A 72089-nucleotide genomic window follows, 5' to 3' on the forward strand; every position below is an offset into this window, starting at 1 on the left:
GAAACCTCGGGAAAGGCAGTTCAAAAAGAGACTCCTTTCCAGGTAGGTTTGGCGTGCAGTGGGTGTCAAAAAGAATGGGGTCAATACAATACAGTACAGTACAATACACAGAGCAGAACAAATCCTCAATACAGTATAAAAAATACAAAATTTACAAGTATTGAGCAGAATTTAACAGTGGATGATATCACATAATATGATTTGGATTTTGTAATGATTGCAGCATTTGAAATTCAAATTTCAAACTTCATATCCTGAAGTTCTGTACACCACTTTTGACTTATACTGTAGATCAATGAGAAAGAAAGAGGAGCTGAAAACACTGCAGTTTACATTTATGAGTAAGACTTGGTGTAATGCAGGTTGATTTTTAATTAGTTTGTTTAACTGCTTCTATTCCATTCATGAGCGTGAATATATGACATAATAAGACAAAGGAGCTAGATGAGCACTTTATCTTGTTTCAAAGTCACGTTTCACACTGACACATCTGCCACAGTTTTACACCATTAAACCCAGAACAACACTGTCAGTTCTAAACTCATGATTGCAAATTTGCTAGTTTCTGTTAGATTGAAGAGTTAGGGTTAGATGAACTGGCGACAATGGCAGCTCCAACTCATTGATTCTTGGGATCTCAGTTCTTTTACCCACTCAGTTATAGACCAGTGACATTACTGGTCCAATCATTTCTGAAGCTTTTATTGAAAATGACTGCATTCAATCACACTACAATTTTTTAAAAGGTGCCACATAAAGGAGTACTTTTAGCTGTTAAATGATAGTAAAATGTGACTTTTCCTTGTCAATGCCAAGAGTTCAAGGATAGTTAGCCTAATCACTGTACAACATGACATTAATGTAAAATTCTCTTGAATTAATATTTAGTTTTGTAAAGAGAAGCAGGTAAAATTGTTGTTGAACAAACTGCTGGCCGAGCTCTTAAAATCAATAGTAAAAATGTCAAAAAAAAAAAAATGGTGACAATCCATTACATCCAACGCCACACCACTCTGCTGTATTATGCTAGCACACACATCAGCCTTTCTCCTTCTATACAAAACTAGCTTCTGGAAGAGCTGCATTAATTGAGACAGTTACATACTTTAAGCACACTTACTGAAGAAAGATAAAGAGTGATAGGTGTGCTGAAGCAGATGATGTCATCCTACACAGACGTTAAGTTTCTACTGCAGCCAAACGCCTAATCAGGGCTAATTACGTGTCTTTTAGTGAACATCTTTTTTTGTCTCTATCTTTCCACTCAGACTGAGAATTACTAATTACTCAGCCATGTGGCTTTTGCTTTTTAAAACATGAGCTGAATTAAAAAAAACACTTGGACCAGCCCCTTAAAAAACTGGATGAGGACATCTTATAAAATGTTATACAACTGGTGGCACAAAATAATAATAAAAAAATAATCCCCCCTGCCAACAATTGCTACTGCTTCATTTTCTGGAAATAGCAATCCTTCTAGATCCGAGTTTGTATAGAGCAATGCAAAACATTATGAGCAAGCAAGTGCGCTTATGCTCTGCAACTTCTGTGAGGAGCAAATAGATGTTAGTTGTGCCTACTTGACGTTAACTTTATTTTCATTCATGCAGCCTCTGTAGTGAGATTTCATCTTTTGGCCAAGTAAATTCTAGGAGAGGAAGTGTTAAGGGTTTAATATGTTAGTTTAATCCAAATGTTCACTGCCTCACTTTCTTTGACTGAAAGAAAAAAAATCTTCTGGGTCAACATAGTTGTTGCCTATGAAAACACTTTTAATTCCTCATGTCTTCCTCTGAAGATGGAAGAAACGTAGATTCCAAAACCTGTCAGACTAGACTTTAGTCCAGGGAGGCACTTCTCAGCCTTGTCTGAACATAAAGCTATCAATGTAGTCAAGGGTTGCATCTTTATCCTGGTGAATTGTCAAACTCCAAGACTAAATGTAATGACCATAAAATGTCATTATAGGCTTACAGAAGTAACTTCCTTAGATATCTTCACTTGTTAAATTTCAAGACTCATTGAGTATGTTGCTCGACTTACTTTAGATTAAGTTTTACCAGTCAAAGATCTACCAAAGATGTGGTGCTGATGAGAAATACACTCAATGGTCACTTTATTAGGTAGACCTTGCTAGTACCGGGTTGGACCCCATTTTTGCCTTCAGAACTGCAGTAATTCTTCATAGCATAGTTTCAACAATGCTATCAACACCAGTTTTGGTCCATATTGACATGATAGCATCTCACAGTTGCTGCAGATCTGTCGACTACACATCCATGATGTGAATCTCCTGTTACACCACAACCCAAAGGTGCTCTGTTGGATTGAGATCTGGTGACTGTGGTGGTCATTTGAGTAGAGTGAACTTATTGTCATGTTCAAGAAAACAGTTTGAGATGCTTTGAGTTTTGTGACAATGCGTTATCCTGCAGGAAGTAGCCATTAGAAGTTGGGTATACTGTGGTCATAAAGGGATGGCCATAGTCAGCAACAATACTCAGGTAAACGGTAGCATTTAAACAATGCTCAGTTAGTACTAAGGGGCCCAAAGTGTGTCAAGAAAATACCCCCCACATGATTAGACCACCAGCACTAGCCTGAACCGTTGATAAGTCAGGATGGATCCATGCTTACAATGTTGTTGACACCAAATTCTGACCCTAACATCCTAATGTGGCGGGAGAAATTGAGACTCATCAGACCAGGCAACATTTTTCCAGTCTTCTATTGTCCAATTTTGGTGAGCCCATGTGAATTATAGTCTCAACTGCCTTTATTTATCTAACAGGAGTGGCAGCTGGTGGGGTCTCTTGCTGCTGTAGCCCATCTGCTTCAAGGTTCGACATGTTGTGCAGTCAGAGATGCTCTTCTGCATACCTCAGTTGTAATGAGTGGTTATGTGAGTTACTGTTGCCATTCTATCACCATGAATCACTCTGGCCATTCTCCACTGACCTCTGGCAACAACAAGGTATTTTCCCCCAGAGATCTGCCGCTCACTGAATATTTTCCCATTTTTCTGGCAGTACTCTGTAAACCCTAGAGATGGTTGTGCTGTGAAAACCCCAGTAGATCAGCAGTTTGAGAAATACTCAGACCATCCTGTCTGGCACCAACAACCATGCCACGTTCAAAGTCACTTAAATCACCTTTCTTCCCCGCTCTGATGCTTGGTTTGAACTTCAGCAGGTTGTCTTGACAATGTCTACCTGCTTAAATGCAATGAGTTGCTGCCATGTGATTGGCTGAATAGATATTTGTGTTAACGAGCAGTTGAACTGGTGTACCTAATAAAACAGCTGGTGAGTTTAAAATGCTTTTGACAAAAAAACATTTTTTATGCTAGACATCTTGATGCTCACACTAAAATTTAGTCGAAAATATATAGAAAAACAAAATTTATTTTGCTTAATGAGGTATGCAATGCTTTGTTTGCAATTAACAAAATGTGACTCACTTTATGAAGGAAAAGTGATTTTTAAAGGACATGAAAATCTGGCTCAGAGCTTTGCAACACAACCAAAGTTTTATTAATCATTCAGAAAAGCCCAGGCGGATCCTGTTCTGATTTGAAAGGCCCCCCAAACACTTTTATTTGTCAGGGTGTGGGTCGGCTCGCTTTAGAGTTCAATGGTTTGTTTTCCTGTCTTGTTTTTCCTGCTTGCGCTCTCTCCATGAAGGTGTTGATATGAACTCTCGGCGAGAATGTTTCACAGCAATGCCAGTGTTGAGTCTGAGAAGGTCCTGTTTACCATTCCCTGCCTGACGCATCCTTGTCTCTTTGTGTGTTAATGCATTCTTATCAGACGGCCCATCGGCTGGCCGGCCTCCACACTGCCGGCACTGAAGATAAGAAGAGTTTAATCGCCCCTCTCAACTGCCACCACATTGTACATTAGATTGGTTTTACAGACAACTCATTAATATTAATTTCAGATTTCCTGATTGTAATCCTGGACAATACATTAGTCATGTTTTTTTTGTCAACTACATCAAAAAAGTCTCTACAATGTGCCAATGTTCCATCCTGACTTTTACATTGAATGCACTGATGCCAGGACAGGCTTCATCCATTAAGTTCTTGTTTGGAAGAAGGAGGTCTGGAAAAGGAATGAATGAATGAATAAATGAAACAAAAGTCTCATTTTCATGCTACCTAAACTCAGAGCAATCTTTTCGGTTATCAACACTTATAACGAGTGTATTTCCATTTTATAATTTGAAATATTCAGGGAAATCAAATTCAAGCTTTCTAGCAAAATTAGAACATTTTTCACTTCACATACTGTACACTAGAAAATGCAAGTAAAATTTGCTTTGGTAAATCAATCGTTGTTATACTCTATAATGTATAGCATCTTTGACTGTCATCACCTTAGCAAGGTACTTTACAAGACGTACAAGAACACACCACCAATGCACACACGATATGGCAAACTGAGTTACAAAAATCCTTCATTAATACAGACTCGGTGATACTATCTACTGAAGGCACAGATTTGAAAGTGTCTGGTTATGAATAGAAATCATTCAATGCCTTTTTTGTTAGACACTATTTTTACTGTTTTTCCTATGATAAAGTTAATTAAATTTAGAATTGTACCACAGGTGAGATTTGGAATCTTCTCAAGAGTTTCTGTACCAGCAAAGGGCCTGATGGAACCTGTGGTTTTGGATTTTACAAATGCTTAAGTACAATAGGATATGCTGAACAGTGTAATGCATAAGAGATTTGGAATCCCAAGCTCAGTTTTACATGAATCTCATGACTGTGAAGTGTCAAAACATCTTGACTTAAATGAGCTGCCACTGTCCTGAAGTGTTTTTACTTTTCAGATTACTTTGGAATGAAGGGTAATGGCAGACGTGTGGTAAGCAACTTCTTCTTTTGCAGTGATGGTTAAATGACTTTCTTCTTTTGCAGTAATGGTTAAATGACTATCAAATATAAAAATAAACAGAATGATGGAATTATGTTTTTTTTTTTATTTGAAGAAAATAAAATTGCATACAATCTAATCGAACTTATACAACAAATAACTTCATATTGAGAACGTGAATACAGTTTGTGAATTCTGACCACAGACTTCTTGTTGTTTAGGTCCAGTAGGCTACCATCTACTAGGAAAATGAGGCTGGACCTGGCCAGACTCCACGACCAGGCTGTTTCTAATGAGTTTGCACGAAGTTTGCGTGAGGAAGTTATGGATTTGGGTGCAACTGCTGATCCTAATGTAATGTGGGAGACCTTCCGTGACAAGACCTTGAAGGTAGCTGAGGGATGTGTTTGTGTTACCAGTGTTCCCAGAAGGAGGGGTTTCATCTCACAGGGCACTCTGGATATCATTAAGAGGAGTCTGGACCAGGAATTGAGAAGGATGGCTGTGTTGGCTTTGAGGGCTGAAAAGGAGGTGTTTGTTAGAGGAATCTGTGAGAAAATTAAACACCACCCAAGGTGTAGTGACACACATCTGAATCTGTTCCTCAGAGAGTCGCAGTCAGGGCGGCTGATGGAATGGTTCTTACAGATGGCACTGCAGTTGTGACCCGCTGGTCTGGCTACTTTCAGCAGTTGTTCAAAGTCGATCTTCCGGCTAAGACGTTGGATATCTCTGGGTCCACGGTTCTTGAGGCTGATCCTCCGATTAGCTGTGAACCACCCAGTCTCACTGAGATTGCACAGGTGGTGAACCAGCTGAGGGGAGGATAGGCTGCAGGGATCTGTGGTATCCAGGGTGAATGTCTCCAGGCTGGTAGTAAGGCTGTCCTCCTTGCATTGCTAGCAATCTTTGCTTCCATTTGGGAGACTGGCATCATCCCAACTGACTGGAAAATGGGACTTGTCGTCCCTATCTGGAAAGGGAAGGGTGATCGCCTGGATTGCAGCAACTACAGGAGGATAACACTGCTTTCGGTGCCAGGAAAGGCCCTTGCTAGGATCATCCACAATAGGATCTGTGATCACTTGCAGACCTACCAGCAATTAGAGCAGTTTGGTTTTATGCCTACCATGTACCATCATGGAACTGAGAGTTCTCATGGAGAGCAAACGTGAATATCAACAGAGTTTCATTGCAGCCCTTGTCGATTTTTGTAAAGAGCTCAACACTGTAGATTGAGCTGCTCTGTGGGACATACTTAGGCTTCACGGGATCCCCTCAAAGCTGCTGGATATCATGGCCGGCCTGTAAACTGGTACTCTGAGTGCTGTGCAGAGTGGGGGCAGAACCTCTGCATTTTTCCCAAGGTCATTCTGGGATTCATCAGGGGTGTGTTTTTGCTCCTACTCTAATCAATGCTGGTATGGACTGAGTGTTGGGCAAGGTCATGGGGTCCAGTGGCTGTGGGACATCTGTCCCTGGTGAAGAAAGATTCACAGATCTTGACTTTGCTGACAATGCTGTGATCTTTGTAGAGTCAATGGAGGCTCTGAGGGGGTTCTCGAGAGATTGAGCGAGGAGTCTGAGTGTCTGGGCTTGCGAGTGTCCTGGATAAAAACCAAGATCTCTAGGGCACAGCCATCAGCAGTGTGTCTCTTTGTGGAGAGAGTGTCGACCTTGTCAAGATGTTTACTTACCCCGGCAGTGACATTCATGTCTCTGGTGACTCTTCCTATGAAGTCAGTAGATGGATTGGAAGGGCATGGGGGGTCATGAGGTCGTTGAAAAGGGGTGTGTGCGTCCTCACGATATCTATGCAAGAGGATGAAGGTCCAAGTCTTTAGAGTCTTGGTGCTGCTGGTCTTCCTATATGGTTGTGAAACATGGATGCTATCCAGTGACCTGAGATTAATACTGGACTCCTTTGGTACTGTGTCTCTATGGAAGATCCTTGGAAACCGCTGGTTTAACTTTGTGTTGAATGAGCGGTTCCTTACAGAGTCCTGAATGAGGCACATTACCGGCATTGTGAGGGAGCAGTGGCGAGATTCTCCGTGGGTGATCCGGCTCACAGGATTCTCATTGTTGAGGACCTGAACAGCTGGACCAGGCCAAGGGGATGCCCATGTAACACCTAGCTGATGCAGATATACAGTTATTACCAGAAGATAGGACTGGGCCATGTGTCTGCCTGGGTGGTTGACAACCAGGATCCAAAGGTGTCTCGTCGTGTGGTGGGTGCAGCAACATGCTGTACCAGTGCATGCTCCCCAACCTGAACCTGAATCTGAATACAAGGAGGCCAAAGCTAGAAAAACAAAAATGAAAAGAAAAAAATCAGAAAGTTATAAAAAAAGGAAAGCAACAAAACAGAATTCTACCTCCACCCGAGGGAAAGAGAGGAGAGGCAACAGCATGAACAAAAATCGAAAAAAAACAAAGAAGGAAAAATGTCCTTTGCCCTGATATAAATGCTTATTCTAAAATTCTAATATTCTTAAATCTTGCCATATTTTTAAAAGGTTTTGAATGGATCCTCTAAGTGACAATTTCAAACAGTAGAAAACATTACTTACCCACTGACTTATAAAATGATGGGATTACAAATTTCACCTGCATCTGCCGTTCCTCCAGTGTCACATATCGCGATAAATGGCATGATCACCTTACTCAGAGCATCTGTATATGGCACTCTATAGATTAAATACTTTATTGGACCAGAATGTAGTCACAAATACACAGACCACTCTGGCCTGACATGAGGCACAGGAATACACATGCTTAGCAAAATAGTTGGTTTAATATTTTTCAGAGGAAATAAAAATTGTGTTAAAATGAACGTTTCCATGTGCTTCCCTATAGCCTCTGTAATATTTGCTAAATCCTAAAAACTACTGGATGGTTGGACCCATTTAGGTTTTTAGAAAAACACATTCGGTGCTAGTAAAATCCTGTTAGAAATTCACATTATTTCAAATGATAGATTTTAATTTAATTCTATTCACTCTAAATAGTGAGGGATTAATAAAGTGTCTATCTATCTATCTATCTATCTATCTATCTATCTATCTATCTATCTATCTATCTATCTAAATATTTTTTTTTCTGTTTTTATTCTCATTTTACTATATAGTACAGTGTTGGGAGAATATACATGAATTTATAACTGTATACTTATGTACATAATTTCAGCACTTACAGTTAACTTTTGATGACAATAATATATCTCTATTTTAAGAACATATAACACTTTAGTCTCTAAATGGTTAATAACCAAAACAGATTATTAGACAGCATTTAATTCAATGGTAATGAAACTAACCATACGATGACCCCTACTGGCTAAAATCAGCAACGTAGTATTGTAAAGTTATCGCCAATGACGAATTCCGAAGAAGATGAAATTGTTGGTCATCAGGCAATTGAACGAAATTTTTTTTTTCATTACATGAAAGTTAGCATTTACGGACAAGGAGGAACCAGGCACGGACTGCCAATTTCTGGAAACACGTCTGAAACGTTAAAGGAGGTATTTGGTTTTCAGCAAGATATTTAAATACATAATACATACATACGCTGATACTTACAGATAAAGCAAACTTGGGAGACATGGGATTCAGCCAAGTGTTAAAAGGCTGCAGTGCTAAAACTTAAGTATTACAGTGCAAATACTTAAGTTTTAAAGAATACAATATTTCTGAATTAAATTCAAAGGTGAGGGGGTAAAGTTCAGATCCACACATATGAACAGGGTTTGCGCATTCTGTGTTGGTTTTTCCAAGGGATCTCAATTAGTTTAGCAGACAACTCCAAATTGGACTGGTTTGAATAACGTAGTAGTTAGTAGTAGGAGTAGAAATCGAACTGTTACGTTTTACAGAGTACGATGAAGTCAATACTTGGATGTTTAATCAACGTGTAACGCGTCTCCACTCTCCTTGATATTCGAGGTATTTATGAAAATAAATAAAAACACTGTGTATCTGTTGCAGAGTGACAAGTACAACATTTACCGGTGCACACATTACACTTTCAGTGCCTCCATTTCTACTGTCCAAAAATATGGTCTCTCAGTGAGTGCGCCCTATTTACGTTGCATTTTTGCCCTTTCGTCTGTTGCTGTTGAAATATGTATTCTGCGACCGTCAAGTAAATAAAAATATATACAGTATAAAACGTTGATCGACGAATTGGTATAATTGCTATGGCAATTACATAATAATAATAATAATAATAATAATAATAATAATAATAATAATAATAATAATAATTTTAAAGGTTAAACTACACAGATTAAAAGGTTATTTTCAGGTTACTGTAATCGATGTTCAACAGGTTCACAAAATTCTGGCTCCTTGTCTCACTCTTTCTTATAAGAAACTGATAAATGAATAATACCCCTCGTTTCAAGTCGGAGACTCGGTCTCATTTTCTATGAAACTATAATAGTTGCGTTTCATTGATAACAATCATTGCAGAAGAAGAGAGTATATAAGCGCCTTTACTAGTGCTTCTGCTTCACTGTACCAGGAGAATGGTTTCGAATCAAAGCCCGGTGAATTTCTGTGTTTAAATGTTCACGTTTTTCTTGTGTCCAAGGGTTTCAGATCTCCAAAATGGCTTGAAAAATTCTGCACTGAATTAATAAGGCAACCAGTAAAGATGCAATGGGTGATACGGTCCCCCATTTTTTCTTGCTTTAGCCTCTCATCTCCCAGAGTCTGGTTTCGGATCCAGGACAGGTAACCGTCCGCCTTTTTTTTCAGATTTCCCCTCACATCCATGCGCAAGTTGGATGTATTTATAACTCTAAAAAGTGTTGCACCCACAAACGGATTACGCGACTTTCTACTCTCTCCGCAGTTTTTGTGGACAACATTTCACAAGACGACCCTTTTAGCGCGTCCTTCAGAATGCTGCGTTTTAAATTAGTAATCCTTATGTCTATACAAATATATATATAATATTGAAATGATAAATACAACAATAAGAATGCATGGTGAACATCTGTGTTTGCTGCCTATAGTTTGAAAAGAAATTTAATTCAAACTACCAAGGTTATAATGGTGTGTTACTGAGATATTACTTTTGATTACCACAGTCAAATTTCAGGTCATTTATACTTTCTGACCTTAAGTATTTCTTAATTAATGCAAACAGCGATCCCAAACAGGATCAGCGGGTTATAAAAATGATTGATCGATTTAATACCTTCTTTCATTCCATATACTTCATCTCACGGCACTTTTAGGCCTTCTTGCACAGTGTCCAGAAGTTTAAAAGGGGCCCAAGCTTGGCTTGTCATCAATGACAGCTGTTAGGTTGTTCCGTTAGATCGATTTCGACTCCAATGGCTTTGCCTGCTTTTCCAGACCAATCATCTTCTGTGTAGGCCAAGTTTATTCCGGCTCCCTGCAACTCCTATCTGGTGGAACATGTACAAAAGTGTATACCTCTACAATTGTATTATTTTACACGTTTAGTACCATCACATCATGCACAAGTCAGTCATATTATGTGTGGTGGCGCTTTGAGAAATGAAAAAAGATAGATAGATAGATAGATAGATAGATAGATAGATAGATAGATAGATAGATAGATAGATAGATAGATAGATAGATAGATACTTTATTAATCCCCAAGGGGAAATTCACATATTCCAGCAGCAGCATACTGATAAAAACAATATTAATTAAAGAGTGATAAAAATGCAGTGCAAGTTATAAAATGCAAGGTGGAGAGTGTGAAGCAGGTATAACGGACAATAACTTTGTATAATGTTAACGTTTACCCCGGGTGGAACTGAAGAGTCGCATAGTGTGGGGGAGGAACGATCTTCTCAGTCTGTCAGTGGAGCAGGACAGTGGCAGCAGTCTGTCAATGAAGCTGCTCCTCTGTCTGGAAAGCGCTATATAAATGTAATGAATTATTATTATCATTGTTATTATTACTATGTACATGCACTGACAATTTCTATGAGGTTGCACCGTATCAGTTGTCATTTCTCCTTCAAATCAGAATTGTGGGAAGCCAGGACCAACGGTGGCCGATGGCAGATTAACACACACAGGCACACGGGACCAATGGCTACTAGTCTAAGTAACCTAACATGCACGTTGTTATTTTAATTTCTCCTTTACATTATAAACATTACATGAAGTGAACCCGAGGAAGAGAAATTATTTGCATATAATTGATGGTGTGATTTCAGTCCGCATAACGGTTTATTTGAGCAGTTTACATATTTGCCCGTGTAATTATGTACGTGTTTTCCCCGTACACCCCACGTTTCCTTCCAAATTCAAACAGACAGAAGATAGATAGATAGATAGATAGATAGATAGATAGATAGATAGATAGATAGATACGTTATTTGCTGCAAAGAAAACAATCAGCTTTTTTCAGAGTTTTTTCAAAGTTCAACACATTCATAATGATAACAAATCCACACCACAATTACCAAAAAGGAAGAAAACGTCTGATTTAAAATGAAAAAAGTGGTCACAGCCACAGCATGCCATTATAAAGGCAAAATCCTGTTGGTGTAAAGGAGCCCTAGTAGCGTTTCTTGACACATCTCTGCTAAGTAATTCCTTATATAACGAATAATTCGCGCTCAGTGTTGATGTGTCAGATCCATTCAGTGCTGATATTTTTCTTCTGCCGGTTCCTGCAGGTACAGGTTGTGGTCCCTGCGACTTTGTGATTGGATTGAAAATGCACATTATTTGAATGAAGAAAATTTCGGATGCAGTGTGGATTATGCACATGCATCTTACGTGGGAGAGGCTTTCTCTCTGAGACCCAAAGCAACAAGCCGTGGACCAGCGTCCTGTGCCGTCATTGTTCATTTCTTCGCTGCTGCCGCCAGATCTACGTAAACGTGTTTGTCATCGACGTTTCTCTCATTCATTTTTAAGTCCATTACAGAATCGCGGGGAGCATAAGCCTATCCCTAAAGCATCAAGTGCAAGGTAAGAACAAGTCCTGGTTACGAGGAACTGCTTCCGCGCTCCTGCCTGCCCAGTTCTGAGTTTATCTGCATTTCTAATGGATGCGGGAGGAGAAAACAAGCAGAAAAGGAGAACCAGCAACCCCTGCACGGTGTGATTTCGTGACGATAACTGGTGCTGGACCACTGAGCTGCTTATACTATCGTGAAAATCTAGCCATAAAACATAATATTGTGGTAGTTATTAGTGTCAAATGACCTTAATGGTCGATGGACACCACATTAAAATATTGGAATAAGTACGAGTAATCTGAAAGAATGTGAGTACTCTTTAAAATATATACTTTATTTTTAAAGTGAACGTACTATTGGCCCAATAGCAGTAAGGAGGCCAGGGTTCCCGGGTGTTCCCTGCGAGGAGTTTGCATGTTCTCCCCGTATGCATGTGGGTTTCCTCCCGGTACCTTGGTTCCTCCCACAGTACTAAGTCATGCAGGTTAAGAGAACTAGCGATCCTAAATTGGCTCAAGTGTGTGGTTGGTGTGTGTGTTCGCCCTGCCATGGACTGACGGCCTTTTCCAGAGTTTGTTCCTTCCTTGTGCCCTATGATATCTGGGATATACTCCAGCTGACCCCCGAGACCGTGTTCAAGATTAAATGGGTGTGGAAATGACTGACTTGCTTTTGTTGAGATTGTGTGGACTTTGAAATGTAAGTGTGCAGTGTTATATATCAAATGGACGTGTACAATGTCAAAACGCATGTTCTTATAAAATTACACCTGCTTTGACACGAAATAGCCAATTGACAGCAATTCGATAACTGCCCAAAAACTAAATGACACTTAAGAAGTCACTTTTTATTTGTTTGCAACGAGTGGTCGAGTGTTCAGCATAAACATGCGCTAAATAAAGCTTTTTAATATCTGCGCCCCATGTCTTGCATCTCCTTTAGTAAAATTAGTCTGTGTGCCAGTTGGGGGCATTCCCTACTTTACAGCTAATGTCAATCTGCTGGAGCGGTTCGTCAAAGTACTTTTCGTAACCTTTGTCAATAAGCCACAATCTACTAATAAAGGAAGTGTAGGAGTGTATGCGGTGAATAAGACTAAGCAGGCGAACGCGCGTTCACGACGGGAGTGAGTGTGGGGCGTGTGATAAGCGGCGGGGTCGCGCGGGGAGGAGCGCTCTCACTGGTCATCCTTAAGTCTCAATGATTGTAGTCCCTTTCAAGACGCGGCGACACGACATACTTGAAATCACGTTATCTTTGTCAGGACATTGGCAGCTGCTAAACTGGACGAATCGATGAAAGCACTGAAGCTGACTTCCCGTTGGATCGAGAAAGCGACTCGCGTTTATACACTTTGGAAACTAAGAAACGATCAGAAGACACCGACAAATAGAGTGCGTTCAAGAATAAATCGCTGAATAATTCGCAAGACAGTATTTTGAGAGTGAAGCACCTGTGTCTCAACTGAAATGAGCCCAGTGACGGGCCACCTTTAGGACACGCAAAAAGAGGAATAAAGTCCGACTGACACTGGGTAACTTAGTCAGCACAACAACGTTTATTTTGTTTTTAGCACTGATATCTTTAATAAGAAAATATTTCTTTAGAAACTCTGAAAACATGTTTGCGTTTGCAGAATATTAAAAAAGTTAAGTCTGTATTGACGTCTTTTAAAGATGAAAGAAATGTACAGTAAGAATTTGAGCAGATTTATTCAAGTCTATATTTAATTCTACAGTAATGTGCATTTTTATGCTTGTGTGTATTTTAAATAGGCATTCCGAGAGACCTGCTGCGGCAATGTTGCCTCCCGGACTACCGGCCCCAGCCGCTGCTGCGGTGGGCAGGTAAATAGCGCCGAGTCGCGATAATCAAGATGATGGCACCGCTCGGGCAAGGTCTGCCTCAACTTGTCGTGTTGTCTCTTTGCTGCTGGCTGCTCGTCCAGAGTTGTGGACCCGGTCCCGGCGGTGGTCGTCGCTCTCGACCAAGGAAACTAATCCCCGTCCCTCTTAAGCAATCGGTACCCAACTTTTCGGAGAACAACCTGGGCGCCAGCGGAAGACCTGATGGAAAGATAACCAGGCATTCTGAGCGATTCAAGGAGCTCATTCCCAACTATAACCCGGACATCATTTTCAAAGATGAGGAGAACACCTCGGCCGATCGTCTTATGACTCAGGTGGGTACGCAGGGTTTCACGTATAGCGGATATTTAAAGTGAGAAATAAGATTGTGGGTACGTTTGTGGACATTTGTAGATGCTGATGGTTAGTCATTTTTTATAATCTTTTCTAATAGTGTAAAATCCACCGCTGTCAAAAACAATTAGCCCGGATTTCAACTGATCTCCTGGACTCCGCTTTAGATTTGTAGAGCTATGCTCTTCACACTATTTGAACTTTTAAATTTGAAGTATCTATACTTTATAGAATGTAACATTTTTACATTTTTATCAAAAACAATTACTATAGTAATCGCTGTGGTAAGCTCTCCTTGAAATTTAGAGACTTTTTGGAGTGTGCACGTTTCTCCATTTGTGAGCAGGGCTTTCTCCTCCCGTTACTACACGCCACCGAAGTGCATGTTACATTAACTTGAGACATGTTAATAGTCGCAGTTTAAGAATTAGCGGGAGCGATCATGACAGGGCTCACCTGTGGAAGTGCGTGCCGCTGGCCACACCGTTGGCCTTGTGTTAAATTTGATGAAAACGTCCGCATCTCAGAATAAGTACTTATATCATAGCCAATTAACCAGTCTTCTAAACCAGCCTTTTATGTTGCATTTTTCACAAGTGAATACCATCTAGCACTGAATAATGCCAGGGCAAATAATGAGAGCACAATGCCAGGCACAACTTTCCTTAACAAATGAATAATTAATCAATAAACAATAATTAGAATAATATATCAAATGGACACTAATTAAAGGTCAGAATTTAAACGCACATATTAAGAGCACTGGAAAAAAGTATGATCAGGAAATGAGCAGATGGCTAGTCAGAGAAAGGGGTAATGGAGAGACCCTTAGGACAAAGCATCTTCAGCTTTACTAGAGAGTGAATGGCATAAAGCTGCATATTACTTTTAAATTGTGTATAATATATTTTAGTCCTCTATAAGAACAAGTGGTTTTAGTAAATTCTGTTGACTAATTAAGGTCATTATAATGTCATCTGTCAGTTCAGACACCCATACACACTCTTAAACATACTGGTTTTGGAAGGGCACTTTACTGGTTTGTGTGGTTTCTTGTACAACCATTGCCAGAAAATGAAACTTTTTATTATGGGAAGGGTTCTTTCAGCTTTAAAAAGGTTCCTACCACTCTTCAAAATAAAGGTGTCAGAGTGGTCCTTCAGAGTGATGTCATAGGGGAAACATTTTTGGTTCCCAAAGGTCCCATCCACACAAAGGTTCCAGAAAGGACCTTCTTTTATTTAGATCTCTAACAGGCTCCAAATAGTAAATAACCACTAACAGATGGAAACAGATCTGTAAGATATCAATGGCTCATGATTTTAAAAAGACTCTTGCTGCATACAAGAACACAGGATATGTCCTTGCTTTCTTAATTTGTTATTGTATTGCTAGGTAGCCTGCCAAATACTATTAAAGATTTAGTTTGTTTCATACATAATAGGAAGTTTTTCAGGGCACAAAGAACCAGGTTCATAAGCAGAGAACCCTTCCCGGAATGAAATGGTAGTTTGTCAAGCAACAGTTCTACGAGGAACCACACAACCCAGTAAAGAACCGTAAAGTGGTGTTAAATTAAATGGCACATCACAGATCTAAACAAATAGAGGTTCTTTCTGGAGCCAACATACAGATAGTTCTTTTGGGAAGTAGAAACAGTCCCACTATGGCATTGTATTCATTCACAATATACCCAGAGAGAATATTATATGTATGTCCATATATATATATATATATATATATATATATATATATATATATATATATATATATATATATATATATATATATATATATATATATATATATATAACTAAATTCTCATATACAGACTTATTCTTATAACAGGAGTCATTTATTTTTTCCCCAAGCTCAAGTCTGGAATTTCTCTTTGAAAAATACCTCTGTCTTTGATAAAAGCCTGAATGAAAGATGATGATGGTTTCATTTTCAACAATACATTTTTTTTTGATTGTTGACTGAATCATGGTATCTTATTATATAGGGTTATAGTGTCATTATTGGCAAGTGTACAGAGCATAGTGAAATTACTTGAAGTGCTAATCAACAGTCAACAAGTCACCATTCTATGGTACAATGATCAAGATGTGCCTTTATGTTACTGGCTATGTAATTTAATAATCATTTTCAAGCACCACTGAGCTAAAAAGAAAGGTAAACAAAATAGCTTATATACCGAATATCCTGTGAAGTAATGTAAAAAATGCCAGAGTCAAATTGTCATTTAAGCCTGATTTATTTTCCCTGATAGTCAAACTTGGACAAGTGTTTCTATCTTAAAAAATAATTGTTTGATTCTGATTAATTAACCTTTCCTTTTATCTTTAATTACTTCCACGTTTTTATTGGTTTATTTAGCTGTGAAATACTCCATGTGTTGTTGGATTAATCTTATTTTGTATTGCACTTAAGTTACTTAGGTTGGGAACCTGGGTGAATTCCTTAAGTTTGAGATATTAAAAATTCAAGTGCTAGTTCACTGAGTGACTGCAAACAAGGCAACTAATGTGGCTTGACACATAACTGCATGACTGCACACCTCTGTGAGTATTTGTTACACTGCTCTCATAATGCATTTTGCTACAGAACAGCCTGAGAAAACTTTGATATAATAAAGTTTGATACAGCTTGTTCTAAAGGGGCACAAGTTAAAACTTCTCATCACCTTTTCTGTCCAATTAGTGACTTGCAGGGCTTTTAAAAAAAACAAATGGTGAAGCAACTATGTTTATACGGACAGACTGAAGATACAGCGAGTGCTAGATGACACTCTCCATGTACTCGTTTATATATTTTCTGCATTTACTCAGTCTGTGGTAGCTGGGGACCTCATGTCTATGGTAGGAGTAAAATGGGCACCAGGTATGGTGGGAACAAACCCTGAATGGCAGACTACAAGGTGATCTATAATCATTACACATCAAGTCTCATTTCCATCTTCTTCTGAAAGAAAATAATGTAGTTAGTCAACCAACTGTAAATCAAAATAGTCAACATGTTCTTTTTTGTGATGGTATCTCTAAACAAGGGCTACAATGGCTACAGGTTAAACTTGCAGATAGTCTTCATCTGACATATATGCTTTAAAAGGATTATTTGCTTCATTTGCCTTCTCTTTGCTTGCCTATTTTTGCAATCAAATTATAAAGTAGCTGGTGAGTGGCTTTTCCATTCATCCATCCATCATCCAACTCGCTACATCCCAACTACAGGGTCACAGGGGTCTGCTGGATCCAATCCCAGTGAACTCAGGGCGCAAAGCAGGAAACAAACCCCGGGCAGGGCGCCAGCCCACCGCAGAACCCATGCAAACTCCACATAGGGAGGACCCAGGAAGTGAACCCAGGTCTCCTTACAGTGAGGCAGCAGCGCGTGCAGTGCCATCACTGTGCCACCGTGCCGCGAGTGGCTTTTCCATAAAAGGTTAATACATATTCAGACATTTAACAGTTTTTTAATTTCAGGGTTGTGTACTTAGTAGAATCTCTTTCTGCATAATTATTTATCTTGTCACATTATAGAATAAATAACTAATTTGTAGAGGTACAAGCTACTTCCTAAATCTGACAGAAAAAAGAATATTGTAAGGTAGAATAAATGTATTTTCTGTACACTGGTTGATACGGTGGTTAGCATCGCTTCCTTACAGCCAGCCTGTGGAGTTTGAACATTTTAATGGAATCCAACAAGAGTACATGTTTGGTAAATCTGAAAATGTATGCTGTCTTGATCTGAGTGAGGGATGGCGCCTGCCTTATGCCCAGTTCTACCCGAATAGTCATGCCCGAGGAAACCATGCAGTAGAAAAAGTAGCTTTAAACAATGGATAGAGGGATATATATTTCGGGGACCTAGGTAAACTAATAAGCTATAACTTAGGCAGCATGTCAGCTAGACAGGAATATTTACGAATGCACAGAGTGATAAAATACTGGATTATTTGTTATAACTAGTCCTAGGTGATAAGATAATTGGAGGAACATCTGCAAATCAAAAATACGAGATCAGCTTCAAACTGATAATAGACCAGATACCATTCAGTGATTATTGCAAAATCTAGTGAAGAGTATAGTACAATACTTGCCTTAAAATACACTAAAAAACATGCAAGATGGTCAAGTTGTAATTGAAATGTGTCATACAGGAGTGCAAATAACTGATAATATCAATTTGAAAAGAAATCTGTTTAATTACAAAAAAACTATGTTTTTTAAGGCTACCCAGTGGCCTTCTTTGTTAATATATGGTTGGAAGCCATAGGATTCTGAACTTACTACTTTTTGTCTTACCTAATATACTGTATGTATGGATAGGCCCTCTAATAAAACATATTACTTTTTATCAATTTATTTTCTGATTTGGTGGGGTTGCATGGAGATAAATGCAGTAGCATCAGGTACAAGGAAGCAGCCAGCTCTGGATAAGGAGACAGATCATTTCTTGCCATACTCATGGATACAGTCGCACAACGTAACTCAGCGTGTACATTAATGTAAGCATGAAGCAAAGGTGCAAACACAAAACAAGGAGATGAACCTCTATCTCTGGAGCTGTGAGACAAAGAAAGGACATACAAGCAGTCCACAGACAAAAAGTAGGTGTGAGGTTTGAACCGAGGAGACAGGATCCTTGAGACAGTAGAACTAATTACTGCACCAGCTAATACTGTATTATCATCATCTCTTTTCCATAGTTGTTAATGCAACTCATGAGGCTTGTTAAACACTTCATTCAGACTCTCTCTCTAATGTAATGTGCTTGGAATTAATGCTTAATATAGTTAGGAGACTTGGGTTCACTTCCTGGGTCCTCCCTATGTGGAGTTTGCATGTTCTCCCCGTGTCTGTGTGGGTTTCCTCCCGCAGTCCAAAGACATGCTGGTTAGGTGCATTGGCAATCCTAAATTGTCCCTAGTGTGTGCTTGGTGTGTGTGTGTGTGTGTGCCCTGCGGTGGGCTGGCGCCCTGCCCAGGGTTTGTTTCCTGCCTTGTGCCCTGTGTTGGCTGGGATTGGCTCCAGCAGACCCCCATGACCCTATAGTTAGGATAATGGATGGATGGATAGTGCATATAACAATAACAACCACCTCAGTTGTGTACTTTATATAGTACCCTGCTAAAATGAAGACTATTCCAACACTCAGACTTAATAAAATAATATAAATAAAATGTGTGACAAAAAGTAATTTCAGCAAGCATTAGCTGTCCAACCTGTATTGAATATGGCAAGGAAGATCATTAGGCTCAGAACTACCACTACATGTCCATAGATTAAACTCATTATGAAAAGTGAATACATGGTATTTGTGAGGTAAAGGTGAAAATACAAAAACATGCATAGGAAGTACGGCACTCCCAGCAATGCATAATCAATTTTATGGACATATGGTTGAGTTTATTAAGGTTCAAATCCCTGGTAATGATGCAGTGTAGAACATTTTAAGGCTATCAACAGTGAAAGCGGGAGGACTTTTGTAAAAATAATTACAAGGAAGCTCTCACAGTCACTGAAAAAAACGGGAGGCCAAGAGGACACACATCAGGACTTGTGGATTGTGCATCAAATCAAAACTTCACAATTATCAATACTTTTTTTCTATCTTGAGAAATATGGTGTTCACCGTGAAGTGTCACCTCATGATTTGAACCCACCCGGGACAATTTAGAATCACCAATGCACCTAACCTGCATGTCTTTGGACTGTGGGAGGAAACCCACACAGACACGGGGAGAACGTGCAAACTCCACATAGGGAGGACCCGGGAATTCTGAGCTAAGAATATTTTTTCCAATATCCATTACCACATCTGTTACTGACCATTCATCATCACCAAATTTGTCTGGACTGGTGCTGGGAATCAAATAGTCTGGACAACCATTGACGAGCATCAGGTGATCTACAACACTGAGCTGGGATGAGAGGTGACACTGCTACAATGGCAGGTGTCATGATGTGGGACGTGATTGGTTTAATCCCTAATTGAATATACTTGTTAAAAGCAATTTGGCAACACAGTACAGTATATCAAAGAGATCCTGCAATTCAGCACATAACCTTTTGTGGCTGATTTAACGGTAATATTGCTGACTACATATGGCTGCCACAACTCCAGAATGGCTGCCTGATGTCATTTCTTTTCTCTGTCTACCACAAAACGTATGTGAGACATTTTAGGATTCCATCTAGAGTCCTCTCCACGCACCATTACATTGTTGGAGTAGCAACTCATACTTATTTGTTTATCAGACACCTTTACCAAAGGCAAATTATAAAATCAGTATTCATTACAAATATATTAAAAAACCCAGGGTGTGCCACAGAACTGAGGCTGTTAAACTTAATGCTTAAGACAACACAATAAAAAAACAATATTTTAAATAGCATCTTTCCATTGCTAACACAATAACACAATGTAAAGGCACTTTATAGCCCACCTCTATATATTTCTTCAACTGCATCATAAGCAGACTAAGTGACTTATTCATTCATAGTTATAAAGATGTCGGGGAATACTAGAAACAGTGCCTGCTTGGATGTAACACAGAGCAACTTTAAGTGTCCATTTTGCGATACATGGCCACTTAGGTCACTACTACTAATAATAATACTTATGATAATAATACTAATAATAATAACTACCTCCCCCTTCACAATTCATCCTAGACAAATTGCTCTTTCCCTCACACGTCACTCTCTGCATTGTGATATTCATGCAAATTGGACCACCACCTATGGGTGCACCTGTCTGCTTCATACAGTGTACACATTTTGTTTTTATCTAATTATTTTTTTCTATATTTGGATTGCTGGAAGGTTAATCAATTTGTTCAAGGTCAAACAGTGAATCAGCCAAGCAACTTTATGATTAATACTCTAATGCTTTATCCAATAGATTATAATATTATTAGGCAATCAAGCTTATAAATACAGTATCAAACTGACTAACTCATAAACTTAAAACAAAGTGTGACTAGAATCTACAGTTGACAAAAGTTGAACCTGCTAAAGACCTGACATGAAGAAAAAATATTAATGATCTGTGAAAATGCAGAAGGGGCGGTATGGTGGTGCAGTGGGTAGCGCTGCCGCCTCGCAGTTAGGAGACCTGGGTTCGCTTCCCGGGTCCTCCCTACGTGGAGTTTGCATGTTCTCCCCGAGTCTGCCTGGGTTTCCTCCCACAGTCCAAAGACATGCAGGTTAGGTGCATTGTGTGCCCTGTGGTGGGCTGGCGCCCTGGCTGGGGTTTGTTTCCTGCCTTGCTGCCTGGGATTGGCTCCAGCAGACCCCCGTGACCCTGTAGTTAGGATATAGTGGGTTGGATAATGGATGGAAAATGTAGGACTCTGTAGAAGCAATCACAGTACATCAAGGGGATTTCAGAGAATTGGTGATGGAAAACAGTTTTTAAAAAGTCAACAAAAAGATCTGGTTCTTCATCCTACATAATTGCCTTATTTGATGGAAGCTTAGTATAGAGCTCTACGTGCTCAGTATGAATAATCACTGTGAGTTTGGGAGTAAAGCTTTGGGCTTGCAAGAATAATTTAATTTTCTCATACATTAGCACAAGGATCCACTGAGCTGGAATTGGACTCTTCTCTAGCTCCTGTCTTATAACAAGATATCTCATTTGGTTTGAGAAAATGACAGAAGGTGAATTAAGAAAGATAATGTGTATCCAATTACACAAAAAACACCTTCTCCAACAAACTCCCCTTTACAATGGCAGTGATCTATACAAGAAAATCTATTTTATTCTGCTCTCCATTGTGTTATTTATTTTGTAATGTATCCTGCAATGGTATAGTCTGTGAAACATGCTACTGTATATATTGTAGAACAGTTTCCATTTCCACTGCAAAAATGTATTCACATTCGCTAGAATCACAAAAAAGAAGCCAGGATACTGGGTTAAATCCCAGTGTGGCCTGCGTGGAGTTTGGACATCTCCTTATGCACTTTCTGTGTACTTTGGTTACCTCCAGTATTCTTAACGACATGCGGTTTTTAAGCTAACCAGAAACATGATTGTTCAGATGTGAGTGTGACCTCTTATGGACTGACACCATTGGAAAAGCGGCTGGTCTGCCATTTATTGAAATAAGTAGATGTTGGAAAAAACGATTCAATTAAATTAAATGAGTCAATTAAAATGTGTTCACATGCATCCAATCCAAAGGTTTCGATGGTGCTGTTGGATCAAGATTTTTCATTGGTTTATTTTAATTAATTTATGGTTGGAGAATCATAAATTTAGTATTAACAAAAATACAATACATTGGACTAACTGAATGCTCTGGTTTCCTGTCATATCTTAAAGACAATAACCCAGACAGACATCAAGATAACAATACAAAATTCACATAGAAGGTGGCCAGAAATCAAACCCAGCTCCTTAGAGCTGTCAGGCAGCCATTAGGCATCCATGATGCTGTAAACAGTTCAGGTGGATTGGCTACTTCAGATCAGCCCAGCATGAATGAATGTGAGTGTCTGCTACGATTGATGTCCAGGGCCGATTTCTGCATTTCAACAATATTGGGATGTAGTATGCCACTTGCACCCCAAAACTGGAACAAGCAGGTTTATAGATTATTGATTAAGGAGCTGTCAAGGAGATTGATACATTATGAATCTTTTTTTCTGCCTTTCTTTTCCTCTTTGGAACTCTTGATATTGCAGCTACTCACAGTGAAATTAAGAAATGTAAAGACATTTAACAGAGGCACATCATGGGAATGGTTTTGCTTTGCAACAACACCTGATGCTGAGTAAGAGATGCTAGAAAGCCCCGTTGGATGCATGCCACTGGGTGACAAAAACCTCACTCCTTTGAGTAAGTCAACTGACCTGCAGGGTATTGGAAGTCGTGTTTGGCGCCTCTGTTATCTCTGCAGTAGGAATAGCCTTTGTGTTTTTAAAGATCTCACACTTCCTGTGCTGCTTTGCAGCTGAGACAGGGACACACACTCTGAGGCCGAGCTCCTTTCTTTCTGAGAATTTTCCAACGTCCTGAAAGGGCTAGCCTGATCACATGAGATGCATTTCAACAGCCAATGCGAACTAATGATTCTAGAAATGAAAACCTGAACTAAATGGAAATGGGGACAAGGACTAGCTGTATCATGCTAGGAATCACTTGTTTGCAAAATGAATTTTGGGAACATACGGCTGAAAAACCCTGCATTGAAAATCAGATGAATTTTACTAGTAGTAATAGTAGTATTAGTATGGTGACAGAATACAGAAGAATTCTTAGCTACATGTCTGACTACACTGAGAATCAACAACACTGCCTTCTCAAAATGAGCAGCACTAGTCCAATATTGTGACATTGAAATGCCCCAGTTATTCAAACTAGTCTGTGAGCTTTAAGGTTGTTAGTTCAATTCCTACAAATAACTCCCCGGGAAGCTTTCTTAAAGTGCATCTGTTCTTTGCTTGATATAACGGGCAGTATGGTGACACAATCGTTAGCTTGGCTGCCCTACATCTGAGGGGCCTGGGTTAATTCTCAGCATGTTTATTGGATGTAAAAACTTGGAATATTATCTTCTTTTTTCACTCCGTGGATGGAGAAGGACAAAGTCAACCCTGAAAAAAATGAACACAAGGCAGATTGGATGGCCAGTGCATAGTCAGAATGAAGTGGGAATAAGGGCAGTCTTCTGTCTGGATTTTCATGCTTGGATTGCGGGAGTGATCTCAGTTTTTATAAGGGAAGAGAACGGGAGCGCCATACATTCTATAGGAGATTTGTAATTCCAACAGTTCTAGTTCTTTGTCCTCTTAAACTGTTTTACAGAGGTTTTTGTGCTGAGTGGTGCCTAGTAACTTTGAAAAGGTAATGGTTCTAGCTTTGGAATATGGAATCAAGCATACTTTTATCTCAAGGCAGGTCACCATTTTCCATCTTCCATGTCTGGTTACCACTATGGTGCCTGTGGAGTTCAGAATACTTCAGCTTTTTCAGTTAACCATCACTGTATGTTTAGTCATTGCACATGCCTTCAAAAGGGATGATTTCAGTTAAAGCAAGTCTAAATTAGTGCCAGTTAAAGAGTGTTTTAACAACCTGTGCATTGCCATCAAACTTCTGATTGGCAACAACTTTCAACCAACTTTCTGTAGTAATTCGACTTAAAGATTTAGTCTGCCCCCTTCCTCCAATTTTGGGTCCTTGAAGAGCCACAAGTCTGTCCTAGCAATATCAGATGCAATGTATGACCCAACCAGGGACTGGGGTGCCAGTCTTTATGATAATTCTGTTTTAATTAAAAAAGATAAAGCTTCTTTTTGGGCGGTATGGTGGCACAGTGGGTAGCGTTGCTGCCTCGCAGTTAGGAGTCCTATGAGCGCCTCCCGGGTCCTCCCTGCGTGGAGTTTGCATGTTCTCCCCGTTTGTGCGTGGGTTTCCTCCGGGCACTCCGGTTTGCTCCCAAAGACATGCAGGTTAGGTGCACTGGTGATTCTAAATTGTCTCTAGTGTGTGCTTGGGGTAAGTGTGTGTGTGCCATGTGGTGGGCTGGTGCCCTGCCCGGGGCTTGTTTCCCGACTTGCGCCCTGTGTCGGCTGGGATTGGCTCCAGCAGACCCCCATGACCCTGTAGTTAGGATATAGCGGGTTGGATAATGGATGGATGGAAAGCTTCTTGTTATATAGGGAACAACCTTGAACGGGCCAACTCGCACACTAACTAACCTAACATGTTATGTACATTTTCTGTTATCAGCACACTCTCTAGGTGCTAGAAGTACTGAAGCAATGTTTGGTTACTTATTTTCCTTGTGTTTAGAGTACAAGAACACTCTGCCTCTTTCTTATTGGTCCATACCCACCCAGCATGCCCCACGTTTGAAAACTGACATACGCGTGGCTTCATCGCCTCCCTCTGCACACACGCCATCCAGCCTGATAAAATTTTCCAAGTGTCTCTTGCCTGTGTTAATTTTCAGAAGTCAGTGGCAGCTTATCACAAAACCATAATGATGCCCTCTAAAATTAAACATAAATTAAGGAACAATGAACCGCAGAGAAACAATTTGACGGCCTGTTCGTCAGACTGTTGCTAAGATATGCATTGGGGAGAAGTGGAGATCGTTAAGTTCAAGGTAATGCGTACTTTTAAATGAAATACACTATCGCCTTGCAGACTTAAATGATTCATCTAAACAAATCCCAAATTTTTTCGCAACTGAACTAAATAAACATGGCATTCAGCAGATGTTTTAAGTGTTTTATCAAATCATAAAATCATAAAATTACCAATTGACAAGGTATATTTTGAAGCTGATATTTCAAATCTTTATGAAAATGGTACTTTAGGCGAAATAATTCGTTTGAATAATTTCAGATTTTGATTGTGGAAGCAGCAGCCTTTTTACAGTTAAATAGGAGGAGGAAGAGGCTGGGAGCATGCATTGATACAGCACGTTAAAGAGCTTTTGTAAAAAGCCAAATTTCCCCATGGGGACAAATAAAATTAGTTAGTTAGTTAGTTAGTTAGTTAGTTAGTTAGTTAGTTAAATAGATAGATAGATAGATAGATAGATAGATAGATAGATAGATGAAGAAAAAGGGAATTCAAATAGATATACTGTACATTGTAATCATCAAAATATGAACAATGGCCAAAAATAAAACAAATGTAAAAAGATTACAAAAATGTATATAGAAAACACATTAATATTCACATATATATAGACAAATAAAACTTCAGGTAACATTGAAGAGATATTTCTGTCAAAGGTAATTTATCAAAGTTCTCTGTGTTTCAGCTGTGCTTATCTGCAATTAGTAGACAAGTATATTTCATTGTTCCTAGCAAAATTATTCAGTACATCCATCCAGTTATCCAACCACACTATATCCTAACTACAGGGTTATGGGGTCTGCCGGAGCTGACGCAGGGCACAAGGCAGGAAACAAACCCTGGGCAGGGTGCCAGCCCACCGCAGGGCACACACTAGGGACAACTTAGAATCGCCAATGCACCTAACCTGCATGTCTTTGGGAGGAAACTGGAGCACCGGGAGGAAACCCATGCAGACACGGGGAGAACATGCAAACTCCATGCAGGGAGGACACAGGAAGCGAACCCAGGTCTCCTAACTGCGAGGCAGCAACACTACCCACTGCGCCACCGTGCCGCCTATTCAGTACATTTACATTTAATTGCTTAACAGATGCTTTTATCCAAAGGCTTACAGAAGAGGTCAATGAAATTGATTAACCTTGGTCTTTAGACGGGTTGAGAACAAGTGTTACAGGACAAGGATACACAATTGACTACCACAAGAGAAAAGCTCAAAACAAAATATAAGCAAGTTACAATTTACAGATTTGCAAAACCTAATGTAGACAGAGATTCACCAAGCAAGAACAGACTTCAGACACTTCTTAAACATATTGAGGGAGTCAGAGTTTCGAATGAAGGTGGAGATCTCGTTCCACCATCCAGGAGCTATAAATGAAATGAGTCTGGACTGAGGTTCGATACCACACAGAATTGGCATCACCAGATGCCATTCTGCAGCAGTAATGAGTGGTTGAGTAGTAGTATAGGATTTCACAACTGCCTCCATATATATAAGTGAAGATCCAATGACTACTCTGTAGGCAAGCCTCCAGAATTTTAACTTAATATGTGCTATCCATTCATCATCCAACCTGCTATATCCTAACACAGGGTCACAGGGGTCTGCTGGATCCAATCCCAGCCAACACAGGGCACAAAGCAGGAACAAACCCCGGGCAGGGCGTCAGCCCACCGCAGGACACACCCACACACACTAACCACAATTTAGAATTGCCAATGCATCTAACCTGCATGTCTTTGGACTGTGGGAGAATATCGGAGGAGGAGAACATGCAAACTCCACGCAGGGAGGACCCAGGAAGCGAACCCAGGTCTCCTTACTGCGAGGCAGCAGCGCTACCACTGCACCACCATGTGCAACTTTAAGAAGCCAATATGGTGATCTAAGCAGAGAAGTGACATATGCCCACCTTGGCTGGTTAAACTCCATATGTGATGTTGCATTTTGATTCATCTGCAGCAGCCTGTTCACACATGTTGATGATCCTGCCAGCAGAGAGTTGCAGTAGTCCATCTGTGACAAGACTGATGCATGGACCAGGAGTTGTGCTACTTAGTTTGTCAGATATGGTTTGATTTTGTGGATATTGTACAGAGTGAATCTCCAAGACCAAGAGACCATTGAAACTCAGTCCATAAAGTGCAGCTAGTCATCAAGCACTACATCAAGGGTGTGTACCAAGATGGCAGGAGTTAGTGATAATGTACCAGGCTGAACAGAAATAAGTTGCTGAATAGATGGACAAGCTGAGATAACAAGAAAGTCCATCTTTGTCAAGTTGAGCTAGAGATGGTGTTCCTTTATCAAGGTTATAACATCAGTGAGACATGCAGAACTTCTATCTGATACTGTGTAGTCCTCTCGAGAGAATGATAGGTATAGCTGCGTATCAACACTGCACTGGTAAGAGAAACCATGGGACTGGATGATAGGGACTAGTGAAATGGTGTATAGGAAGAAGAGGAGAAGGCCCAGCACTAACCTTTGGGAAACCCCTGTGCTCATCTGGTGTACCCTTGACATTTCTCCATGCTAGGACACACGGTAGAATCTGCCAAAGAGGTAGGACTCAAACCACCTGAGGAGGATGGCAAGGGTGGCAAAGAGGAGTACCCAATATGCTGATGCATTTAATCCTCTTCTTAAAGACATTCCTTATGTTTTTTATAAATTCAGATTTTACAGCATGATGCTCAAGTTTACTTTAATGACATTATTATTATTTGGGCTTCGAAGATTCGGAGATTTGGAAATATGGCTGAATGAATGCTCAATAAGAGGTGACGTCTAAATAGGAAATGCAATTCATTCACTTAGATATAGAATGCAAACTCCCTTTTGTGTTATAATAAATTCATAATACTGTATATATAAAGCACAATAATTAAGTTTTTAGTATTTGCCCTTCTTTGAACAATGAGTCTCTGCCTTCTTAACACAATCGATTCATTTAACTCTGGCAACTTTAGTGTGTGGTACTCAAACTACATGGTGGGATGGACTGTATAAGAGAGGCCTTCCATCACACAAAACATTTTAACTTACACACTGTACTCTTATATTATTGCAGTATATCACACAGTATTTGTTTTTTAAACATCTCAGTTTTGAAGAGTCTAACATAAAGCTAATTGCTGGCACTTATTTCTTACTTATCAGCTTCATTTTTCTGTTGGTCAGCTCTCATATTTATCAGTAACACAACAGAACTGTTTTAAGTTTAATTGACTTCATGCAGTGTTGCTGTCTGCCTTATCTGTCTCAGTATATATCAGCTGTGCACCATGAAGATGTCCTTTTAGTTGTTTTGAGCTTGAGACAGTGTGTTGTTTCCTTACCCGTGTGCTCAAACACACATTGTATTTTGTAAAGAGTTCTTCAGCAATGTTTCTCATCTGCTGCACCAACTTGCCTTGCTACCTGTGTTCTATTTTTTTCTTTAATTTGCTTAAGCACGAAACACAAAAAAGACACAAACACAGAGCGATCCCAAAATCACACTCATCCCATGTTCTATCTCTGCTACAGCCTTCAATCTGTTCTTCAAACTGAATTGTTAAAGCAGTTGACTTTGACATTAAAGTCATTTGCAAAGGTTCCATGTTTTTTCGAAGCTATGATATGTTTTCTAAGAGGTTCAAAAAATACCACCTCATCATCCATCCATCCATTATCCAACCCGCTATATCCTAACTACAGGGTCACGGGGGTCTGCTGGAGCCAATCCCAGCCAACACAGGGCGCAAGACAGGAAACAAATACCACCCAATCAATATTATCAATATCATTATATATAATCGAGAAGTTTTTTATTTAACTAGCTGAATTTGTCAGATAAACTAATCATCTGGTAACAATGGGCCTTGGTACATTTGCAGCTTGCAACCCTTGTGTATGGAAATACACTGGCATGTGCTGTATGGTTCGCAGTTTAAAGATAGTTTCATTTGCTGACATCCTTCCAATTGCTCACTGTTGGAAAATATCGATAAAGTACATGATATACAAAATGTTGTCGTTTTCTCATCTTTGTGATTTTTTATACAATGTCTTCAGCTCCTTATTTGTTCTGCCCTTATGTACAGGTTACTTTACTTTCCAGTTTTCTAGTTGTGATGTTTAATGTAGCTGCTTATTGTTTCCAAGCTGTTTAAGTTCATTGGTTCTTTGTAATCTGATTAAACATTTAGGTTGGAAGTTTGTTCTAGTGTTCAGTTTCCATTGGCTTTGTTCTTCTCCTTATATTATAAATGTCTCTTCTGATTTGTTGAGCTATTTGCTTTTCTGTCACAGTGTCCACGGGATCTCCTTATATGGTACAGGTTGTTTGGGTTCCCTACTTCTTTATAACTAAGCTGAGTGTGGCTCTTGCTTTTTAGCTTTCTGAAGCTTTCACTTTCATTGCAACCTCATGCATTGGTGTGGATCTTCAGCTCCCTTTTTGGCATTCATGGCTAATTCCACATTGTGAACACATACAGTACATCTCAGTCGAGTGTCGAAAGGCTAAATCAACTGATGACATAAAAGGAGGATTTATTCATGTATGACAACCAGAGGATAAGGATACAATAGCAAAAATGAACCAAGTTACTGTACATAACCTTCTTAGGAAAATTAAATACAAAAGTGTTAGTGAAACATGCACAAGATCAAAAACATCAAAGTCCGAACAGTCAAAAACATGAGAGATGTGAAACAAGAACCTAAAGCTGTTAAGCTTAACGATCGAGTGTTTAACGAACATCCGGAGCCAGTTTATAAACAACACCGATTGCAAACAGCAGTAGATTACAGTCAGGTTTCATCAATGGCAGAGCACATTTCATGGTGTTCTCTGTGCCTTTTGTAATTTCTTTCTTTCTTTTTTTTTATAAATGTATGGACACTAACAACAGTATCATTCTTGGGTCCCATTTCTCTTCACAATAGAAGTCCTGCATGAGAGTAAGACCAGCTTTTTCAAATTTGCTAGACTCTTTTTTCCATTAATTTATTGACAAATTTAAGAAATTTTTTATTTGTACCTATGCGCAATAATTTTGCAAATGCTTTGCTGTCGGTGATGCCTCTTTTGCTTGCTTATTTAAATTTTTTCATTCTTTTACATTTGTCCATATGCAGGTAAATGAACTGAACAAGTCCTTTCAGGCTCATTTATATAGTCTTTAAAATTAAGTACATATTTCCAGCCAGGCACTGGAGCATTTTAGGACTTTCAATACCATGTTTCTTTGTATAATCAGTCTGCTTGTCACCACTAAATTCAACTGTGTCTCAGCAGCATGTTCTGTGCATAAAGTGGATCCAGGAAGTATTCAGAACCCTTCACTTTCTGCACAATTTATTATATTGTAGATTAGTTTTAATTCAATCTACACTCAATAACCTATAATCATAAAATCAAAAGTTTATTAATATATTAAAAATCAAAAACTGAAATCTCTCATTCACCTAAGTATTTTGATACCAAATTCAGTACTTTGTAATAGCTCCCCTGGCATTAATTTCATCTTTGAGTTTTCTTGGCTAAGTCTCTTCAAGCTTTTGCACATGATGATTTGGGCAGTTTATCCAATTTTTCTTGGCAGATTGTGGTGACGTGAGTAAAGGGTCCATGGCAGTGTGTGTTTGTTTTTAAAATTAAAAACAGTGTGGCTCAGGTTTGATTGGTGCGAGTGCGCGTGGTAACACATGTTGATGAGGAGACTGGCTTGAACATTTGTGTGCAGACATGATAGATAGATAGATAGATAGATAGATAGATAGATAGATAGATAGATAGATAGATAGATAGATAGATAGATAGATAGATAGATATTTTATTAATCCCCAAGGGGAAATTCACATACTCCAGCAGCAGTATACTGATAAAAACAATATTAATTAAACAGTGATAAAAACGCAATGCAAGTTAAAAAATGTAAGATGGAGAGTACAAGGCAGGTATAACAGTCTATAATCTTGTGGAGTGTTAACGTTTACTGCCCCTGGGTAGAATTGAAGAGTCGCATAATGTGGGGGAGAAACGATCTCCTCAGTCTGTCAGTGGAGCAGGACGGTGACAGCAGTCTGTCACTGAAGCTACTCCTCTGTCTGGAGATGATACTGTTCAGTGGATGCAGTGAATTCTCCATGATTGACAGGAGCCTGCTCAATGCCCATCACTCTGCCATGGATGTCAAACTGTCTAGCTCCATGCCTACATATAGCTTGCCTTCCTCACCAGTTTGTCTAGGCATAACCGCGTAGAAGAGGGCACTCACCACAACCATCTGATAGAACATCTGCAGCATCTTATTGCAGATGTTGAAGGACGCCAGCCTTCTAAGGAAGTATAGTCGGCTCTGTCCTCTCTTGCACAGAGCATCAGCATTGGCAGTCCAGTCCAATTTATCATCCACCTGCACTCCCAGGTATTTATAGGTCTGTGCCTTCTGCACACAGTCGCCTCTGATGATCACGGGGTCCATGAGGGGCCTGGGTCTCCTAAAATCCACCACCAGTTCCTTGGTTTTGCTGGTGTTCAGTTGTAGGTGGTTTGAGTCGCACCATTTAACAAAATCCTTGATTAGGTTCCTATACTCCTCCTCCTGCCCACTCCTGATGCAGCCCATAATAGCAGTGTCATCAGCAAACTTTTGCACAATCTATGCCACCAGGTATGAATCTACTCCCATCTCTGTCATCTTGTCCTAAAGGAGCAGGGGTTGGATGGTCTTGAAGTCACTAGAGGAGTCCAGAAACATAATTCTTACAGCACCACTGCCTCTGTCCAAGTGGGAGAGGGATCGGTGTAGCATATAGATGATGGCATCCTCCGCTCCTACCTTCTCCTGGTATATGAACTGCAGAGGGTCAAGGGCGTGGTGGACCTGTGGCCTCAGGTGGTGAAGCAGCAGCCGCTCCATGGTCTTCATCACATGTGACGTCAGAGTGACAGGCAACAGGATGTGATACCTTTGGGACTGGGGTGATGCAAGATGTTTTCCAAAGCCTCAGGACTCTCCCCTGTTCCAGGCTCAGGTTGAAGATACGCTGTAGAGGACTCCCCACCTCCAACGCACAGGCCTTCAACAGTCATGGCGGTACTCCGTCTGGACACACTGACATGAAGTCTCCTCAGCTCTCTGCTTATCTGGGCTGCTGTAATTGTGGGTGGGGGGAAACTCTCTCCTATGCTGGTTTCAGCAGAAAGATGGGTGGAGGATGCAGTACTCTGAGGTGAGAGTGGACAACTGCATCTACAATTGTATAAAGCTCTCTGAGCAGAAGAGAAGGGAGAACAGACCAAAAATGGGAAAAAAGGGAGTAAATTCATGAGAAAAGAGGAGACAGATGAGAGCTAGGTAGTGCAATAGATGGGAGGCTTAGTGGTCAGGAGTTGGCCGTGCGGCAAGTGAAAATTACAATGCTTAGCATCTAGACAGCAGCTGTGAGCAAAGTGCTTGAGGAAATCATTGTTTAAATGCCTGAGAGAGATGGTAGTGGGATGATGGAGCCAGGCTTGGGTGGCTGAGGTAGCTGGTGCGCAAGTCAATTTTAAACTGTAAAAATAACACACAATTTTGTTTGTATGGTTTTATCTTTGTTTTTATATGTCTGTGTATTATTTATTGTAGATTTTAACTCCCACATAAACACTGCTGGATTTTATGGACCTACTTAATGGGATTATTTATTTATGAAGCACTGCATTTTGTTTGAAGCAAAAAAAAAGAACTAAGCACTGTTTTGTACCACTATTGTTGCTGTGAGTCCTTAATCATCCTAGTCCATCTCGGTTCATGACTACTGATATCTAGAATCAAGATGATAAAATGCCAGCTGTAGGCAACTTGGACATCACATATATCCCCTCAAGCTCTGTTAGATTGGATTGGAAGTGTCTGTAAACTGTTAATATCAGGTCACTCCACAAATGTTCTACAAGGTTTAAGTCTGGGCTTTGGCTGGGCCACTTAAGGACAGTCAGAAACTTGTTCCAAAGCCACTCCAGTGTCTGTTGAACTGTTGCCCCAGTCTAAGGTATGGAGTTTTCTTCAAGGACTTCTCTGTATTTGGCTGCATTCATCCTTCTCTTAGTTTCTGTCCATGCTGCTGAGATGCTGAGAAGCACTCCCATAGCATGATGCTGCCATCACCATGCTTCACTTTATGGACGGTATTTGGCAGGTGATGAGTATTGCTGGGCCTTTTCCAGAGATAGTGCTTGGAGTTCTGGCCACAGAGTTCAATTTTTATCTCATCAGACAGAAGAACCTCTTCCCTCATGCTCTCAGAGTCCTTTAAATGTTGTTTAACAAACTATAAGCAGGAGTTAGCCACTCTGCTATAAATACCTGATTGAAGGAGTGCTGTCAATCCTTCCAACAGGTTATCCCATCAAAGAAGACTTGAGAAGTTTTATTAAAGTGACTATTGAGTTTTTGGTCACCTCCCTGACCAAGGCAATTTTTGTCCGGTTACTCAGTTTGGCTGGACAGCCAATTTTAGGAAGAGTCCCAGAAGTTTCAGACTTCTTCCATTTCACAATTATTGAGGCCATTGTTCTCCTGGGAACTATCAAAGCTTTAGAAATGGTTTTATATCCTTGCCCTTACACAGTTTTATCACAGAGGTATACAGAGAGTTCCTTGGATTTCATCACTTATTTTTTTTTCCTCACATGCAGTATGAATTGCACAACCTCATTTATACAGGTGTGTGCCTTTCTAAACAACATCCAATCCATTCGATTTTCCATAAATGGACCCTAATCAAGTTCTAGACACACCTTAAAGAGTAAAAAAGCAAACAGGACGTACTTGACCAAAATTTAGAGTGCCACGGCAAAGGCTCTGAATATGTACGTATATGGATTAGAAAGTTCAGTTTTAGATTTTAATGGCGAAAATGGGAAATAAATCTGTATAAAATTAAATATAGAGCACAGTACAGTGTACAGAAAGTAAGTGTCTGAATACTTTCTGAATACACTGTATATACTGCATATACTGTAATACTTTTTTAATGTGGCTACTTGTGGCAATAACTAGGTAATGACATTTTCCAGGCAATCAGGTGGCACATAGATGTTGTAGCAAGACTCATGGTACAGTAAGTTTCAGAGATCTAGGCTTGACAGTTGTGAGTTTCCTCACTGAGCACATATTGTCTCAGTTCTCTGTTTTTTTATGTTTGTGACTGTATCTTCATAATATGATTCTGTGTCAATGTATTAATTTGATGTGATGCTCAACTCTGCTAATCTTTTTAGTTTTCATGAGTTCTAATTTTTTTGATAGTTGAGTAAAAAGTGACTTTATCTGTCTGTATTATAGTCAATCCATGGGTGATTAATATTACACAAGCCCTTTTATTTGCCTGGTTCCTTTTGAAGACAAAAGAGGCATTTATCTAATGTTTGCTTACTTTGTATGCTTCTTAGCAGATTTTTTGATTTTGAAAGTTTGGGGCACACCTTTTTAGTAAACTTACTCAGTACATCTTTTTGTTCAGCCATGTCCTCTATTTCATTCCACCCCTTGTCATCATTAGAAGATTCTATTTACTTGTGCACATGGATTTATAGAAATATATCATCACATTGAAGAAATTAAGGCCTTTAAGTTTTCAGTTTGGACTGTTATAAGAAGCTTGGTTCTCAGCTCCATCCTGTGACCCTGTTCACCTTTATATCTCAAAGACGTCTTTGTTTTGGAGAGTGACTCTGCGGGGTCGCATGCCCAAATTCTCGCTTGCTTAAGTAATTCATTAATTGGAAATGCCCTTATTGTTGTCCTGACAATGGCCCAACTCTCACTGAAGTACAAGAAATGTATGAATTTTCCTTTCCTTTTCTTTCCCTCTTTCTCTCTCTCTGGCACATTCCCTTACCTTTGTATGCAGTCCTACAATCTGCCTCAGCCCACTTTGCAGTGACCGCTCGCGCTTTTAAAGCTATACTGTAACATTGTTATTTTAATGTGTTTTGTTGTGTGTATGATAGTCATGGATTTTATTTTGGAAAGATGCTTCTGTGCAGGAAGTGAAGAGGCATGAAGTACAGGGTTCTCAAAAGGACATGCAGTTACAGTTCTGGAGTTTAATAAGGTGTATCAAGTGAGACACCTGAGCTGGAGGCAAGATAATCAATCACTTTATGTGAAGTTGATACATGGTTAGCCCTGCACAAAAGGTTGGTGATTATACAAGATGAGAGGAGAGTCCAATGCACGTTTAAATAGCATGAATGTATGTGAGGGTGGCTCCCACAATTATCTGTAAGGATTCAACATTGCTTTGGGTTGCCATTGTCCTCTAGACTGCCTCAGATATTATAAACACATGATAATATGTAATCCACTAAGCCTATGAAATTCTAACTAACTGAATTAAGTTTGCTGACTGCCTGTATCCACGGCCTCTTTTGTAGTTTCATAAAATGACATGAGCTGGAGCGGGGTGCATTTTGAGCTTATATTCATTAAGTCATTTATTCTTTTTTCATACCTGCATATTCCAGAATAGGGTTACAACAGCCTATTTCAACAGCATCAGGGACAACGTGGTAACCAACCCTAGATGGGATACTAGTCCATTACTGGCCAAATTACTTAATCACCTCTTTTCTAAGTTAATCCTTTTGGAGATTTGGGAGAAACCTGGAGAACTAGGACAAAACCTATGCAGAAGGAGATTGTCACAGAGTATTTGAGCAGCATTTAAAACTACTCATCAGTCTTCAAATATTGTTACCCTGAACAGGTATAAAGATTTGATAAACTGATGCACATTCTTAGTTTTCCGTGCTCTTCCACCCACTGCAAACTTTTTTTTTATTTGATATACTTTATTAATCCTGAGTGGAAAATATCCTTTTGTATGACTTTTGGATTTCAGAGAGCAGGGTCAGCCATCGTACAACACCCCTGGAGCAATTTTCAGGTTAAGGGTCTTGCTCAGGGGCCCAATGGAGTAGAATCCCCACTAGCAGTAATAGAATTTGAACTGGCTGCCTTCCAGATAGCAGCACAGATCCTTAGTCTGAGAGCCACCACTCCAACCTGTTGGAGAACATCAAATGTCTATCGGTTATATCAAAAAAATACTTTTTTGAAGATATTTTTTCAAGTCCCATAAGATGAGACTTTTGACATAAGATTGTTTCAAGTCATGCCCTCCTCTCAACCATATTCACACACAGTCCACTCACATCTCATTCATGTGAATGCTTTTGACAGACACATTTCCTACTCTCTCAGCTCTTATAAATTTTTATGTTTTCCTCAATTTAAGTTCCCAATTAAAGAAGATGTATCATGTCTAAATCTTACTGATGAATTTCACGATGAAGGTATATCAACAGAAGAAATGAGTACACGGGCAATCCTAGCACAGAGAAACAAAGAAGTCAAACAAATTAACGTGAAAATTGTCAATCGGTTACACAGCAAATTGGTTATATGCGTATCAATAAACTATGCTGAAACAGTTGGTGGTGATTGTGCAGAAGATGAAAGCATCAACTTACAATATCTCAAAAATATCTACAACTGTTAACACCATCCTGTCTTCCACTGCCCGAATTACTGTTGAAAGAAGGATGTATCCAAGAAAGGTAATAGAGTACATCTTCCCTGGATTACATTAGACAACAAAGGAGATCTTGATATGCCATTCGTTTTAAAACATTAACTGTTTCCCATTAGAATAGATTTTGCAAGACAATTAACAAATTACATAGACAAACATTCAAAAAAGGCAGTTTATTTATTAGAAAGAAAGAAACAAAATTCTCTCACGGGCAGTTACAGTATACGTTGTGTTGTCACGATGTAAGTCCAAGCACAGAATGAAAATTCAGTGCGATATTGATGAAAATTTCATTCAAAAAATTGTTTTTACTGAAGTTTTAAAGTAAAAGTGTAAGTTTAAAAAATATTTGTGTATTAATTTCAAAGCCAAACAGAATGAAATCATATAATGCAATGAAAACCTTGAATGCAACATGAAACATAATTTACTTTCAAATTATTACATTTTACTATTTTTTAATATGGTTAATTACTTGCTGTAATGTAAAATAGTTAGTTCTATTATGCATATGTAACAATTCCCATGAAAATAACAATCTGTTTAAATTGTACTTTCACATCCCCATACACGAGCGACAGGTTGGCGAGCGAAGCTAGCAGGGGGCAAAGCCACCTAGTTATATTTATAATAATCTTTTCTGTATCATACTTTAACAAAGGATTTCACAACCGCTTACAGTCATATGAAATTAAGTATAAGTCCTTTCAGCTCCATGGCTTTACATATTAGGGCATAACTTACAATCCTGTAGTTTTCAGTCCACGGAAAAATTGGAAAAATCTAACCTGAAATGACAAACAATATGTTAAAGATTTAGTTTATTATGATTTATCCATCAAAAATAAAATAAAATACAGAGGCAATGCATGAAAAGCTGACTACATCCCATGATTAACCATTACTTAAGAACATAAGAATTTGACAATTTAGAGATCTTTCTGCTCATCAGGCTCGTTTGTCTAAGTAATAACTAAACTATCCCAATATCTCATCCAGATACTTCTTAAATGCTGTCAAGGTTTCTGCTTCAAATACATTTCTTGGTAGTTTGTTGCTGACTTTAACAACTCTATGTGTACCGGCAGTTACATAAGTAACCATTTTCTCATTGTTCTTTATCAGTTTTCTGAATTTCTGCTTATAATACTACTTCAGTTCATAGATGTTTGAAGGTGGCCATTTATTGTGGCGTTATTATTGTGCATATTGTGGGAGCATATGGGGCAAGGCAGGAGCCTTCCTTAGTAGTCATTTCTTAAAAATTTATACTCACTCATACCAAAACAAATTAGAACTACTAGTTACCAAATGGCACGTTTTTGGAGAACACCAAGTAAACCTGTGAGGATGCAGGGAGGAGGTACAAATCCCACACAAACATTGCCTGAAGCAGAATTTTAAACCAAGATTATGTAACTATGAGGCAGCGCCACTAATGAATGCACCATCTGGTCACACTTGTATACAAATTATTAATACGAAAAGCAGATTGAAAGGCAAGGATCTGTTTCTCTCATAGACAACAGACAATAAAAAAATGGTAAAAGGCTGAATTTTGGGTGAACTCTACCATTAAACAGAGTGAGGAAAACTAGTTAACGTGACATATGAAGAAAGAAATGAGACAATGAGTTATAATTTTTTGCAATGAATCTCAGTGACAGTTGCATGTCATGTAGCGTGTTTAACATATACCAACACAGTGACAAATAACAGCTAACACTGGAATGTGTAAGTATGATTGCATACACATGTAGTCATCAGTAACTATTATGTTTTATTTATCTGTTCAGTACAAAAGCAAATCTCAGTCTAATACTGAGTGACATCCAAACCATTAACGAAACTGCGGCTGGAGCAACAAACAATCTATTAATAGGCCCTGCACAAATAAAGTAGGTGAATACAGTTGGTGAAGCACAAGAAGAAATAGGAGATGCTGCTAGCAAACCTACCTTTTAGATAGATAGATAGATAGATAGATAGATAGATAGATAGATAGATAGATAGATAGATAGATAGATAGATAGATAGATACTTTATTAATCCCCAAGGGGAAATTCACATACTCCAGCAGCAGCATACTGATAAAAACAATATTAATTAGTCTATAGCCTTGTATAATGTTAACGTTTACCCCCCGGGTAGAACTGAAGAGTCGCATAGTGTGGGGGAGGAACGATCTCCTCAGTCTGTCAGTGGAGCAGGACAGTGACAGCAGTTTGTCGATGAAGCTGCTCCTCTGTCTAGAGATGATCCTGTTCAGTGGATGCAGTGGATTCTCCATGATTGACAGGAGCCTGCTCAGCGTCCGTCGCTCCGCCACAGATATCAAACTGTCCCACTCCATACCTACAATAGAGCCTGCCTTCCTCTTCAGTTTTACCAGGCATGAGGCGTCCCTCTTCTTTATGCTGCCTCCCCAGCACACCACCGCGTAGAAGAGGGCGCCACAACCGTATGCTAGAACATCTGAAACATCTTATTGCAGATGTTGAAGGACGCCAGCCTTCTAAGGAAGTATAGTCGGCTCTGACCTTTCTTACACAGAGCATCAGTATTGACAGTCCAATCCAATTTATCATCCAGCTGCACTCCCAGGCATTTATAGGTCTGCACCTTCTGCACACAGTCACCTCTGAAGGTCACGGGGTCCATGAGGGACCTGGTCCTCCTAAAATCCACCACCAGTTCCTTAGTCTTGCTGGTGTTCAGTTGTAGGTGGTTTGAGTCACACCATTTAACAAAGTCCTTGATTAGGTTCCTGTACTCCTCCTCCTGCCACTCCTGATGCAGACCACGATAGCAGTGTTGTCAGCGAACTTTTGCATGTGGCAGGACTCTGAGTTTTGTTGGAAGTCTGATGTATATAGGCTGAACAAGACTTAAGACTTTTGTCTTATTTTTTCTATAACTCTACACTATTTGCTGCACTTTTCATCTGACTTAATTTTTCACTTTAATGATTTAACGTTTGCGTGGAGTTTGCATGTTCTCCCCGTGTCTGTGTGGGTTTCCTCCGGGCACTCCGGTTTCCTCCCACAGTCCAAAGACATGCAGGTTAGGTGGATTGGTGATTCGAAATTGGCCCTAGTGTGTGCTTGGTGTGTGGGTGTGTTTGTGTGTGTCCTGCGGTGGGTTGGCACCCTGCCCAGGATTGGTTCCTGCCTTGTGCCCTGTGTTGGCTGGGAATGGCTCCAGCAGACCCCCGTGACCCTGTGTTTGGATTCAGCGGGTTGGAAAATGGATGGATGGATGGAGGATTTAACGCTACCACACACTGCAAAAGATAGCAAGTCAAATATTTATTTAAATTACTGTAATTACCACTGTGAATTGCAGGGCACCATTTACTGACATTATATGATATGTAGTTAGCAGTCATTAGAAAATGGCCAGGATAGATATAATACTACCCAAAAGGGAACAGCAATAGCACATTGTCCAGCCTTGGCATGCACTTTAGCTTTGGTGATCCACCCTGAGTCCTTAGAGAAATGATAATCCCAAAAGCCATTGACCTTTGAGACTTGATGTAGATATGACTAAGAAGAGAATTCATTAATAGTAACCACAAGTTAAACACTTAGAGGCAAGCTCCATGGTGCTAAATTTTACATACCAGAGATGCCAGTGTCTAAGGTCTACATCATTTGCCAAATGGTTCATCAACACCAGGCAACAGTGTACAAGCTATCGGGCTTGTATCATATTATAATGTATATATAACCTATGTGATACACTGCCACTGTTTTATTATGCCTAAAAGATTTCTTTAAATCTGTGTTACTTTCTGTTATTACCTTGATAAACACCATAACTGTATTATTTCATATTAATTCATTTTACTTCTCTTTGCACAGCGCTGTAAAGACTGCCTGAATTCACTCGCCATAGCAGTCATGAACCAGTGGCCTAGAGTGAAGTTGCGGGTGACAGAAGGTTGGGACGAAGATGGACATCATGCACCAGATTCATTGCACTATGAGGGACGGGCTGTTGACATCACTACATCTGATCGTGACCCAAGTAAATATGGGACCCTGGCGCAACTGGCAGTAGAGGCAGGATTCGACTGGGTCTACTATGAATCAAAATCACATGTCCACTGTTCCGTCAAGTCAGGTAATTCAGCTTTTCCATGAAATAAAATACAGGAGATGAATATTACAATCAAATTTTCAAATTGATTATTTAAATAGATAAATCAAGAGAAAAGGGGAGAAAGGAAACTGTCAGGAAAACAACAAAAGAAGACACCAGCACAACCACTGGACCAGAAACAAAAAGCTTGAGGAAAAGGGAAAAGATTAAAGAGCCCTATGCTGATGGCCAATAGCCCCCTAGTAGATAGACACTTCCAGATATTACAATAGGATAAGCCATTAATCTCCAGTAAAGAAAGTTCAACAACCACTGTATCATAGAAGGAAGACTTCAGAAAAATTAGAAAATGGGAAATCGGGGATTTTCCAGTTAGACGTCACTGCCACCTTAGCTGTATTGATGCACAAGGAGAAAAGCCATCATTAAGTGAGAGAGAGAGAGGGAGCAGAAAGATCCAGGGCACAAAAATATAGGAAGAATTAGGGATATCGATAGAAAATGCTAAAAACAGACAAACAGACAGACAAGCAAAAGGTGGAGGCAGGAGGACAATTCCACAACATGTATAGTAAAGAGGAGACAGCAAGAGTCAGCAGCCATCCCATAATATTAAAGTTCAGGATTATGGTATACAGTAAATATAAAATGTAATTTATTGGAGATATGGGTAAATGGTAAATATATATATATAAAATGAAAGGTCTCCTATTTGTATATGTACTTACTTACATATATTTTTTGATAAATATATTCCCCAACATAGCAGATATATATTGAAATGTTATTTTAAATTAAGCTGTTACTAAATTATCCTGAAATCCTGAAAATAAATTTTTAATATCAGAATTGAGATATTACTGACTGAAGATATAATTTTAGCATTTGAAGCACAAGGGTGCCAACTTAAATGAAAGATTTTCCTTGGCAATACATAGAGGACAGGGAAAACAAGGTTCAAATGGGCCCCTTTGGGTAGAATTCTGGTGTGGCATAAGTTATCAAATTATTGATTTCTGTAATAGGTAGTTTTTTGTCAGTGGAGAACATTATTATTATCATTATTGTTGTTGTTATTATTTCATGCCTTTATTTAAGGTAACCTAAACATTCAGAAAAGTATATTACTATTTATAGTTAATTTCCTCAGGATCACACAGTAAGTTAAACTGATATAAATAGATAAAAGTTTGCATGAAGAGCAGTGTACTGCTGCATGAACAGCTCAAATGAAAGAAGAACCCATTAGACAAGATCTTTCTGAAAGGAAACTGAATTTGATAGAAGGCAAAATACAGAAAGAGCCGAATGCTTCTTGTACTGACATAAAAAAGAAAGAGTTGGGTAAATTTTTGGCAAATGTAAATAATTAGATGTTGGTAGTCAAATAAGATTACAGAGGTGAATCTAAAAATAAAAGTGCAGTCAAAGCCAAAACCAAAATTTTTGTGAAATGTAATTTCTCAACTGAAAAATGATTTTATTTTTTTTTTCTAAACCCTTTAAAATGATATGTTTATTATTTGTTACAGATCATTGACATTTTCTTATTTCATAGCCAATGCTTAAAATGTGATTTGTCCTTAACCTTATAGTCACCAGACTGTACTTTCTCAGAGTATCCATTTACATGTCCTGTTTTCCAACAGCAGACTATTAGTACAATTATCAGAATAAGGAGTTTTCCTTGACTTACATTTTCTGCATGAATTTCACCCTACACTGCCATGGGGAAACTGAACTCCGGTTTCAGGTTATGGGTTTAACAACCATTCAACACAAGTAATAATCAAAGTTAATCATTCATTTACAACTAACATTCAGTTAATCAGAAAGTGTACTGTTTATTACAGTACTGTTGCTTCACAGCTCCAGAATTCTAAGTTCAGTTCCCAGCTTAGTTATTATCAGTGCAGTTTGCATGTTCTTACCACATATATGTGGGTTTTCTGAGCACTATGATTTTCTCACACATCACAAAAACATCTTTCTTACACAATATGTAAAATGTTGTGTAATGCCACTGGAGGTTTCACCCTGCTGTGGGTGCACGGGTGAGTGTGCCCTGCAGTAGAATGGTACAAAGTTCAGGGTTGGTTACCGACTTGCATCTGGAGTTTTCTGGATAGGCTCCAGTCTTAATTAAAACATATTAGACAATGTCACTACAAATACAAAGTCCTTAATTAGCTACTTATTTGCTGTATGTCAACCGCAATATAATTCTTATTTGTACAGTAATTGCCCTCTGTAAAGCAACCAAATACATAAGACATGCAATACATACAATAAACACTGATAGAGCATAATACATAAACTATGTTATAAACATATTTCACAACTAAAGTACAACATCAACAACTCAACAGTAATGAATGAAATGTACTTTATTCAGCAGATAGGTTACTACGAGGTGAAATTCAGTGCAGACTGGATTTTTCTATGAAACTTTAGATAGATAGATAGATAGATAGATAGATAGATAGATAGATAGATAGATAGATAGATAGATAGATAGATAGATAGATAGATAGATACTTTATTAATCCCAAGGGGAAATTCACATAATCCAGTTTAAAATCTTGGTTCTTGAAATTCTTCTTGCTGGGGAGTCTGAACTGATTCACAAGAAACCAGACAACATTAATTAACAGTTTTTAAACCAGATGTCAATGTCACGTCACTGATACAGCAACAGAAGTCATAAATGCCCGATATGTGCTGCAACTAGACGATTGACTCTGGACAGAGAGTGTGACATACATTCAGTCAAAGCAATATATTCCATCAAACCTCCAGCGGCATAAACTGTGTTCTTTGACTAAGTAACATTTGATCCTGCACATTTGTTTGTATTGCTGCTGAGATTAAGCTCTTACAAATCAGTTATCTTCAATTTCTGAACATGGTGCATCTCCCTCTTCCATTGACATTTGTGATGTGTGTGTTATATGAAGATATTCAGAATACATACTAAATAAAGAAGCACTATATATACAAAAAAACACAGAACAACAGTCTGTTTTCTCTGCCATTTTGAACAAGGCTAGTTCATCGCAATATTGTTGTCACTGAAAACTAAACTAGGCATAACACACAAAGCAAAACAAAAACAAGGAACACTGAAAAAGCAAGATACAAAATGGTAAACTGGCACCATCTTGTGAGAAATAAATATCCCTTCCTAAATACTGTATGCGTGTATCAGGATGATTGGTGGCTCTAAATTGTTCCTCAGTGACTAAGAGAATGTATTTTTCAGGTTGGCTCCTACCTTAAGCTAATTGCTGCTTTTATCCTGTCTTTAACTCACTTTGATTCTCCGATGGAATAAGAGCATTTGGGAAATGAATGAAAGGAATTTTCCAATATAATCAAATTAAGTTAATCATTTCTATGCTGTACTTTTTTTCTCTCTCTTTTAGACTTTTTTCATTCATTTTTAACAACACATTGTTGATGACATCATCACAGCACCATTTTGAGGTCTATCTCATGCATTTTGCCACATTTCTGTCTGCAGTGACGCCCGTCGCCAGTAAAAGGTTTTGAGGGTAGCACTATGTGTTACATCACAATTGCCAAAGTTCTTTAAGAGGCTGTCACGTTGACTTTAGTGTTTATGGATATTTATTAACCTCCTTAGTATTGCATTTTATTCCCAAAAAACATGTAAAAAGTGTTGTATTTTTTGGCATGAAAAATTATATTTTTATTAAATCTCTAAAATATAATAATGATACAAAAAATAATAGTAATGATAAATAAAATTAATAATATGAAATGAACAATAATAACAAAAATAATAATTACAGTAATAATAATACTACTAATGATGCCAAAACATTATATAATCTCAGAATGAGTCCTTTGTGTGGTAAAATCTCAAAGCACAGTGAAAGACAGAATCCAACGTCACAGTCGGGACAACAATAGTGTGGTTCTTTTTGAATTTTCTTTCCAGATTTATCAGTTATTGAACAGCAAACACTGCACATGTACGAGTTGGATTCTGGTTTTTTCTCCGTTGGAAATATATAATCCATAAAATGTCTACCAATAAGATGCTCAGCACTGATCCGCGATGTGTTGGGTCAACCTCATCTCTTTAGTGGTAGTGTTGAAGGTGGATGTGCAACAATGGTTTGTTCTACAAGTTGGCATGTAAAGTCTACATGAGATAAGTCTTGCCAGCTTTTTGTTTGTGTAACACGAATGAATTCCAAATGCACTGTTCAACCAGATGACGGAATATATTTTTGTAGTATTTCCTTAGTTGCCTCCGCATAACGGGATAGAAAGTCAATTTTTGATCTGCACGATCCGCGCCAGCCATCGTGCTATTGTAATCTGCCACAGCACAAGGCTTCATAACCTGCTTGTTGCCTTTTGCCTGTACAGTGACTGTAGCTGCATTATGTAAAGTGCTAAGAAGACAAACATCTTTCTTGTCCTTCATCTTCAGCACAAGCACTCCAGCAGAGCATATATTAAAGTCGGCACCAGTGACATAGCAAAGCCGTACTGATTGTATTTCTGAGCAAACATTAACCCTTTCCCTGTGTACAGGACACATTTCCAAATTTATCCTGTTTTAGATCCAAAAAGTTTGATAAGCTTTATGCCAAATCTTGCTCTTTATGGCGTGATGTACTGTATTCATGACAGTCTGTCCTTATAAGCCACGAGATGCTTACATCATGGTTTGGAATGTAAACACTCCGTAATTTTACTACAATCGGCTGGTACATCTCACAAATTTTCTCCAGTTTGGGTGCTTAATGGGTATTCTGTCTTCATTGTTGGTAAAGTACAGATATTTCAGAATTAGTGAAAACCTACACTCAGATGTAATTTCTCCAAAGAACGGAAGCACTGACAGCACTTTTACAGCCTGAGTAATTCTCAGTTCTAATGCTTGCGCAAGACGCATCTGTACAGTTATCCAAGTGACACTCGGGACTAACGCTTTTAGCATGTTTTTCGTAGCCCAAATAATGCTTGGCTCTAATGCTAAGGAGGTTAAACAAAACTGTTACGAATAGTTATTTAAGGAAGTATTTTTAAGTAGACAGGATTTTGGCTTTGTTCTTTTCATATACAATTTTTGCTGTTGACTTTTTAAAGTTCAGACGATTGCTATTTTTGAGTTCCTGGTTTAAACCCACTACCTGTTTTTGACTATTTTTTCATTTAGATTTCACTGCACCCTAGATGAAAAACATACTGTCAAGGGAGAACCTAATGCCTGGTTAATGCCAAACTCTGTCTTCTAAACAACTGAATAGCTACATCTGTCTATTTCATGGTGTGAGAACCCATACCAATTGGAGTCCAATTGAAAATACCAGCCTCTGAAAGTAACAGAGAAAAGTTGAATCTTCATTTAAATCAATAGGTGCATCTGCAGTTTAAATTTAATTAAACTAAATGTTAACGAAGACATGACAAAAATACTTCGTTATTTAGCACTAAGACTCACACTGGACATATTTTTCAGATGACTGAATTAAATTTTAATGGTGTTTGAAATAGGGAGAGATCATGGCAGAGTCAAATAACTGACCTTAATTGAAAATAGTGGCTTTCTTGTGAGGTTTTCACTTCAAAATACTACACCTTATCAGTGCAATCAAGGCGACAGAGATATACATCTTACACAGTCACAACATCAACAGATGAAGTTGCTCATCTCAATTTCAGAGGCACATCCTCTTTTACCATCCACATTGTAGCATCAAGTTAAAAACTTTTCCTGGTGTCTTTCAGAGAATAATGCATAAAGTGAGCCCCATCTCCAAATAAGCAATCAGGGAACCAGTATTGGGTGGCGCGGTGGTAGCGCTGCTGCCTCGCAGTTAGGGGACCCGGGTTCGCTTCCCGGGTCCTCCCTGCGTGGAGTTTCCATGTTCTCCCCGTGTCTGCGTGGGTTTCCTCCCACAATCCAAAGACATGCAGGTTAGGTGGATTGGCGATTCTAAATTGGCCTTGGTGTGTTTGTGTGTGCCCTGTGTTAGCTGGGATTGGCTCCAGCAGACCCCTGTGACCCTGTGTTCGGATTCAGCGGGTTAGAAAATGGATGGAACCAGTATTTAATCATTTATTCTATGTATGCATTTCAAAGACAGATGAGTTGAACTATGTAATGAGGGAGCAAGACAAAATGTATCAGCTCAAAATTTTAAAATAAAACCATTTTAAACTTGGCCAACGTGTACAATAAACTTCAAACTTCCTGTCATTGTATCACTCATACCTGTAGCCCACACCCAGCCCAAATGTGCAGACACACATCCTTGTAAAAACAGTAAAATGCTAAGCGTGCTGAGCCGGAAATGTGCAGTGTAAACTGGCAACAAAAGCAGAACAGCTGGGAACCCACAGATGTCAGCCTAGAGCAAGCTACTTTGCCTTATAAATTTCAGTTTGAGCTGGGGATTGGTGTATGGTAGCTCTATTTATGATTTAGTATATATATTATTGGACGGCATTATACATTTTGCCATGTGTAACACATAACTCTTAAAGCTTAGTGTCTGATTGCTTTGTGAGATCTGTTTTATTGTAATACCTATATTTTGGCACATAATTAAAAAAATAAAGTAGAAATATATGGACTGGGATAAATTTCTACAGAAGAGAACAATTACATAAACAGAAAATCTTTTTTTTGATCAAATCTTTATTAAAGTTATCAATTAAACAAAAACATTGGACAAGGAAACCATCCATATAATAATTAAGTAGCTGAAATACCTAGTGTTTGACGGGTATAAATAAATGTGGAATAAACTGTCTTTGGAAATTTAACAGGGCTAAACACAACCCCAGGATGAGACAAAAAGATGTTCTCTTAAACAAAAGCTGTAATCTTCCACATCAGTGAAATTGTAATCCAGGCTAGTTGAGAAGAAAACACTGTACCTGTGGTCTTAGATGAGATCCAGCTTTGTCCACCACAAAACCTTCTGCATGCTGAAAACAATGTCCTCCCATTAGCCTCCGTGCTTTCTTGCTGTCTGATGGGAATCGTAGTCCCACGACTGGTTTTTGTGTTGCCCTCCCCTCCTATTAAAACCCCACTCCCTGATATGCCATATAGACTATATTTTAAATTGAACCAATTGCAGCATCATCAGTTCAGCATTTGTTGCATGATAGGCAGACAAACAGCTCACAATTTTATTTATATAGGTAGGAAAAATGCCAACCCACACTCTAAAAAATAGTGTTTCTGCAATGGCACATGACTGGGTTGTTTGATAAAGAACTATTTTGGGAAGGGTTTTTTGCACATAAAACTTGTTCTTTGGGCTTTGAAAAGATTACTAATATGTGGACAAAATCTTTAATGTATAATAGGCTACCTAGCAATGGTTTCAAGAAAACCTGAACTTAGCCTACGTTATTGTCCTTTTAAAATACTGAACCTATTGGCATTTCAAAAATATGTTATCATCTATTTGTGGCTACTTAAGTAATCTGTTAAAGATCTAAGTAAAAGAGGATTCTTGATGGAACCTTTATGTGAATGGTTCCCCTATGGCATTGGTGTGAAGAATCACCTTGGCACCTTCATTTTCAAGAGTACACTATTAACACCTTCACCCCACCTCTTTCTCAATTCAGCCCCAGGAACAGCCCTGCTAGATTCATTGTACAGGTCATGTTTAAATGTGAAGCCCAAAGCAACTGAATATAGAGAAATACCTTGAGACCAATCAGAAGAAACATGGAAGTGATTCTAAATTAAAGATTAAGGATGCTGCGACGAACAACAAGGAATTGAGCTGGGGCCAGCTGTATTGTTTGTGACCACTTGTCAATGTGTTAACCATCACTGATTCTCACCATGGAGAATCCTAGGCACATTGAGAAGGGGGACTGAGAAAGTGAAAGGGAATCAGTGGCTTTCCATCAAGAGTGAAATTAGAAAGATGAATGGAAAAAATGTGCAGAAGAAAGGGAATGTTAAATTAAAAAAGGGATACCAGATAAGAAAAGCTTTAATGTATGCCTATGTTTTAATGTAAATTCAATGATACACATTAGCACTATAACATTTATTGTTAAAATCCCAGTAACAGCATTAATGATGTGTTCCACATTATAAGCGAGTGTTGCAAAAGTGCTTTTAAATGATTGTCAAATTAGAGAGCAATATTTCAATTATATGAATCAAAATTATTCTGCTGAAAACCTTCCTTAAATTAAAGAGTGTTTTTTTTCTTTTAAAAATTAAATTTACTGCTATTAGCACTTAATGAACCATGGGCAAACTGCCAACACTGTACTGAATTAGACTTTGCACATGCTATCTAACTGAAGCAGAGGACTAGATATGATCACAGAATTCCATCTTTGTGACAGAATACCTACTATAGTAAAGACTGTGCATGTTTTTGTTACTTTGATATAATCAAAGACAAACCTTAAAATTTATTGGATTATTTTTTTAGCCATCCATATGTTTACTGAAACTTGCTTGTCTAAGTCAGGTTGAAGTCAGAAACTATTCCAGCAGTACTTAACATAGGCCAGAACCTTCTCAGACAAGACTCCACACACAAACATCCACTAATTGAGAGTCATCAGTTAATCTATGAACCACACATGCCATTGGGATGTGGAAGGGAAACTAGAGTACACTGAGAAAATCCTACATAGTCACAGGGAGAACATGTAATAGAAAGTGGCAAGAACAGAAGTCATTCATATACACCCTCTAGAAGCTGTAAGATATCAAGATGTCTCACTCAAAGCTTTTTTACACTATATATACACAAGCCCCATGGCAAGCTTATGAAATGCTCCCACCGCCAGAATACTTTTTGCCCATGCTCTATGCCACTTATGTTTGACTCATCCTTTCCTGTCAACCACTTTTCCCAAGCTTTATTCAAAATTCCATTTGTTCCACTGCAAAACAGGAATTAATCTATTGTGGTTGACAACTCAGGGACTAAGCAGAAGTTAATTTGACCACTGATGTACAATCACAAGGCCTTGACTATGACTTTGCACCTTTATATTATTCCTACACAAAATGGTACATGTGCAAAACGTTTTTAACATTTGTTAATCAGCCCTCATCATACTTATAATCCTCTTTTAAATCTAGACAATGGACAATGCTAAATACAGAAAATTGATCAATGATGGCTAAGATAGATTACAACTGTCTGCAGGGATACCATTGCATTTAAATGGCCTGAGTGCTCATGCAAACCTGAGGTGCAGTTGTACAGGAGGTTCTGTTGATAGACAACTACTTCTGTTTGCTTTCTTTACAGTCAGAATATTAAAATGATGTGTTTTAGTTTTTATTTCAGGTGACAGCTGGTTCAGAATATATATGTATCTGGTATATAGGACATTTCTAGCAAAACAGCTAGTGGGATTCTATTCATTTCTAAAAATCTAATTTGTGCTCAATTTGTTTTACAGATCATGCTGTTACTGTGAGAAAGGGTGGCTGTTTCCCTGGCACAGCTCAGATTTCCTTGTCTGATGGTCGACAGGTTAGTCTTTCATCTCTACAACCAGGAGACCGAGTGCTGTCAGTGGACAACTCAGGAAAGGTTGTGCCTAGCCGGGTTTTGCTGTTTTTGGACTGGGACACCAGCAGAAAGGCCCAATATGTTGTACTTGAAACCAAGAAGGCTAAAATTAGACTGACACCTTCACACCTCATTTTTATGTCTCCCAACTGGACTACAGATACCAGTCTGTATCAGGCTTCATTTGCAAGCCAGGTCCAGGCAGGTCACTTTGTGCTCACTATACAAGAAGGAAAGCTTCAGCCTATCCAGGTGACAACTGTTGCAATGGACCATGTGGTAGGGGTGTATGCCCCACTCACAGAGCATGGCACCTTACTAGTGGATGGTATGTGGGTGTCCTGCTATGCCTTAATTGAAGACCATTCACTAGCTCACTGGGCTTTTGGACCCATTCGTTTCTTTTACCATCACTACTACAGGTTTGTGTCTAGTATGTATCATTCAGGGAATCATACTATGGGGAGAATTGAGGCAAACTGGGATCAGGGTAGACATGATGGGATACATTGGTATGCCAAGATTCTCTATAGTCTTGGACATCTGATTTTGGACCCAGATAGATTTCACCCTTAATAGAGAGTAGTGTGAGCCTGCATTTGGATAACACAAAGTGACTGCACTAGAAGACACCTTTCATACCAATTAAAGGACAAACTAAGATCATTAAAATGTGCCATAGTACTATCTTAAGGATGTTAACATTTGTTTCTGGCCTAAGAAATACTGCATCCTATCTGCATGAGGTGAAGAGAAAGGAAGCAGAAGCAGATTTAAGATTGCAGAGTAATGGTGAACACTGTTCAAGATGCTGGAAGAGATGTCTTAGGAATCATAAAATTCTGTGAACATTCATTTGGCCTCCAACCCTTCTGGTGCTCATTACTCACTCATTCTGATTTGCACTTAACAGAAGCACTGGGAGTGGGAGGTTTGGGGCCTTGTTGATTAACTGAGCATTCAGCAACATCCAATAAAGAGTCAGTTCACCATGTGGTAGATCCTTGCCAAACATCATCACATCTTCCCAGCAGGGTAGAATGTGTGGATTGTCTCAAAATGGGAAACATTACTGTTTCCTTTAGAGTATGCACTGTAAACATAGCCTTCAGTAGAAAGAAGGTCAGTCACTCAGAAAAACATTGCATTGATGTAATAGAGAATTTAAGACAGAGCTTTATTGATTAATTTTATCAGAATGTAAATATTTACAGGAAGAAAGTTGAGTATAAAACATGGAAAAATTGTCAAACAGAGCCTGGCTGTCATCTACTGTGGTTTAGATTTCAATGTTAATATTGTGTACACAGCTGACCAATAATATATATAAAAAAAATTTTGGGTTGAGATGTGATCATCTTGGGGAGATACTTTGAAGTCCGCGAGACTTCTCGCAGGTCACGCCCTACTTACAAACAATTTCTCGGAGACACTTTAACATCCCACGAGACAAGGATGTGAGACAAAAGGACAGCTGCTGTACGGGCGTTCAAGAGTATTACATACTCTTTATAGGAAATATGTAAAGATAATAATAATGAATTATTGATGAACTTTGTGCTTGTAAAATGTAAGTGAGATACGGTGTGTTCTTTTAACTTAACACAGTCTTCCTTTCAGGATGGTGCATTACCACCTCAAACCAGCTGCATATAAACTACAAAAATGAAATGCTCATCCAATCAAGTTAAAAGAACATTCTTCCAGCTTAAGTGTCTACTAGTTATTTTTTACTGTGAGGGCTATGATATCAATAGTTACATACGCAACCACAAGTTTAGCTTGTATACATTAAAATAAGTGCATTGGTTAATGCTGCTGCCTGACAGTTTCAAGTTTCTATAGACATCTTACATTGTCCTTGCGTCTTTGTGGGTTTTTCCCTGGGCACTCGTTTTCTTCACACATCCTAAAGCTGTGTATGTTAAGTTACTAGATAACTTTAAATTGACTTGATATAAGTAAGCATGGTCTTCAATACACTGGCATCCAGGATTGTTTTTTGATTTGTATGTATAGGTCTTTAAAGCAGAACTCAAGGATATTGTGCTATAGTGTGGCAAGATATTCTGGTATGGCAAAAACATGCAGTCTCAACACAGATACATGACTGTAAATTATCCCGCTGTATCCCAGTGGGTTGGCTGGTTCTAGCCTTATGTAAATGCTGTCTGGCACCCATTTGTTTCAGAACCTCGATGGATGGATAAAAAAAATTAAATCATGCTGCTTGTGTATAATTAAGCAAACTAAGCATCATTCTTGATGGAGTTAATTTGATTTCAGTTCCCCTCTGGTTTCCTGTTAATCTAGCACTTGTTCACTTAAATCCAGACACTTCAATTCACATTGCCAGATCTGGTCTGACTAACCAGCAGGCAGCCATCTCAAGTGCGGTTTTGAGCTCATCCGTGAAACTATTGTTTCTGTATCTATCCATTTAAGCTACCCTTTTATGGAACGCAGTTTATCCAAAGAGGACACATCCAAACAGCATTGTGCATAAGGTAAGAACTATATCTGGGTGGACTAGTGCTAGTTCATTATAAAACAAGAAAGGGGCTAATTGGACTCATTTAGAGTCAACCAACTAAAATGCATGCTTTTGCACTTGATAGAAAAACTGGATTGTTCTGTGGGAATCCATGGAAACAAAGAAAGAGCATGTAAAGTGGAGAGAGAAGGTGCCTAGCCATGAGGCAGCAACTCTGATAACAGCACCTTCATATCACCTTGCTTCTGCATGCTCTAAACCAAAGTGTTTTCTGTAATTTGTAATGATTTGTTTGTACCAAAACTTGTTTTTATACATCATTTGAGATGTTCTGTAAATAGTCAAAATCCAATCAAGAAAAGTAAAGGTATAAAAAAAATGTGTATATAATAATACAACAGTAATCATATAATTATGTTTTTAGTTATTAGTATGTTATGTACTAGTAAGTGTTACTTTACAGACTTGTTTTTTAATTTATTTAATTATTTATTTAATATATCTCTCATACAAACACATTGGAAATTGGGCATAGTGTTACAAAATATTCTTTTAACAGTGAAAAAAGTGTTATTTTGATTTGCTATTATTTTTCTTGAAAATAGGTTTAATGAGCCTGTAAAAGTCCATGAACCCCTCTCCCAATTCTCTCTCTCTCTTTAAATATATATATCATTTCAATTGCCAAACAACTCATTAGTCATTAATGTCAAATAAAAGCAAAATCCTGATATGCAAAAGAGTGTGTCCTATAACAAAACTCAGAAAATGTGCCAATTGACAAATCTATTCTACCTATACAAGATTTGCAACTTGAGGCCTCATGTATAAACAGTGTGCACGCATTAAAAATCTCACTTTGAGATGTATAAAAACTAACCTTGGCTTGAAACTATGCACATTTTCACGGCAGCATCACACCATGTGTATGCATTTTTCTGCCTGATTTTGCAAACTGCCAGCACCCAGCGTCAAAGCAGTGCTACTGTTTCTGTGTCATTTCCCTTTCTTTTTTAGATTCACATCCATGGCTGTATCAAATACATCAAAATTAATTGCATATTGTTTACAAATTCAATGCACTTGATTGTAATCTTTCTGTAACAATATAATGGTGCACACAGTGGCCAAACTATTTCAACTACCATAGTTGCTTTAGCGTTGTTAGAAGACATTGCAAATGGAAGAATTAGAAGAGAGCACGTATTTATAGATGATGATGATGATGATGACTGGCTTCTAAGTTGATTTCCAAGAGCTATTCACTTGGAGGTTTGTGCTGAACTACTGCTGGCTTTACAAAGCCAGACTTTGAGGAATTGTGCTCTACCTCCTCTTTGCAAGTTCTGTCCACTCCCAGGTGTTTTGCCACAGGAGCTTTTCAATGTGAACTTCATGACTGATTGGGTATTTCACAGTCATCATTGAGGCGCGCCATGCCAGCTGTATGGGATGGCATTATCAGCTTGTCATCCAGCTATATAAGATTTCCTTACACTGTGGTTGAACTGGTAAACATCAAAGCACAATTCGCAGCAACATTTGGTTTTCCAAATGTAATTGGAGTGGTCAACTGCACATTGCTATTGTAATGGCACTGGACAAGTTACATCAGCCAGGAATGAATCACTGAAACAATGAGCTGCCATTACATCATCTATAGTAGGAGAGCCTATATTTTTTCCAACTAGTGTGGCAAAAAGCAAGCAGTCCTGTTAAGTACAGCGAGTCACCTCAAAGAGCCATGTACAGAGAAGACAATTTATTTGTTGTATCGCTCAGTGCCGATGCTACACTATAAAGGTGCCTAAATAGAATGAATAAAGTGGCACACAATTATGGCTTGCTTGTACCTGAAGAGATGTGCTATGATGAACATGACCCTGACCAACTAAATGATCGGCCAAATCGGACATTACTACAGCTTAATTTTAATGAAATTAGCAGAATGTAAAAACAGGTAATCAGATGCAGCATTTATTTTTTAACAAATTCATTTAACTTAGGGTCAGTATCACAAAGTACAGTCCTTATATTTTTTAGTTTATTGGCCACATCTCTTACAGCATCCACTATTGCATTTTATGACACCCAGCGGTTTCTGAGGCAGATGTGTGTGTACAGCCAGCGTCTGAAGATGTGCTGGGCACAGCAGCATCATCACCACCTAGAGTCATGTCCTTGGCACGGGAGTCAGCTTTTGTAATATTGTCAAAAACAGAGTAAACAGACAGTGGGCTGCAACTTGCCTTATCACATCAATTTTGATATCTGAACACTTCCTTTTTATATCGGGCACCGTGCGATTTTCTGAGCTTGAACTTCATTTTGTTGCTTAAACTACTGCTTAAGCCAACATATAGTATGTTTTCCTTGCCGCCACTTCACATTTGTCGAAATTCTTCTTTTTTCCACATGCTTTTGCCATTGAACAGTAGGGGCTATTTATATTGATATGCAAAATTCAGGGAGGAGTCGGGGTAGGACTGTAGGTGCGTGCATGTGCGTTAAAATCCATGTTGATTAGGATTCATAAAGGGAAAGTGTGAGGAACTTGGTGCACGCCAGTTTTATGCATCTGAATTTTTTTGTGCATACGCACATTTCCAGTTTTGTCCGTATGTTTTCATGTGAAATTCTATGCACGCCGTTATACATGAGGCCCCGGTTATTAAAACATGATTAACACCTGAATCTTGGATATCACATACCAGATTACATTTTTAAAAAGCATGAATATGTTTTTAGGTAGTCTGGTTGATAAAACAATATGAACATGTTTTAACAACTTTATATAAATTTCTTACTTACTGAAAGCATCTGCCAGTGACAGATATAGATGAACAATAAAGAGAATGCAATGGCATTTTAATAAGTGAACATCTTTTCATCCATCCACCCTCTAACCAGCTTATTCAGTTCTCCACATTTAAGAGTTGTTTTGAAAACAACATAATGAGTAGGTGCTAATATAAGCATACACATCTAAGGATATTATTATATGAAAAATCAACATATAATTATATATTAGCAGAATCATAATTAGCATGTAAAGGCAGGCCAACAAGAATAGGCTTTCTATGCATTAGAGGAGTGGATCACTACTAACATCACATCACAAATTCATGTCTTTTGATTAATAGTATATATAAACAGACAACTGGTAAGCTGAAGAACAGCACTATGATGTAGTGCAATGAAAAAAAATACACTTATTTTTTTTAACCCAATTATACAATACAGAATTGTGGGAAACTAGATGGCATCTTAGAAGCATTGAGCGTAAGGCAAGAGTCAAATGTACATGGGATGACATCTCAATGCAGGGGACAGTCATTCACACACTCACACTCATTTACACTAAACCAAGGTATACGTTTCAGTCAACATAAACACATTTATCAGAAGGATAGTATGAGAAAATGAAAATCATATTTGAACAATACGAGATCAACAAAGTTTTAAGGAAAACCACATGAACCAAAGGGGGACATGTAAACTTCAATTAGAAGCCATCCAAGCTTGGATCTAAATCTACAGTATAAGATTTGTGCTAGCCACAGAATATATGTATTAACTAGAATATGTTTGGAACAATTATAGATTACTTCATCTTATGTTTAGAAAGATGAGAATCAGCAGGTATTGTCTGAATAGAAAGGACAGAATAAGGCAGTCAGAACACTTTATACAGGATAGTGAGAGCATGTAACTGAACTGTGAGAAGTGAAGGAGCAGGTATTAACAGGCACCTCTGGAGGCGTACCTGAATCACATAAACTGAACAAACAGATTCATCTTTACTAACTGAATTATCATAACATGACAAACACAAACTAAAACCAGAAAGTAATAACAATACAGTGAAATAAAGGACTATGAATGACTAGGAAATTCCTGACTTTCCACTTACTTCTAATGTTAGGTTTAAGTCCCGCTAAATCTACCTGGGACAGGCAATTGGAGAATATCAGGGCATAAGAAGTGTAATGCAGAAAATGACTTGTGAAGGATGAAGAGGAGCATAATAGCAAAGCAAAAGGGCAATGATCAATAAATAAACATATGAGCAGTTTTCTATATTGTACTCATTCACAGAGAATCCTTTAATGATTTATTTGTTTATAGATGCATTTTAATATATGTGTATAACTTATTACTTTGAATTTTAATGCAGAAAATGTCTTCTGAAATATTTTTACGTGAAAAGAACAAAATATTGTTTGGGCTAGCTCCAAAGAAAGCTATATTTTTCTACATATTAAAAGTGTAATATAATTATTTCAACAAGATCCTAAAATTTTCTTTGGAATGTATACAGGTTAACATGTAAGACAATAATAATTTAATTATTGTTTAATAAACTAATGTGCTTTGGAAAACTATAGATTTGTGAGAGAATGGTTACTGTAGTGGATTTCAGATTGTGTGAGACTCTAAAGAAAATGCTGATTGTTTAACTTGCCAGAAAGGAAAGACTCCATAATAATAGTTTTCTATTAAAGACTAATGCTGTTGCCACACTATGAAACAGCTAGAATTCCATGTGCTTGACTCTCATTGGACTCTATTAGCACAATACCTCTGCGCTACTTAACAATGGACAACCCAAGTACTTGCATTTACTTATCTCTGGCCATAGTTTACATTTCCAAGTTTTAAAGGAAACAGTTGATTACATTTGAAAACAAAAATTGGATTGAAACAAAGACAAATAAATCATTGAGCCTTTTGTGTTATGTAATCCCACTAAAAAGAGAGTGAAACTGTCATAAACTTGGCTGACAAACAATATTTTTATTATTTATTACACTGAAGAGTTTTAACATGAAAAAAAATTCAAAATGCAAACACCTAAATCAAGAAATTTAAAATCATAATACCATACCATACCTTTTCCTGTGCCCACTTAATTGTGAGCAGGGTCACAGGGCCTGGAGCCTATCCCAGCGAGCTCAGGGAGCAAGACACAAACAATCTTCAGACAGGGTGCAAGCCCATCACAGGGTGAACACACACACCCACACACACTAGGGCCATTTTAGCAATGCCAATGCACCTACCTGCACATCTTTGGACTCTGAGAAGAAACCCATGCAGGCACGGGCAGAACATGCAAACTCCACTCAGGGAGGACAAGGGTCGTAAAAACCTAGTCTGCTCACAAGGAGGCAGTTAGAATCAAAATTCAATGTCAAAAGAAAAATGCAAAATACAAAAAACAAATAATCAGGTATTTACAAGAGCAAAAAATAATATTTCAAACATAAGAAAAAATAACTGAACAAATAATATGAACTAAGTCAAAGAAATCCACACCCTAAATAAAAATCCCCCTAAAATAGGGCATAAAACTCAAAATCATTTAGCTAATATCAGAAAGGTCATACGCCAACCAGACTTACAAAAAGGTATCAGGGAAATCAATAGCAGAGGAGCAGGAACACTCTAACAACACTGTTGAGACAGAAACTGAGGTTACACCCACACTATTATGGTTTCATTTAAAAATGGTGTTTTTAAATGAAAACTGTCTCTATCCTCACCAAAACTACTGAAGTTGTATTTGACATTTGCCTATAAGGAGCATGTGAACATCGACAGAAAGAATGGCCAGTAATGCCACCGGCCAGTGGATTTTTCACAACACTGTGCATTCACACTGTACAAAACCCAATTCAGATATGTACTGGTAAGCAACACAACAAGTGCCATGGAAAGCAACTATTCTTTGTCTGCTGTTTTAGAATAAGGTTTTCTTCCATGAAAGGTGACCAATCAAAGAAGGAGACATTGTAATGACCAGGATCCAGTCCGGTAAGGGCCATATAATTAGCACTAACAAATCAGAGTGTGATTAGCGTCTGTGTCTCAGAAATCTTTGTTTCATCCATCCACATTACAACTCTGAGGCTGCTTTGTCAGAATATATGACTCTGGAAAGTGTGTTTTTTGGTGGGTTCAAAATGCCAAGGTAGTGTGGATGAAAGGTGAAAATGCATACTAATGTCTGTGTTTAAAAGCAAACACATAGTAATGTGGACAAAGCCTAAAAGTTTATTAAATAGTCTGCAGTGCTTAAACAAAGGCAAAAAGGCACCTGGGGCTTGCAATCAAATTAGGGGTCAGACCACCCCCCCCTCATCAAAACAACAATTAACATAATTAACAGAAGGTAAAGAAAACCTACTAAAGGTTACTGAAGAAACTAAAGAAAATCAACAATAAATTACAAAAATTGACATCCGCAAAAGAATATTACATTTTGTTAAAACATTTAATCCATTATGTTAATTCAAGAAGAAATGTACCTAGCATATTGAGAAATGAGCATATATACAGCAGTGGATGCATCTTACACAAAATTAACTTTTATGGTCTCAGCTTTATGTGGTTGACCTCCCCAGAAATGATTTCTGAACTAAAACAAAGCTTCTGAAAGCACCACCAAGCCAGTAGGTCTGCATCAACCGTTCTCCTGGTGTATCATGTCTGGCTATGCTTAGATACCCTCGGTGTCTATCTTGTATGTCCTTAGCTCTCACATGCTCTCTCATTAATTAGCTGTGTTGTCTAAGGAGTGCAAACCTTAGCATTTTTTCTGTATATGCTATGGATTCTATCATGGCTCCTAAGAATTCAGCACCACGTGTTTCTGATACCCAGATGAAGTGGCAGTGACCCATTTCCATGGTAGGTCAAAAGTTTGAGAATTTTGACACCTTGTAAAGCAGCAGACAGTGATGGAGCCACTAAAACATCACCCAGCAGCATATATATACAGCAACAGCATATATATATTGTACATTGTAAGATAATATTGTATATTTTTTACTCCATGTATGCAGTGTATGGTATGCATTGTCAAACAAGTGACTAATCCAATGGACATAAGCAGAAATCCATCCATTCATCCATCCATCCATTATCCAACCCGCTATATCCTAACTACAGGGTCCTGGGGGTCTGCTGGAGCCAATCCCAGCCAACACAGGGCGCAAGGCAGGAAACAAACCCCAGGCAGGGCACCAGCCCACCGCAGAGTGGGTACACACACACCCACACACTAGGGACAATTTAGGATCGCTAATGCACCTAACCTGCATGTCTTTGGACTATGGGAGGAAACCCATGCAGACACGGGGAGAACATGCAACAACAACTACATTTATTTATATAGCACATTTTCATACAAATAATGTAGCTTAAAGTGCTTTACATGATGAAGAAACAGAAAAAAAGACAAAGTAAGAATTAAAATAAGAGAACACTAATTAACATTGAATAAAAGTAAGGTCCGATGGCCAGGGAAGACAGAAAAAACAAAAAAAAACTCCAGACGGCTGGGGAAAAAATTAAATCTGCAGGGGTTCCAGGCCATGAGATGACCCAGCCCCGTCTAGGCATTCTACCTAACATAAATGATCAGTCCTCATTATATTCAGGGTTCTCATGGAAGGACTTGATGATGACGGTCACGTGGACTTCTGGCCTTTAATCCATCAATGTAGGGACATCATGGGTGCTTTGATTAGGTGGTGGTGGTGCAGATCGCCACCACAGAAAACCGGAAAAAGAACAGAAGAGAGAGTAGGGGATAGTACGGATTTTGGAGCCACCATGAATAGTAATAATAATTAATTGAATATACAGAGCATCAGGATTAAACTGCAAACATGCAAACTCCATGCAGGGAGGACGTGGGAAGCAAACCCGGGTCTCCTAACTGCGAGGCAGCAGCACTACCACTGCACCACTGTGCCGCCATAAGCAGAAATATCAAAGTATTTTTTTGCTCAAGAAAAAGAGATTTCTCAAGTGGCTCAGATTAGACCATAGTTAACACTAATTAGGGTGTGGTGGTGTGTGGAATGCATTATGCTGATGTACCTCATGTTAGGAAATCTTGACCCTCTGTATGTTGTCTGAGAAGGGTTCCACTAGACAACGGCCTCCCCATAGTGCCCAAAATGAATATCCAAGACTTAAAAATTAGTTTCCTGCTCCCTGTGCTGTATATTCAGTTGTCTACATGAAGAAATTCTTTTCCATCTTTTGTGCTAAATTTCCCCTAAATTCAATTAATCTGAGTAATTGTGTTTTGTTGAAAAATCAATTCTAAGCATTTACAATCATGACACCTTTTAATCCCCAAAAGCTCAAGCTGGGAAATGGATCAGATTCTTCTCTCTGTTCTCATAAGTCGTACCCTTCAAATCTGAAACTGGTCCTAATGCTGCTATGCCTTACTTTTAACATGGAGGAAAAAACTACACAACCGAATTCAGATGAAATGCTACAAGTGTACTTATACTGTATACACTTGACAATTATTCTCTATTTTGAGCTTTTGTGTGACTTCTGCCCTTTGTTTTTATGTTCTGGGAATGGTTCTTAGAATCAAATACTGATAATTAGACTGGGACACAATGCAGCTGGACATTCCCATGAGTCTGGGGAACAGGGGTGGTTGCTCTTCCAAAAAACAAAGAAACTGGGAACAAAGGAAGAACAACAACCTCCAAAATTATTATTAGTACACACACAAAAAACTTCTGCTGTATTTAAATAAAATTGCAAAACTGTTATTTTGTTTATTTTCTTAATTTTAGGGACTTGTGGCTCTGGATTGAATAGTAGACTTGGGATAAGTCAGTTCCTTTCTGTTTTGTTCCTTAAAGCTGTCTAATTCTTGCTAAACAGTGGCTGTCCAGTTCTTCAGAATTTGTCCTTTCTGACACTAAACAACAGCTGTCCAGTCCAGTAATGTGAGTTATCTCATGGAGAGCCCTGGCCAGGTCTTTATTTTCTACAGCAATTATGAAGGAAGGATGTCTCTCTTTCATGCCTGTCCAGCACTCAGACTGCTGTTCTGTTAATGTCTGATGACTTATCCAACAATGAACCCGTAACCTTATCTGTCCAAATAGAAAACTTCTATGCAGCTGTTTTGTCTGATTACTAAACCAGAGAGGCAGCAATCGGTTCTAATTTTGTCAGACCATCACACCACTAGATTATTGTCCTTCTGCTTTCAGGCAGCTATCAAATTAGGCAACATCGGCCTATCTAAATGAAAGACAAAGACATAACTACTTGTTTTGTGCTTGTCTGTTCATCTCAACCAGCAGCTGCCATGTGTCTCTTTTGCATTCTTCAGCTATACAGCTACTTCCTGGTTAGACTGTCTGGCACCTTGCATTTATGTCACAGTCTGCTGTCCAAACTATGCGCTAACAGAAGCATTACCAAGTCAGATCATCTCTCCTAGCGAGAAGATGATTTGCTTTAGGTCTGTCTTCTACATCCTTAAAGATGGCAACTGATTTCATAACCCAGGGATCCCAGTAGGTTCAGAATCCAGGGGCCTCATGTATAACGTTGTGCGTAGAACTCACACAATAACAGGGTGTAAACACAAAAGCGGTAATGTGTGTATGCACAGAAAAATCAAACTTCCACATTCTTCCGCTACATAAATCCCAGTCGGAGTGAAAAGTAACACGTGTGCACGCGCCTGCTGTCCCACCCTAACTTCTCCCAGAATTACGCCTTTTTGAATATATGTAAATCAAAATAAATAGCCCTTAAGCTCAGCCTTCTGTGAAAAGACAATGGGAGAAGCACAGGAGGAAATAGAAGAATTTCAGTGAATACCAAGTGGAGGCAAAGGAAAAACTACTATTTGTTGGTTTAAACAGTGATATAATCAACAAAAGGAAGTTGATCGAGAATTGATTGAGAAACTCAAAAGCTCAAGTTCACAAAGTCGCACAGTGCCCGAAATAAAAAAGAAGTTGTCAGATATCAAAGTCGCCGTGAAAAGTGAAACCCACCGTCCGAGTGTCATATGAAAGCTTATTAGGGTACAGAGAAAAAAAAAATAGACACACAGTGGGAAAAAAGCATGAAATGTCAACTTTAATCTCGAGATTTCCACTTTAATCACGTAGTTTATTTTGTCATTAAAGTAGAACTTCATAAACTTCATCTTAAAATCGTTTTAATTTACTAGTTTCTCAAATCCCATTGTAACTAAAGTAGCACGTTAAATGCTTTGTTTTGTATTTGATCTTCTATGTGCTCTATGTTTTATGAATCACTATGTGCTTCCGGGCTTTCTCTTCCTCCGACAGGACATCAAATCCATTACATTTGTGATATTACAGCTCTCTGAATAATTAAAATACTGAGATGTATACATGATATCATTTTCATGATGATATGAGTTAAATCAGGTTATTAAACATGGGAACATAGTGCACAGTGATTGTTCATGTCTCACGCAAGATGCTTGCTGCAGCATGCACAACCTTCGATAAAATAGTTTATTGTAGCAGAACTGTCTCTTTCAAACGTACTAACCTCTAATTCATGTCCTTACTTTTCTTTCTCCAAATACCCAATCACCACACAATCAGCTCTGTAATAGACATTAGGCCATCTGTAAGCTTAGAACGCCGATTCTTCAAAACTTTTAAGGAGCATTGAAATATCTTTGTAGTACATGTCTAATTATTCTGTCCATCCAGTATCACGCCAGTCCCAGCAAGAATACAGCGCGAGGCAGGAATAATCCCTGAGCGGAGCACCAGCTCATCACTACTGCTGTCCACCATGTTACAATGGCCCAGTCCAAAGTCCACACTTAAAATAGATTTGAAATAGATTGAAATGCATAAAGGAATGCCTGCAAACCTCAATGAACTAAAGCAAACTTGTAAAGAAGAATGGGCCAAAATTCCACCACAAAGATGTGAAAGACTGATAAATTCATACAGAAAACAATTACTTCAAGTTATTGTTGCTATTGAATCAAAAGGTATACTTGCTTTTTTACAAAAGGCTTCTCCATTTTGGCAGCACTTTTGTGCAATAAATAATGACAAGGCGAAATCTGTCGTGTGTTGTTTTATACTTGAGGTTTGATTTAAATAATTTTAGAACCTGGTACGGACCAGCTTTTTTTTATTATGTCCTGATATGTAAAACTATAGAAATGTAAGAGGGTTTACTTTCTTTTTCACATGACTGTATATTTTACTTATCTATATACAGTACATATGTAACAATTCTAGTTTTTGATGCCACCTTTTTTATTGCTCTAAATTTATATTGTACAACACCTGGGGAATGCTGTTTGAACTTTATGCAATACCCATAATGTAGTTCTTACCTTAAATTTACTTTTCACAGTTCAAATCCATACTTAACAACAAGCTGTTCTCTATTTAATTTTCTTCCTTTACTTTACCCTCTATATACATAGTACACTGTCTTCCACTTTCCACTACTGTCAGCGTAGTACATGTTTAATTATTCTATCCATCTATCCTTCCTGTGTCGCGCCAGCACAAGCAAGAATACAGCGTGAGGCAGGAACAATCCGTGAACAGAGTGCAAGCTCCTAGCTGGCACAGCAGCACCGTGTCCTGGCATGTTTAATATTAACAATATAGATTATTTAAATGAAGTTAAAGTTTTATCTGTATAATATAATAAACATATTTTGCTGCATTTCATCTTAAAAATGATATCGTCATCATATGTAAATACACGCTTTATAAAGTGGCTCAGGTTGTGCAATATTATAACTGTAGTGTAAGTTTATAGTGAGGTGGTTGTACTTATAAGTACAGACAGTTCTACATGGTGCAGTTGATGGACTGATTGAGTGTGTTTATAGTCTTGGGATGAAACTGTTTCTGAACCGCGAGGTCTGTACAGGAAAGGCTTTGAAACGTTTGCTGTGTGAGAGCAGTTCAATAAACAGCATGGCTGAGGCACCGTGTGCTTGATGCTGTATACTGATAATTCTCTTTCTCAGCTTCTGTAGATCTTTGATTCCCCACTCAGATACAGTAATATAAATACTCTGAGTGGTGTAATGAAAGTAATATGGAAAAAGATGGTTTCGCTGTGGCAACCCCTAATGGGAGCAGCTGAAAGAAGAAGAAGAAGAAGGTGCAGTGAGAGTAACAACGCTAAAGCAGCTATTGTATTTAGAATAGTTTGACCATTCTGTGGACCATCATATTGTTACAGGTTAATTACAATCAGATGCATTAAACTAATAAACAATATGCGGTTAATTTCAGTGTATTTATAAAGTCGCGTCAGGGATGTGGATCTGAAAAGATAGGGTAACCAAACAGGAACAGTAGCACTGCTTTGGCGCAGGGTGTCGCCAGTCTGCAGGAGAATGTGTATGAGCTACCTGGAAATGTGCGTGGCTTTACGCCAAGTTTTATATAGATATATATATATATATATATTTGGTTTTATACATCGCGATTTGAGTATGAAAACGTTCGTACACAACATTTTTGTGCGAACGCACCGTTTATACATGAGGCCCCAGGTTACCACCATGAGAAAATGCTCTGAGTGTTGTTCAAAGTTTTTGTTTCACCTGTACTGTTCATGACACTGATTACCTATTCCTTCAATGATAATTGTATCTACAAAGATGTTCACTTAAGATCCTTGTTCTCTTTCAGGACAGATCTTCTCAAGTGCTTTGAATGTTCAATGTTACAACTCAATGTTCTGCCTTAGATAGACAGGAAAGAGTTTTACTGATGGCAATGAGAGAAGACATAAAGAAGATATGCGCTAAGTTTGCTAACCAGGAATCAAGACGACCATTTAACAAATCAGGGAGGCAAAAGAAGAATCAAAGTCAGGAAGTGGAAATGAACCAATGTTTTTATCCAATATTACATAATGTGAAGTTGGACTTAACTGACTTTTATGCGGTCATGTTAAAGATGTTACATGTTGCACAGCCCCAGAGAATTCTGGGAATGTAACCATGGAAACCCATAACACAAATGTAAGAAAAATAGCAATGCCCACAAGAAAATCAAAATGGCACCACAGCATAATATTAACATTTTTTAAACTCTTCCAGGATGTTTTAAAATAAAAAAACAAATGCCAAAATCGGGTTCCTTCATTTTGAAAAATCACAGATGGAAAGAAACTCTTCAGGAAAAACAGAAAAAAATTAAAGATGGAGACCAATCATAAAGTGCCACCAGCAATCCAAACAGAATGAGTAATGTGGCCATATTGATTTGAATTTCATATGGTATGCTATATAAACCATTATCATATTAGCCTTGTCCATATAGTCTGGCTGTCAGCAAATTGTGAGTCCTGTGGGTCCCTCTAGAAAGTTCTCAATAGGTGCTTTTGCACTGCAGGAATTTGTTTCAAGGAGGAGAAACTTTTTAGAAACTCAGGAATTTTTGTAGCATTCTCACTACAGGAACTTGGACCATTTGTACTTCCTGGTAGGTCTTTCTTGGTACTTTTATTAACCCTACTCCAGTGTATGCACTTTTAGTTCAACCAAAAACTATTATTGGTGGGGCACGGGTGATGAATTTTTCTGAATGGTGGACCACTGGTGCTGGTACCATCTTACAAATCTGTTAGTAATTTGGACTTTGGAGACTTATCTGCGAAGATGGAGTGCTGAGGCATGCCCTGCATTGAGGCAATAATCTCCCCCATGAACTCCCAATTGCACCGCACTTCGTATTCTATGAATCTGTCTTGCCGTTCATTGCCATTTTATGTTTTCTGTCTGCAAGGGCACATGCAAATTACCATTTTATTGTACACAGTACTTGTACATATGACAATAAAATATTCCTATTGTTATTCCTTGTGCTGAATGATAATTTTTACTATGAGGAATTCACTTTGTGGGATTTAAGCTATTTTTATTATTTGGATGAAGTTTCATTCTTATTTTGGTCGTTATCTTTTATGTATGCAACACGTAGCTTGTGTCACGTGATCACGAGTAGGACATCAAGTGGCGTATTTGAAACTGATAAATTCTTTAAAATAAAACCTTCTTAGTGCAGTTAGTTTATTTCCCAAGTAGTCCTAGCGCCAAGTTTCATTTTGGTTCGGTCCCTGGCTTTTTGTTCGATTTGTGTTTTGTTCGCTGGTTACAACTATGCTTTCGGTTTCTTTGCGTGTCCCTCATTACGAGTCTGCCTGACGTGATATCTCCTGGTCTCCTTGGGATGTCACAATAATTTGTGGAGATGCGGTCACAACAATTAAGTCTTCTCCCCAGTGAGATTCTTAAAACTCCATGAAGCGTATTTTTGAGGTTGTGTGAACAACAATACAGATACAAAATTGTGTAAAAGCAGACATCGCCATTTTTGATGTTTTGCTTTTTGTGATTTTTGTGTTGGTCTGTCATCACACCCCCACCCTGTCATTTCCACTGAATCACTAACATGGACTGTGGCATTCATTGTAAGTATGGCCAAACCTAAACAACTGGAGAAATTCGTTACCATTAACAGCTGAGCCATTTTGGTTTAATAACATAGTTTTAGTTTTGTTTCCACATCCCCATTACACCCCAATTCTAAATGGAACTTTATAAAGGCCTAAAAGTCTAGATTTTAAGATGCATCATAAGTAATATGCCTGTAAAATATCCTGAACTTCAACTTGGCCATATCCAATGATGCATGTTTGTGCCACTACAACAACCTTTTCCAATTAAATGTTTGCAACATCTGCAGAGCATAATATGAGAACCACTTGCTTGCACATTATCTATTGTGTCTCCCAAAGTGACTACACACACATAGTCATGGTCTACAGAGAGCTGTGCTACGTTACATAACGTTACATAAATCTTGATTGAAAAGAAAGCTTTTATGACCACAGTTAAATAAAAAGCTAAGTGAGTATTCTTCAAGCAGAATGAGGCGACTAAAGAAGGACACCTTTTCAGAAAAACATTAACTCAGCCCTGAGGAAGTGAACCTAGGCTCAAGTAGTTAATAAACAGCCCGGCCCTCGCTGCCGAGTACTGTACGACTTCTGTCTGAGAGCCATTTGCCCGCTCTGGAATGCGTGCTGGAGCTTGGGGGTGTGATAGCGGCCAGAGGACCGCGCCCTTCTCAGAGGTCTAGGAGTTAGATGCCCGCTCAGGAATGTTTGATGGGTTTTGGGCAGTGGTGGTGATTCAGGGGGGTGATGAGGAGATTTTGGAGTCACGTTGGCTAAGGCACCATGCCTAGCAACCCCACCCTTTTCACACTCCAACAAACATTTAAAATTCAGCAAGATTCTTCTTGCCCGAGTTCTCTTCTCCCTTGTTTGGCAGCCAACCGTTGTGGCTTTCTTTTTGCTCTTTGAAACAGATATTGAGAATCATAGGTCATCTGACAGCAGACTCTGATATCTTTAAAAGTGAGTGAGTTTACACGTGCACACAAAACCGGGTTAAGGTGAGTAATCCAGTTAAGGCAGGAGTCTGGTATCTTCATATCCTGCATTTACATGCACAAGTCTACTTCTGGCATTCTCTTTTGGCAAAACACTCCGACATCATTAAACTGCACAAAAAAAAAGAGTTAAACGTCAACATTGACCATTGAGAATCCAAAAACAAGCATGAAGCCTGGGATCATTTTCTTGCGTTTTATAATTATGTGTAGTCCTTCATGTGCTCTGAAGTAAATCACGTCCATCCTCTTTTCACATGTCTGGCCTGAGCCCCCGATGGTTTGTGGTATGAATACTACCCACTGTGTCACCCATTCACGCTGTTTAACATATCTCTAGCAAGTAACAAGGTTATAGCTAAATTGACACTTTATTAAGCTGGCTCAGTTACTGGATTGCACACAGCACCCTCTTCTGCAGGGCTGGCCAACTCCGATCCTGGAGAGTAACAATGGCTGCAGGTTATAATCGTGCATGTATTATCCAAGTGATTTGAAGCCTAAAATGGAGGAGTAATTTTCAGTTCTTCACTTTCTCTTCAGTTTCTTTCTGAATACACAAAGATGGAAATGGAGATAAGCTAAATGTAGAACTGCTGGTTCCTTTGTCACTTACACCTTATTGCTAATAAGGAGCAGTTAAAACAATGAATAAAGCTGGTTGAGCCTAAAATAAGCAATTAAGGGTTCAAAATCTCAACAAGTGAGATAACTAAAATGAACCACTTGAGTAATAAGTGCATCATCAGCAATAAATTATTTCTCATGAAGCAACTGGGTTAGAAGAAACAATCTGAATCTACTGCAGCCCTCCAGGACCAATGTTGTTCGGCTCTGATTTAAAGGGTCTGAGTCTTAACAGTAAATATATTAAACCAGTAATGGTGCACTGCATGATAACGTTCAGTGAATACACTTGACTTGAGCATTCATAGTTTTCATACTATTTCGCTGTACGTTTAGAATTCATTTGCTCAGAGGTTGATGCTCTTGCTGCTTGCTGAGCAGCTCTTCTTTTCTTCCTCCAAGTGGCCCTTCTCTTCTTTCATCGGCATCTTTTTGCATTAAAACTGATTAAGTCAGAGTTTGTGTTGCAATTACTTAGTAAGTTTTCCTTAATTTTTCACTTAAGCTGGCACTTAAGTCTTCAATCTGCCACAAGAATGATTCAATATATGACGAAGGGAAGTGACGGCAAATGTGGTAGGGTTGAGAACGGCGCCCATACACATGCGCCACATGGCCACCCTGCTGGCCACTGCAGAGTTGATTCGACAATAAAATAAAATAAAAATAAAAAGAGGATTGACTTTGAAGGTCACTCATCACCCCAAAAGCGAATAATAGGCATCACTTAGTATATGTATACCAAATTTCAGGTCAATAGGTCAAACAGTTTGAGAACTACAGGTGATTTAAAATCCTAGACAGACAAACAGACAACCACGGTAGCGTATTATTTAAGAAGATGAAGTTAATTAGTAGCAAAAATAGTCACTAATGAAGAAAATATAGTGAAAACCTGTAGCCATTGTGGCTCTTTAGGATCAGAGTTGGCCACCCCTGCTCTTCTGCTTGGCTGTTTACAGAGTCCTGTAAAGGATGGGCATACAAGTAAGTGTGCTTCTGGGATAACAACCACACGGTTCCTTTTAATTCAGTAAAATTAGTATTGCAATGGGCAGCATGGTGGCGCAGTGGTAGCACTGCTGCCTTGCCGTAAGGAACCCTGGGTTCGCTTCCCAGGTCCTCCCTGCGTGGAGTTTGCATGTTCTCCCCGTGTCTGCATGGATTTCTTCCGGGTGCTCCGGTTTCCTCCCACAGTCCAAAGACATGCAGGTTAGGTGCATTAGCGATCCTAAATTGTCCCTAAAGTGTGCTGGGTGTGTGTGTCCTGTGGTGGGCTGGTGCCCTGCCCGGGATTTGTTCCTGCTTTGCGCCCTGTGTTGGCTGGGGTTGGCTCCAGCAGACCCCCGTGACCCTGTGTTAGGATATAGCGGGTTGGATAATGGATGGATGGATAGTATTGCAATAGATTACTCCTCGTTACCAAAAGTAACCAGACTGTGTAACACACTTTAATTCTAGAATGTTACCCCAACATTGCTCGTGAGATTGTGATGCTGGGTTTAGCACTTGATGTTCAGTTCATCAGCATTACATTTAGCAATTTCTGAAATAGTGAAACAAGAGAAGAAATTATATGATCACCTGAGCATTTGCCACAGGAAATTTATCTTGTGGAGACTTCTACCTGTCACTTCTGAAACCATGAGGAAAGCTAACACATATGCAGGAGAAAAGGGTGCAATGGTGATGCACAGGATATGAAATCCTTAACTGTAACCCTGTTAAGGGTTTACATGGCCAAATAACATATACAGAAACCTGCATGTGTTAATCAGGGTTAACCCAGAATAAGGATTTATATGGCATTTTAGAAACGAATGAATAACCAGGTTATTAAAGTTCATGTAAACGCAGGGAATGTGTTTCAGCTTTTTTTGTTACTTTCACATAGTGTTATGTAGGACATAACACACCAAGAAATTGTATTGGAATGGCACTCTTTACCGGCGTGTACAAATCATGTAAACTGAATGCTATAAGCAACTCTGTACCTTGCAGTTGTGGAGAATGTGATTTAGTTTAATGAATCCTGGTAACCTCAGATTCATGCTGACAAGAAAACCAGGATATAGTGAAGACCCTTACGAGTCCAAAAATGCTCCTTGCTGTATGTAAACAATGCATGCTTCTGGTAGCAGTGCAATGAGGAGGATGTGCCGTTGGGTGGCCAATGGTGTTCCAACAAACCTGGTACTGCTTTTAAGAAACAGTCATCCAGATCTGTTTCAGGGCCACAATTACCTGCAGATTTCACTAGGAAAGCCTTACTGCTAGCCTCAGATAGCGCCTACAAAGCATGACTGCATCTCCACCAAGGCAGGAGAACCTTTTAGGGCTTGGGTTCCACTTATATCAAGCCTGACATGATCTTTTACTTCCAGCCCAGGTCACAAATCTCACAGGTATGACCTAACCCTCTGAAGCTGGATAATTTGTCGAATTGAGAGACTTCTACTACTTCTCAATTACTCAGTAACTGTCATGGCCTTCAACAAGTGCACTTATAATTCTACAAACCTAAAAATAAAGCCAAGAAAGTCAAGAAGCAGAAAAAAAACAAATCACAAGGGAGGTGGCAACACAAGAAGGTTTAGAGGTAGCAAAACAAATAAAGTAAACCAAAGCCGGGCTGATCCACTGGACTGAATAAGCACAGGATTTTAGCCCTACACAGTACATGGGGTACCTATCTGACGTACACATTGTTACTTGACAATACCCTGATGCACTTCCCTCTTGACAGGTCCACGTTTAACAATTCCTTCTTGCTGAAAAAGCATTTAAACCCCAACCAGAGACTAATTCTGGCAGAAGATCAAATATCACTTCCAGGGTCAGCAATGGTGTAGGAAGCTCACAGACTGTGCTCCAGGAACTACTCTTAGCAGACTCAGGTGCCCTGGTTTAAGTTTTCCTTAACTGAGTCACTCCAGCACACCATACTGTAATGGACAGGTAGTCAAATATAACTTAATGGATCTCTCTTTAGCTACCTAATGGCTTGTTGGAATATAATAATTAACCTCCAATTATTCTCCATGATCCATCATTTATATACCATTAAAGCACCTTATGGTTTGCATTCACAGCCCCTACAAGGCTCTCTGTTGCTTTGTACATTGTAGCTTGGCATTTTTACTTTACCCAGAGAAATATATTCATGTTTGTAATAATGAGAAATGTACACTTACCTCAAAATTACTCCCAATTTAGTATGCTTAGCTAAACCATAGCTCCAAGTTGGCTAGAAGGTATAGATACAGTTAAGTGCATAAATATTTG

The 72089-nt window shown here is 38.7% G+C and overlaps 1 protein-coding gene across 1 annotated transcript; it reads left to right on the forward strand.

Annotated features, from left to right (window-relative positions):
• Positions 1-13041: 13041 nt before the first annotated feature.
• Positions 13042-53931, forward strand: dhh (desert hedgehog signaling molecule). Its single transcript, XM_039747257.1, has 4 exons — positions 13042-13381; positions 13623-14029; positions 40611-40872; positions 50299-53931. The coding sequence occupies exons 2-4, from the start codon at positions 13724-13726 to the stop codon at positions 50985-50987; spliced, it is 1257 nt and encodes a 418-aa protein (XP_039603191.1). The 5' UTR covers positions 13042-13381; positions 13623-13723; the 3' UTR covers positions 50988-53931.
• Positions 53932-72089: the final 18158 nt, after the last annotated feature.

This window comes from Polypterus senegalus, chromosome 3 (assembly GCF_016835505.1).
Source record: "Polypterus senegalus isolate Bchr_013 chromosome 3, ASM1683550v1, whole genome shotgun sequence".
Classification (NCBI taxonomy): domain Eukaryota; kingdom Metazoa; phylum Chordata; class Cladistia; order Polypteriformes; family Polypteridae; genus Polypterus; species Polypterus senegalus.

Excerpts from the sequence above, each read along its gene's own strand:
- dhh (XM_039747257.1), top strand. The coding sequence starts at position 13,724 with ATGATGGCACCGCTCGGGCAAGGTCTGCCTCAACTTGTCGTGTTGTCT. Across the intron at positions 14,030-40,610 it reads CCGATCGTCTTATGACTCAG|CGCTGTAAAGACTGCCTGAA; the intron begins GTGGGTACGCAG and ends CTCTTTGCACAG. Across the intron at positions 40,873-50,298 it reads CCACTGTTCCGTCAAGTCAG|ATCATGCTGTTACTGTGAGA; the intron begins GTAATTCAGCTT and ends TTTGTTTTACAG.